Genomic DNA, 72,089 nt, shown 5'->3' with positions numbered 1-72,089 from the left:
TCCCAATTAAGTACTAGGTTTACTTTTACACATCGTTCTAGAACTCTTTCTAGGTTTTCAAGACATTCTTCGAAACTTTGCCCGCATACGGAAAAGTCATCCATAAAGACTTCCATGATGTTTTCGAGAAAATCGGCGAATATTGCCATCATGCACCTTTGGAAAGTTGCAGGAGCATTGCACAAGCCAAACGGCATTCGTCGATAAGCGAAGGTACCAAAAGGACATGTGAACGTTGTCTTTTCTTGGTCATCAGGATGAATTGGTATTTGAAAGAAACCTGAGTAACCGTCCAGATAGCAGAAATGAGAATGCTTGGCTAGTCGTTCTAACATCTGGTCTATGAATGGTAAAGGAAAATGATCTTTTCGGGTTGCTTTGTTTAGCTTTCTATAATCAATGCATATTCTCCATCCCGATTCAATTCGTTTTAGTTATAGTTTCTCCTTTTTCATTTTCGATCACTATTATACCTCCCTTTTTTGGTACTACGTGTACAGGACTAACTCATTTGCTATCGGATGTAGGATATATGATACCTGCCTCTAATAACTTCGTTACTTCCTTCTTTACTACCTCACTCATGATCGGGTTTAGTCTCCTCTGATGTTCCCTAGAAGTCTTACAGTCTTCTTCTAGCATGATGCGGTGCATACAAATAGAAGGACTTATCCCTTTAAGATCGGTGATGTTGTATCCTATGCGGTTGGATATTTTCTTAAGATATGTAGGAGTTTTTCGGTTTCAAGTTTTCCTAGGTCTGCATTGACTATTACTGGTCGTTCAAGTTCTAAGTCTAGGAATTCATATCTCAGATTTTTGGGAAGTGTTTTCAGGTCGAGGGTTGGTTTCTTAAGGCATTGCGTAGAATCTGATGTTATTGCTAAACATTGGTTCAGTCTGTCTTCTACACGATAGTCGGACAAATTGTCATTTTCTAATTCTATTTCTTTTATGCATTCATCGATGATATCCATGAAGTAACATGTGTCTTCTATTGCAGGTGCTTTCAAAAATTTGGAAAGAATAAACTCAATTTTCTCTTCTCCTACTTCGAAAGTGAGTCGTCCTCGTTTTACGTCTATGATAGCACCGGCAGTTGCTAAGAAGGGTCTTCCCAATATAATGGGGGTGACTACATCTTCTCTTATATCCATAATTATAAAATCGGTGGGGATGTAGAATTGACCTATGCGCACGGGAACGTTTTCAAGAATTCCTACGGGATATCTAACGGAACGATCTGCTAATTGCACAGACATTTTAGTTGGTCTTAATTCTCCCATTTCAAGTTTCTTGCATATGGACAAGGGCATAACACTGATACCGGCTCCTAAATCTCATAAAGCTTTATCTATGACAAATTTTCCTATATGACAGGGTATAGAAAAACTACCAGGATCTTTAAGTTTAGGAGGCATATTCTGGATTATTGCGCTACACTCAGCAGTGAGTGTAACGGTTTCGCTATCTTCAAGTTTCCTTTTATTAGATAAAATTTCTTTTAAGAACTTAGCATATGAGGGCATCTGTGTAATAGCTTCTGTAAAAGGAATTGTGACGTTTAATTGTTTCAGTAGGTCAACAATTTTTTTAAATTGACCCGCGTTTTTGGTTTTAATTAGCCTTTAAGAATAAGGGATAGGTGGTTTGTAAGGCGGTGGTGGTACATAAGGTTCTTTTTTTTCTACGGTTTCCTTATTACACTCTTCCTTTTCCTTAGGTTTACCTTCTTCCTCAGTTGACTTTTTAGAGTTTTGGTTCTCAATCCTTGGGTTAGATGGTCCTTCTACCTCTGTACCACTTTGTAATATAATTGCATGAGCGTGGCCTTTCGGATTAGGTTGGGGCTGTCCAGGAAATGTACCAGTTGGGGAAGCAGTAGGCGCTTGTTATTGAGCTACTTGCGAGATTTGTGTTTCCAGCATTTTGTTATGGGTAGCCAGGGCATCTACTTTACTTGCTAGTTGTTTAATCTATTCGCTAGTGTGTACATTCTGGTTTAAGAACTCTTTATTGGTTTGCTGTTGAGAGGCTATGAAGTTCTCCATCATGATTTCCAAATTGGATTTCCTAGGAACGTTATTGTTAGGTGTATATGGGGTCGGCTTTTGATATCCAGGAGGTATAGTTGGAGCTTGACTGGGAGCTTGACCTGGTGCGTATAAATCGTTGTTACTTTTATATGAAAAATTAGGATGGTTCTTCCAGTTTGAGTTATAGGTATGCGAGTAAGGATTTCCTTGAGCATAGTTCACCTGCTCTGTTTGAATTCCTGTTAGGAGTATACAATCTGTAGGGGTGTGACCTTGAATTCCACAGACTTCGCAATTTTGAGTTACGGCAACCACGGTGGCTGGAGGTGATACATTTAAACTTTCAATTTTCTGGGCAAGAGCATCCACTTTTGCATTAACATGATCAAGGTTACTTATCTCGTACATGCCACCTTTCGTTTGAGGTTTTTCCACCATTGTTCGGTCGCTTCCCCACTGATAATGATTTTGGGCCATGCTCTCGATAAGTTGATAAACGTCGGTGTAAGGTTTATCCATAAGCGCACCACCGGCGACGGCGTCTATTGTTAGCCTTGTGTTGTACAAGAGACCATTGTAGAAGGTGTGAATTACTAACCAGTCCTCTAAACCATGGTGTGGGCAAAGTCTCATCATGTCCTTGTATCTTTCCCATGCTTCGAAAAGAGACTCGTTATCTTTTTCCTTAAATCCATTTATCTGGGCTCTCAACATAGCTGTTTTGCTTGGAGGAAAATATCGGGCAAGAAAGACTTTCTTCAACTCATTCCATGTGGTGACTGAGTTGGAAGGAAGAGACTGAAGCCATCTTCTAGCTTTATCTCTTAACGAGAAAGGAAAGAGATGAAGCCGAATTGCCTCTGAAGTGACACCATTAGCTTTAACAGTGTCAGCGTATTGGACAAATACGGATAAATGAAGGTTTGGATCCTCGGTAGGATTTCCAGAAAATTGATTCTGTTGCACTGCCTGCAACAACGAAGGTTTAAGTTCGAAGTTGTTCGCTTCGATTGTGGGTGGGGCAATACTCGAATGCGGCTCATCCTGCGATGGAGCAGCGTAATCTCGAAGAGCACGAGCTGGTTCGGCCATCGCTGGTATCGTCGAAGGAAGGAGATTTTTGAGATCAGGAATTTCGATTGGAGGAAGATTGTTTCTAGCACGATCATCCCGAATTCGTCGTAATAATCGGAGATATCGTTCAACTTCGTTGATTCGTAAGTAGTACGGCTCGCCTTGTGAGCGAGTGTGTGGCATACAAATCAACGAAAAAGGGAAAAAATAAAAATTGCCTTAGTCTCTACAGCGTAACAGAAGAGTTAGGATATCGACTAAATAAAATTCCCCGGCAACGGCGCCAAAAACTTGATCGCGACTTTGTGAGTCTATCGGGGTACTAACTGCAAGTGCACAGTCTAATCGCGTAGTTTTAAAAGATATCGATCCCATAGGGACTTAATGAATCGATCTACCGTTTTTCTAGGGTTACTGCGTAAAGCTAAGGCGGATGATACTTTAATGATTAGGGGGGAAAGTAAAACTAAATTTGGATCTAGATAAAATATCAAATAATATGGATATCAGTATGTAGTTCGTTGTAATTAGGGAATCAAATCTTCGTTGGTATTTTTCTTAATTCTAAAATAAGTCTTTTCAGTAGACACTATTAATTAAAAGTCTTTTCCTCAAACTCTCGCTCTGTTGAATTAGACTATGACTTTATATTGTAATGTACGATCTCACTATTTCGTTAAATCTAAAATCACTTTTGAAAATAATAGAATCTATAGAAACTCCTTTTGAGAAAATACTAACCGTTTAAACACCCTCGTCTTAAACTCTCGCTCTGTTGACTTAGATTATATGATTAAACTTAAATGCTTAACTCTCGTCCTCACATTTAACTTTTAAAAATAATATTTGAAAATGATTAGAATTTAATTAACCTTAAAAATTGCTTTCGCCCTGATTTAAAGTTAATGTTCAATTTACACTGTCCAGTTAAAAACTCAAACCGTCGTTCTATTGATTTTAACTTCTTTATGTCTTTTACTCTCGTACAAAAACCTTGGTATTAACTTTGTAAATTGAGACCAGAAAAAGAGTGACTATATTTTGAAATAAATTTAAACCAACTCAATTTGGATTCCTTTATTCCGCTTACTTTACATACCGATATCTAAATTAATTAGCCAGACATGATAAACATGCATAAACAATAATCGTGCATAAATACGGCCATATCAAACAAACAATATATATAAACAGCGGAACAAAGCATATGTAAATTAAAACAATAAATCAATTAATTAATGAACCTGGAAAAATACTAGAAATCTGGATTTTATCTCCTAGCTTCGATGCTCGAACACTCCACCACAAGCCGGTTGGATTTGTTCTTCATAATTCTCAATCAGATAGGAAAGTAAAAACAAGGAAATAAAATACTATGATCTAACGTAAGGTTAGATCCAGTAAAAATTACACAATAGTTTCTGGTGTAGAAACTATCGTGAGAAAATAAATTGTTTGCTTCGGAAATTAAACTAGAAAGGAAAAGAAAATAAGATGCTTGAAAATTTAGAGTGCTGGAAAATTATAATGCTGGAAAGATATTGCTGGAAAAATTGCACGGAGAAGAGAGAGCTTCAATTGGCTTTTGTGAGGTCTATTTATATTCACCTCCCCAAATAACCGCTTCCTCGAAAGTGTCTTAAGTATGGTTCAAAGCGTCAATGAGTGCAGGAGAAAAATTAGGGGAAAACGTTCACTCTGTTACGCACGTAAAGCCTAAAATATAGGATGAAATGTGTGACGTCCGTCACACTATGTGTTACGGTCGTAACACTAGGTTTTGGGATGTGACGCTCGGCATGTTCTCGTGGCGATCGTGACAGTCATTTCTTTTGTTCCAAACGTGGGCTGGGCTTTGGTGCTTCAGCTTGCTACTTTTCCTAGAAAATTCTCTTTTTGCACCCCTCTTCTTTCTTTTTCACACGTGCTTTAAATAATGATACCTGAAATAAATAATAAGAAAATACCAAGTAATATCGAATAATATAAAGTAAATTGAATCAAATAACGATATAATTTAATTAAATCAAGTCTAAAAATGTGATGTAGTTTCATGTTATCAGACACATTGAGAATGTGAAGAATTTGGATAATGAAATTCTAACCTTGACCTCTAACATCTCTTTGATGGATCATCGTCTCGACGTAGCCAGGGCAACTTATGGTAGGCTCAAAATGTCCTTGCCTTTTTAATCTCTTTGTAACTTTATAACTTTATTTGTACTTTCTTAAGCATTCCCCCAAGGCATTGCCATTGACATTATCTTTTTGGATTGTAAGCATATTTATCCATTTTGGCACTTTCGTGGTTTTGTATGTTATTCCATTACAATTTTTATCTTCTGTAGTGTAGCCCTATATCTCTTTAAATATTTGTTGTTTACGCTTAGGACCCTAAGATCAAAAGTCAATTCTTTGATCTCATATGCGTTGTTCAAAAACATTTGAACAATTTGAAATGGACCCTCCCAATTAGGAGACCACTTACCCAAAATTATGTTCTTTCAATCCATTGGTAGGATAACCTTCCACACCATGTCTCCAACTAAGAATGCTTTAGCTTTAACTTTCTTGTTGTAAGCTTTAACAACTCTTTCCTTTTGTCAGAATATTGTATTTAACGCTTTCAATCTTTCTTCATCCAAATCCACTAACTCGTCTAACATCAAACTCCAATAATCTTCAATGGAATTTCATGTTGCCTTTGAATCCTTGTCGATTGCAAATATATCTCGACAAGGAGGATTGCGTCTGTCGCATCCGCGAAAAAACAACCGGCGGGCTGAAACAAAAAACAACACAGAGCCGCCACTGCGCGTTATTTATCCCAAGATAGGGAAAGGAAACGCTCAGAGAAACCTGGAAAAAGCATGGTCTCGCGACCAAAGAGAAAGGGTAAGGGAGTCGGTTACGCAAGGGGAAGGTATTAGCACCCCTCACGTCCGTCGTACTCGACGGGATCCACGCTCTAAGAAAAGAAAAGGTTGCTAAAACACCACACACACACACGCACCGAAGACAACACAGGTGGGGTTAAGAGGAAGAGAGCTCGATAGGACGTCGCATCCTATGCCTACGTATCTCGTCTGGAACGAGAATCAGAGCTGCCGTAGTTCGGCTCACGCACGCCAAACAAGCAAACACAAACACAGGCAAACATGGAGCCTGAATGCCAATCCTTGGACTTACATCAGCATCCGAACCAAAACACACACAAGAAGGCAAACGTGGAGCCCGACCGCCAATCATTGGACCTACATCGGCATCCGAACCAAACACACGCACACTAGAACCCGAATGCCACTCGATGGACTTACATCAGCTTCCAAGCACACAACAACCAAACAAGTTAATAGGGAGTCGGGAACTCGAGCCTATAACTGTCAAGCACACACACAAAAAAAAAAAGTGCCCAGAGAGACCTCGCACGGTCTCCTGCCTACATACCTCGTCTGGAACGAGGATCAGGGCGATGTAGTTCCCCTGAAAGGGAAAGGAAGAACATGCAAACTAGTAGGGAGTCGGGAACTCGAGCCTACAAGTCATCAAGCAAGCCAGAAGAGACGCTGAGATGTTAGAAGAAACGGCACACACAGACTAACAGGGAGTCGGGAACTCGAGCCTGATAGTTGCCAAACAAAACACACGCAAAAAAGAAAAGGGTGCCCGGAGAGACCTCGCACGGTCTCCTGCCTACGTACCTCATCTGGCATGAGGATCAGGGCGACGTAGTTCCCCTGAAAGGGAAAGAAGTTCTAGCCAGAAACCAAGGGGAGACACACTACCAGGGAGCTGTACTCAAGCCTAGTGTTATCATGCATCATTGCCCTATGTTATGGTTTCTACCTACTTGCACAACTGGAAGCTAATCCTATCCAGGAAAACAAGCATGCAAGCATCAACAGATCAAAACAAGCATTTCAAGCAAGTATTCACAAAGCACACACTATATCCAGTCAAGTGAGGCTCAAACAAGGGTGGACTGCCGAGGCAAGTCATCTGTACATGGGTAGTATTCGCTCTTAACCTTGCCATTGCGGGGCTAAAGTGAAGCAGATGAAAGGTGAGTGAAGATTAGACTTCACAGCTCTTATCCCTGACCAGGGAGAGCTTCAGACAAAGGAGCGTGGGTCCAGAATGGAGGGACCCTTCTACGCTCAAGACTCTGACTCGATTGTGCAACAACACAAGATCTTGGGTTTGTGTCCCAATGCGTCAACACAGTGGTGTGAGCAGAGAGACGACTCAACAGAATATCGGGGGATAGATTGCATATCCCTATGATCCGCCAATTGCCTCATAGAGGTCTTTACCTGCTTGGGCACAAATGTAAACAACCACAAACATCGCCTCTTAAGGAGGACTTCAGACAGTTGTCTGGCCAAGTAACAGGCCAGGTCTTCCAGACTACATGGAGAATAGAAAATCCTACCTCAAATGGTTTAAAAACCAAGCAGCAGCAAGCAAGTTCTTAAAGAACTGTAAGCGACTAAATGTACCTGAAATCAATCAAGTATCATCAGTACTCAGACAAACCAACAATAAACAGCAAAAGTCAATCTATACAGCCAACACAAGTTAATGCACATAAGTGCAAGCTATGAGCTCAAACTCAAACATCAATCCCTACAAAACAAAGTCATGTTAGTGGACAACATCAAACCAAACTCAATTTAATCAACTTGCACTTTTTCCCTTAAGCCTTTTGCATTTCAACCTGAAAATCCAAACCAAATGTGAGAAACTAGACCACTAGGCCAAGCCTAGGGTCCAAAAGGGATAAAAATTCTAAACAGCAAGTGTAATTCAACCAAAATCAAATTCAAACAAATTAAAAGCAAATGCAATTGATCCCATGCTCATACCATTCACCATTATCATTTCATGCACAATTTAACATCAATCATGTAATTTGCAACTCCAAATAACCAAACAGAACTATCTCAATCAAAAGCAAACCAAAACAATTCAATTAATTCCACAAAAATTCACACCTAAACAGGACACATTCAAGGTACAGCATGTCAATTTTCAGCTCAATTGGACAAAAGAAAGTAGGTCAATGAAAATCAAGAAGTCCAGACACAATTATACAAGCCAATTCAAGACATCCAAACAAGCACCATCTTCCATAAATCATAAAACAGTGACAACATTTAAGAAATGAATGGGATCAAAACCATGATGTCCTACAATGTGTCTAGAATGCTCATATCAAATTTCATCTCCATCCAATACCATATGAGAATTTCACAAGCAAAATGCCAACATGTGTCACATAAATTCACAAAATGAGCCAACAGAGAAGAAAATTATCAATCAATTATAAAATGACATCAAAAATTCCAGCAAAAATCACATGTTGTCTTGACATATCAATGATCATTCACACAAAATTTCAGCTCAAATCAACATCCCTAAGCATTTTAAATAAAATCAGAAAGTTGACCTAGCTTGGTGTGACACAAATTGTCACACCTCTAATCAAAAAATCATATCTCCATCACCAAGTATCCAAAAATCACAAACTCTACATGAAAATCACCATTAATGAGTCCAGAACAAGCACAAAAATTTTCATCCATTTCTTTAAAGGTATGAGTATTTCATGATAGATTTGGCAAAACATACAAAATATGACACATGAACAAAATCAATAGGCCAATTAAATTTCTACACGTGCAAAAATTTCACAAAAATCATCATAAAATTCTACACATTCTCATGAGCATGGCACAAAAAATTTCACAAAAATTGGATGAATTTTGAAGCATCTATGAATTTTTAAAGGTTTGTTATCAAAATTAAAATGAAAAGAAAAAGAAATGAAATAAATCAATTAATTTAATGCTGCAATGGCATTTTTGCAATTTTGAAGCAATACGCCAAAACGGCGTCGTATTGATACATGGCCAGGAAATGTTCTGATTGGTTAAAACCGGCGCTAAACAGCTTATTCAAACAGCAAGGCAAAAACACGGATCAAACATCACTATTTCATCGTTCTTCACCAACAATTTTCCAGAAAACGCATAAACATCATGAACAATGAATCTTCACCAAAATCAACATGTTTATAACCATTGGAACCGTATGAACACAAGGATCATGGATATGTAATCTATTTAATCTAATTCTCAACACAGCCACGGGATCGATCCAAAAAAGAAATGCATATCAAACTTCAAATCATGATTACACATTCAATAGTTCACCAAATCAAAAACCAATTACATCATGTTCATCTACGTTGCAAGCTCTACAAAAGCCCTAGCATAGTTTAAGAAATGAAGAGATTCGAAAATTAACCTTGTAGGTGAAGACAGTGATGATTTGCGCGTGTCTTGATGTAATTCTTCAAAACAGATGAAGAAGAAGGTTGAGGAAGATGAAAGCAACTCGTAGCTTGATCCAAGACAGCTCCACGTGTGAGAAATTTCAATTTGCCATTGATGAACCTATGATGAACAGTCCTCGAATCTGAAGCTTCTTCCTTCAATTCACCAAAACAGTTGTAGAGCAAGGTTGATTGAAGATGAATAAAAAAGAATCGCTCAATTTGATCAAGAATTGATGAAGAAATCTTGAAAAAAGCTTGATGAAAATTTGGAGAGTTTGAGAGAATTTGATGAAATTCTGTTATGGATCTTGAGAATTGTGATTGTGGTTAACAAATTCTGTTACAATTAGTGATTTATACCAATGCTAATCCAATCTACTAATCTTAATTAGCAAATTTGAAGTGATTAGCATAATTGCCTTTTATGTGAAAGTCCAAAAATGACCTTTGTGAATTGGCAATGCAACAGTGCATTAACAGCTCACACAACTTCTATTTTGCATTTGGAGTGTGTTGGCTTTTGTCTCATGTTAAATGGCTTTGTATTTCTCATTTTCACTATGTCATGCCAAAAATGCATTTTAAGTGAAGGTTCAAAAATAGCCTAGCCAAATATTGATCCTTGAAAACTCATGACAGTTCAAACCACTTCTATTTGGCATATGTGATGTGTTGCAAAAACTCCCATTCCAAAATTCCAAGTATTTCTCAAGTTGGACCATTTTGCCCTTGGATTTTAATTAGTGCACTTGAAAATTGACCTTTTGCATTGACCATTTTTGATGAATTTTGATTATGCACCATGAAAGTACATGTGAAATGGAGTTTGCTCATAAAAAGATCACTCATTTTGGACACTCCATGTGAAAGTTATGCCCCTTTGATTATAGGTCTTTTTTGAAATTGAATGGATCATAACTTGTCAACCGTACATGGGAATTTCAAGTTCTTGGACTTTTTGGAAAGGTGAGACCAAGATCTACAACTTTCATGTTGAACAAATTTTCATTTGAAGCTTCCTTGGACATGTAATTTTGTGGTCAAAAACTTTCCATTTTTGGAAACTTCCATTACAAGTCACTTTCTATTTTTGGCAATTTTGTTCTGACTTTATTTTCTCCATTCTTGAGCTTTGCAATGTCAAATAACACTTGTTCCAACATGAATGAAGTGTATCCAACTCTCTCCCACCTCCGAATCCATAAGATCAAGCACAGTTGACCACAATTGACTTTTCAACTGATAGATGAATCTGGCAATGCACTGATCAATCTGAGCCCCAATTCTCTGATGAAATGGCTCAAGGGTGAAACCCTAGCCTCCATAAGCTCAATACAATCATGAAATGATCCCCATATCCATCATAGACCCCATCTCCTAGCCATGCCCTGATTGGCCCAATGCAATTGATTAGGGTTGACCAATGGTCAAAACCCTAATCTCAAGGTATCCTGATCAAACACTTGATGATGACAAACCATGATGATGATGAATCATCCTTTCCACCAAGATCAAGACCAATCTCCTTTGAGAATCACAAAACCCTAATTTGGACCTTCACATCCTCATATGATTGATGACCAGTCCAATGAAACCCTAGCTTGCACATAACCTCCTATCTTCTGATCAAGACTTGGGAAACTGGCTTGCACAATGTAACCACATGATATGCAATATGCAATGCCTAATGACCTAAAAAATGATATGCAATATGTTAAGCTAGTCCCAAGAGAGGAGGGCAAATTTTGAGGTGTTACAGCGTCGTGTCCATAGGTCATATGAAAAGGAGTAGTATTTGTCGCCTCTTTAGGAGAGGTTCGACATGCCTACAAAACTTGGTCCAATATCTTGTGCCAATTTTTTGGCTTCTGCCCCCACATGTTTTTAATCAAGCTAATGGTTATTTTATTAGCCGCTTTGACTTTGCCATTTGCTTCAGTATAATAAGGCGTCGATGCTAATAACTTAATCCCTACTTCAGACGTAAACTCCTGCATCTTTCGCCCAGTAAATATAGACCATTGGTCAGTTGTAATGGTCTCAGGGATCCCGAATCTATATATAATATGCTTTAGGATAAAATCTATGATAGCCTCTTGGTCCACATTAACCAAAAGTATCACTTTTATCCACTTAGTAAAATAATAAATTCCTACTAAGATGTACCTCAGAATGGTCAAGGTTTCACGATAGTATGTAACTCGCTTGCTGGAATTTCCTAATGCATGCATGTACTTGAGATTCCTGGCACCCTTTGGCGAATTTGATATAGTCTTTCAGCATCGTAGATCAATAAACTCCTTGCCAAACCAACAACATTTCATCTTATGTCCAGCCTAGTGGACATCACATGCTCTACTATGGACGTTCGACACACCTAAATACGCCTCATTCTCACTTAAGCATTTAGCAAAATTCCTTTTGACACCTTCTTGAACAATTCATCCCCTGTCAAGAAATAGCTTAAAGAACCATACTTAATTTTACGGTCAGTCGACCCCATTGAGTTTTCCAAATAGTCAACTACCCGTTTTCGCCAATTTGTATTAGTCAGATGCTCAATGGTAAAAACTTTAAAGTTTTCAGAGTCTGCAAAACCCAATTTTGTTGTTGATAGGTCTAACGGAGATAACCTCGTCGCTAAGACTCTTCCTCTTACCTAGATCAAGTCTTCCAATTTCCCTTTAGGCACCTTGTAACCTGGAGCAATTTGTGCCAAATCATTGGCCTCTCGATATTCAGCTCGAGGCACATGACTAATATCTACGAAATCTAACTGCTTTAATAATCGATTTATAATGACGAAGTACATTATCAAATTTTGTTTGATACATATGTACTCTTTGGTTATTTGTTTAATAACTAATTCCGAGTCACCTCTAATTTTGATTCTTCTTGCCCCCAAGTCCAACAAGTGACTTCAAGCACGAGGAGGGGGGATTGTGGTATTCAAAATTCGTGATTAATTTTATCCTTTCTTAATTAAGACTGTGTTAGTACTTTTTAGGTGAGTAATCACAACGAAAATAAAATATTAAAAAGTAAGTTGCAAAAAATAAAAGGATAGGGTTAGAAAGATTGCACCAGAGATTTATACAGGTTTGACCAAACATTGGCAACCTTCGGGCCTGACTGCCGAGAAAACACCGTTTTAAACCTGCCGGGGATAACCACCTCGACTCGGCTAAGGGATCCATAGACCTTGGATCTGCTAGGGAGTTGGTCCTCTACTTCTGCTTGGGGACCTCGCTGGGGAAATGAGAAAAGTTGGTACAGAACACCCGTCGACTCGTCGAACCATGGTATCCACCTCCCAATCTCGTATCAGCTTTCCACTTTTGAGAACTCCCAGACTCGTCTGGACCTTTTCTGCTCCATCATGTTGTATTCCCAACCGCTCCGCGCTCGACGGAGAGCGAACTCCTGGGGACTATACAGACTTTTCAATTTTCCGACTTTGAAGAGTCTTCTTGATTAATTCCAAGGGTCATCGGACGTCTCGACGTCTCTCATCGCTTCTCTACTCATTCATTCGTCCCTGATTGATTGGACCCTACGGGGAATTTCTACAAACTTTCCAGTCTTCCGACTTTGAAGAGTCTTCTTGATTAACATCAAGGATCGTCGTACGCCTCAACGTCATCTCGTCATTCCTTCATACATTCGTCCCTGATTGGACTCCATGGAGATTTGTTTTTCAACAGCTTCCACATCACATCCTGCAAGTGAGTGAAAATACCTAACAATTCCTGCAAAACAGATCGTTAGATAAAACCATGCCCCAGGCGTGTCAAGATTTCAACACTTGGGTCACTCAACCTTCCGAATAAGATTTCAAGTTTTCAATCTTATAAGCATGCATTGGAAGGGACCTGTATGTCTTAAAATGCAAGATTCTTTATCAAAAATATCTGGATGTTTTTTGCAATCAAAGCGGTAATGAAAACAAAAACAAAATTATTTGACTGAATATGCATTTTATTGATGGGAAAAGTGTGGCTCAAATGAGCAATACAAAGGAAGCAATTCCTGAAAAGAGGTAATTGCGCACAAAAGGAAAAATCTATCCTAATGGCAATGTGAAACCCGTGATCTCATCGAGTTCCAACTCGGTTACACCCCATATGTCCTCAGACTCTCCGTGCTTTCTGCCTTCTGAACAAGACGATTCTGATTGATCCCTACCGGGTATTATCCATGATGCTTTAACCAAAGCACAAACGATCATGCTAGACGCAGTTGTTCGTTTCAATCCCCATTTTGCCTGGACCGCCCTTTCGGGTTTTCAGTCCACCGGGATACCCATTTTTGCCCAAGTCGCCTTTTCAGGTTTTCGACTTGCCGGGTGTACATTTTTCATTTTATATCCCTAACTTTTGCCCGAACCTTTCTTTCTGTTTTTGGTTCGCCGGGATGCCCATTTTTGCCTGGACTATTTTATTCTTTTCGTCTAGCGGGTCTCTTTACACGAAGTATTTTTTAACTGCGTCCGCATTCACAGGGGATGGAAAATCCTCGCCATCCATGGTCGTTAGCAACAAGGCTCCGCCAGAGAAAACCTTCTTGACCACGAATGGACCTTCATAATTCGGTGTCCATTTGCCCCTTCGATCGTTTTGAGGAGGAAAGATCCTTTTCAGCACCATATCACCCACGTGATATACCCGAGGTCGTACCTTTCTGTCAAAAGCACGCTTCATCCTCTGCCGATATAACTGCCCATGACAGATGGCTGCCAGCCTCTTTTCCTCAATCAGGCTTAACTCTTCATACCGGGTCCTTACCCATTCAGCCTCTTGCAACTTCACGTCCATCAGGACTCTCAAAGAGGGAATCTGGACCTCAACTGGTTGCACGGCTTCCATGCCATACACCAACGAGAAAGGCGTTGCCCCAGTAGGCACACCGAGGTTCGATACCCGGTATACAAGCTTCGTATTCAGCCACGTTGTTGGTGCACTCAAATGTTAGCCGGGCAGCAAAAGGAATGTGGGATCCTTTCGGTGTAACCAAAACAGCACCAACACCGCTTCCATTCACGTTAACGACCCCATCAAACATCAGAATCCATTCGGATTCAGGGTCAGGCCCCTCCTCCGGGATTGGTTCCTCGCAATCTTTCGATTTGAGAAACATGATGTCCTCATCAGGGAACTCAAACTTCATCGGTTGATAATCATCAATAGGTTGCTGGGCGAGGTAATCAGACAATACACTCCCCTTAATCGCCTTTTGAGAGGTATACTGTATATCATATTCAGTCAAAATCATTTGCCACCTCGCAACCCGTCCGATCAATGCTGGCTTCTCGAAAATGTACTTGATTGGATCCATCTTGGAAATCAATAAAGTGGTATGAACCAGCATATACTGCCTTAGTCGGCGAGCAGCCCAGACCAAAGCACAGCAAGTTTTCTCGAGCAGTGAATATCTTGTTTCACAGTCGGTAAACTTTTTGCTAAGGTAGTATATGGCATGCTCTTTTCGACCAGACTCGTCATGCTGCCCCAATACACACCCCATAGACCCCTCGAGGACTGTCAGGTACAAAATTAGCGGCCTTCCCTCCACAGGAGGCATCAGAATCGGAGGCTCCTGCAAATACCCTTTTATCTTTTCAAACGCCACTTGGCAATCATCATTCCACCTGACCGTTTGATCTTTTTTCAACAACTTGAATATTGGTTCACACGTGGCAGTTAGATGAGATATGAACCGCGAAATGTAGTTCAATCTACTTAAGAAACCACGAACCTCCTTCTCCGTTCTTGGTTCAGGCATTTCCTTTATTGCTTTTACTTTAGCAGGATCAACCTCGATTCCTTTCTCACTTACAATGAACCCCAGCAATTTACCGGACCGCACTCCGAACGTGCACTTGTTCGGATTCAACCTCAGTCTGAACTGTCTTAGCCGGTCGAACAACTTGGCCAGATCTACCAAATGCCCCTCTTCTGTTTGGGACTTTGCTATCATGTCATCAACATAACATTCTATTTCATGATGAATCATATCATGAAACGAAGTCACCATGGCCCTCTGATAAGTAGCACCGGCGTTCTTGAGACCAAATGGCATCACCTTGTAACAAAAAGTTCCCCACGGTGTAATGAACGTTGTTTTCTCCATATCATCTGGCGACATTTTGATTTGATTATAGCCAGAAAAGCCATCCATGAAGGAAAACACCGAGAATTGAGCTGTATTATCTACCAACACATCAATGTGAGGTAGTGGAAAATCATCCTTCGGACTAGCTCTGTTCAGATCCCGGTAGTCCACACACATTCTCACCTTCCCATCTTTCTTCGGGACTGGCACAATATTCGCAACCCATGGCGGATAATTAGTGACAGCAAGGAAACCAGCATCCCACTGCTTCTGCACTTCTTCTTTAATTTTCATTGCCATATCAGGTCGAGTTCTGCGCAATTTCTGCTTCACTGGAGGACAATCTGTTCTCAACGGTAGCTTGTGCGCAACGATATCGGTATCCAACCCTGGCATATCTTGATAAGACCAGGCGAAAGTATCCACATACTCCTTCAACAAGGCTACCATTCTGCTCTCGACTTGCCTCTGAAGCGGCCCTAATTTCACTTCCTTCCTGACCTCGGTGGTGCTTGGAATAACAATCTCAATCCGCTCCGCATGCGGCTGAATCACCCTCTCCTCTTGTTTAAACAACCTGGCTAATTCCAGCAGATCACAATCTTCTTCGTCTTCTTCTTCAGCAAGATAGATTGGATTGTCGAAGTCATATGAGGTGTAACCAAATTGTTATCAACGAGATCCGGAGAATTATTTTTCGACTTTGGGACGAGACAAATCAAAAAAGAAAAATGAAAACAAACATTGCCATTTTTATTTGTTTTTAAACTGCAAAAATAAATGAAAAACAGGGAACACCGCTTTTTGACTGAAAAACATCCATTTATTAATGATGCAGAAAATGCAAATTTAAACATGAGGTGGCCCTTACAATGGACCATTACGTGTCGGGCAACACGTATGGCTTTCATGCAAATAAAACTGAAAACAAGAAAGTACTACTCTTCAGGATGAGTAACAGTGCTGATCTTTTTAAGCCTTCCAGTTCTCTGCCACGCACGATTTTATCCATGACTCAAGTTCACAGTCACTGTCAGTCTCTTCCCTCACCGCATAGGCGCGATCTGAATTTCCCGTGATTACTCCCCTCATCACCTGCCCCGGTACCGGCATGGGATCGGCATTAACATTCAACAACAGTGAAAAATGGAGGGCCTTGGACTCCACCAGGTCTTGGACAGTATGCTTAAAAGCTCTACAACCCTCAATGTTATGCCCAGGCGCACCAGAATGGAATTCACACCTGGCATTCTCATTATAGTTAGGTGGCCTCTGATCTGATCTCAATGGAGCTAACATCCTGGGCTGAACCATCCCAAGATCCCTCAACTTTTTAAACAGAGCAGCATACGGCATAGGTGGCTTGTCAAAATGGCGATCAACCCCCTTTCCTTTCACTTGACTCCCAGCTCCATGTGCCTTCTGTGGAGTTGGCTGAGGTTGCTGTCGGACTGACTGATTACCAGCAGGGATGGTTACTGCAGCAGTGTGCTGGTAGTAACGACCCCTACCGCGTCCTCTCTGGGCATACACAGCACTTGATTCACCCTCATCCTTGCGCTGGTCATTACCAAGGGATTTCTTCGGTCCAGACGACGAAGCGTTTCCCTGTATTTCCCCCTTCTTCAGCCAGTCTTCAATCCTCCCCACCTTCTCGGCAATCGCCTTCTGCCCCAAGGCAAACTCTTGCATGACATTAATCAGCTCTCCCATCTTCTCTTTCAGCTCGAGAATGTCGGCGTTGGACGGATTCATCATTCCTGTGTCAATCAAACAGGTTAGAAACTGACACCTGCAAAATAGAAAACAAGTTATTATGCATGAATGCAATGTCCATCCACATGAGGAACACTTTGTCTCTTGATCCTGGCTTCATTGAGACAAATAATAATCCGGCCGCAATATTCTGATATTCAGCATTTAATTCCCTCATACAGATCAGAGATATAGGATTTAGCATGATACCCCAACCACGTGTGTGCTTGTGTGAGTGCATACAGTAAAGCAAATAAAGCTTGAAGATCAATCACTGAATGGAAATAACCATCACATAGCAAAGTGCACAATAAGTGCCATAGTCATACATCACAGCTGATACAAGTCTCCGGAATCGGGAAAGAAATACAAGCAAATGAATTCCGTCAACAAGCTTGACGGTAATCCAACACAAATGACAAAGCTAGCCTGATGAGGGTCCCACAAATGGCCCTATATCATCAACCATCTTCGCGAACTCTGCGGCGAACCTGAGCTCGGTATTCTCCTGCTGTAATCTCCCCACCTCCTTCTGGTGAATCTTCATCTGCCTGAAGTAGTGATCTCTCTCAGCAATGTAATGATCTCTCTCGGCGGTGACCTTCACATTCTCCGCTTCCTTAACCTTCAGTTTGGCCTCCCACTCAGCAATGAGGACTCGGACTCTGTCGTCCCTCTGATCTCTCACGAGGATCTGCCTCCTCTTCTCATCTTCAATAACCTTTGACGCTCTGGATAGCTTCTCCTTAGTGATGTCGTACTCCCTGTTGGATGACGCTAAGGATTGGCTGATCTTCCCATAGTAGGCAGTATCCATCTCGAAACGTTTTGCTTCCAAAGCATGCCGCTTGTCTTGATCTTCCATCTTCATTCTAATCTCCTGATTAGCTGTCTGAAATCGAGCAACAGTCATCTCCAATTCCGTTTTCTCTGCAAGCAACTGATCTCTAGCTCTCTTCATCTCGAGGAATTCTTCCATACTGACAGTAGAACTTGGACCCTCAATCATAGGACACCAAGGATCACCTCCTGGAAATGGTAGATGTGTAATCTCAATCCTCTTCCGCAACCAATCCTCAAATAATGGAAAATACCGATAGTTGACCTTACCATAAGGAACCTTGCCCTTCCTCTGAATATCACGCCACTCATCCAATACCTGCCTCAGCTTGGCCTGATTGCCATCAATTGGGAAGTAAAAGGACTCCTGAATCTCTCGACTGAGAGGAGGACCCTCTACAGCAAACCCCATCTGTCTCTTGAGAAGCACCGGGTTGTAATTGATGCAACCCTGAACTCCCACAAGAGGCACATTAGGTAAACTCCCACAACTGTATATAAAATCCCGTCCTGCCAAACCATTATGAGTCCATGCAATATCATCAGCCCGCAAACCCATCAACCTGAAGGACCACTTGACAGAAGGATCAAGATGAGCAAAAGCACCTCGGGAAGGCAAATACCCCACAAACCACCTGAAGAGCAGCTGAGCACAGCACCTGATCAAACCCCCACGCCGCTTCTCGTTTCTGTTATGAACCGAGTAATAGACATCTCCGATCAGAGTAGGAATAGGGTTCCTCTGTATGAACAATCTGATAGCATTATGGTCCACAAAATTCTTCTGATTAGGAAATAAGATAATCCCATAAATGCTCGCAGCAATCAGAGCGCAAACCGTCTTCCAATTACCCATAGCAGCATGCTCCTTGGCATTAGCCTCCAAGAAACTCAAATGAAATCCAGGTAATTTCCCCTTTTCCTTCAAACCCTCCTTGATCATTTCCGGACTCAAATAAAGAGCACGGGAAATCCCAAGGACATCAGGCTCCACCCTAGTAACATGGAAAGGAATCTGATCACGGATCTGCATACCCAGAATGCTAGCATAGTCCTCCATCAGAGGTCCCAACAAATAGTCCGGAAACACGAAACATCTTAGCCCCGGGTCATAAAATTGGAGAAAAGTATGAATGGCGCTCCTGTCACTATCAGTGAGTCTGAAAACCATCTTCAGGATACTACCGTATGACTCTCTGAACATCCCCACATGGTCGGGAGTAATCAATGCTATCATCTCCTTGAGCACACCAATCTCAGGGTCGAAGAAACTGTAGGCAACATCATGCTTCAAACCGGTCCTCATCTCTGAGCAGAAAGTCTCTCAACCAGGATCTCGATCAAAAATGTCCCTGCATATGGATAAACATGTGTTAGATGCAGGTAAATGCAAGATGTAATGATGCTGATGAATGAATGCAATGCATTGCCATCCTCCAAGTCATCTGATCATTTGCTCTGAACCACAACCCGGATCTCTGAACTGATCACAACCATCTGACGGAAAATGTAACCGCAAATCTGACTCACGGGTTCCGAAATAAACGGAAGACAGATACATCATCATCATCATCTAACCATCTCTGAACAGATACCAACAATCATCTGAATCGGCCCGGGGAATCCTGAAATAAATGGATCCCCACTGATAAATAACACGGACAGCACTTCGGCGTCTCTGAAATAAATGGCCATAAATCCGACTTATAAATACGACTCTGATCAACGGAACCAAAAGTCACCATCTGAGTCACCAACAGAACATCTGAAAGAATCACCCTCCCCTCACAGGTAAATTCTAATCAGGTCACCCTAAGGCGGATAATAGTCTCGACAATCGGGCAGAGATACTCAATGGGTTTGCCCTTTCGGGTGTGCCATTGTAGCTCTCTTAAGATCGTCTAAACCAAAGATCCGGGAAATGATCGGTCACCAGAGTCAACAGCTCAAATGAAGTAACTCAACCAAAGTGGATACTCCACAGAGGAAAGCACTATCAAATGAACCTCGTCCGGCTTGTGGTACATCATGCTGCCAGGCACATATTGACCTAACATGAAGGAGGCAACATGAGACCACACTAATCCTAGGTGTATACTCGGGCCTGGGTTTTAGCCCCACTCAGAACACCCACCCCAAACAAGGAACCACCTGTACAGAGGACAGCAGAATGATAGTATGATGCATGCAAATATTTATGCAGATATATACACTGTTAGAATAATAAATGCAATAAATAAAGCAAAACAAGCAACCTAAACTATCCTAGAACGCTAGGAAGGACTCGCTTAGGGAAGATGGACCAGCACAGGTCAACATCTTGATGTCCCCAGCAGAGTCGCCAGCTGTCGCATCCGCGAAAAAACAACCGGCGGGCTGAAACAAAAAACAACACAGAGCCGCCACTGCGCGTTATTTATCCCAAGATAGGGAAAGGAAACGCTCAGAGAAACCTGGAAAAAGCATGGTCTCGCGACCAAAGAGAAAGGGTAAGGGAGTCGGTTACGCAAGGGGAAGGTATTAGCACCCCTCACGTCCGTCGTACTCGACGGGATCCACGCTCTAAGAAAAGAAAAGGTTGCTAAAACACCACACACACACACGCACCGAAGACAACACAGGTGGGGTTAAGAGGAAGAGAGCTCGATAGGACGTCGCATCCTATGCCTACGTATCTCGTCTGGAACGAGAATCAGAGCTGCCGTAGTTCGGCTCACGCACGCCAAACAAGCAAACACAAACACAGGCAAACATGGAGCCTGAATGCCAATCCTTGGACTTACATCAGCATCCGAACCAAAACACACACAAGAAGGCAAACGTGGAGCCCGACCGCCAATCATTGGACCTACATCGGCATCCGAACCAAACACACGCACACTAGAACCCGAATGCCACTCGATGGACTTACATCAGCTTCCAAGCACACAACAACCAAACAAGTTAATAGGGAGTCGGGAACTCGAGCCTATAACTGTCAAGCACACACACAAAAAGAAAAAAAGTGCCCAGAGAGACCTCGCACGGTCTCCTGCCTACATACCTCGTCTGGAACGAGGATCAGGGCGATGTAGTTCCCCTGAAAGGGAAAGGAAGAACATGCAAACTAGTAGGGAGTCGGGAACTCGAGCCTACAAGTCATCAAGCAAGCCAGAAGAGACGCTGAGATGTTAGAAGAAACGGCACACACAGACTAACAGGGAGTCGGGAACTCGAGCCTGATAGTTGCCAAACAAAACACACGCAAAAAAGAAAAGGGTGCCCGGAGAGACCTCGCACGGTCTCCTGCCTACGTACCTCATCTGGCATGAGGATCAGGGCGACGTAGTTCCCCTGAAAGGGAAAGAAGTTCTAGCCAGAAACCAAGGGGAGACACACTACCAGGGAGCTGTACTCAAGCCTAGTGTTATCATGCATCATTGCCCTATGTTATGGTTTCTACCTACTTGCACAACTGGAAGCTAATCCTATCCAGGAAAACAAGCATGCAAGCATCAACAGATCAAAACAAGCATTTCAAGCAAGTATTCACAAAGCACACACTATATCCAGTCAAGTGAGGCTCAAACAAGGGTGGACTGCCGAGGCAAGTCATCTGTACATGGGTAGTATTCGCTCTTAACCTTGCCATTGCGGGGCTAAGGTGAAGCAGATGAAAGGTGAGTGAAGATTAGACTTCACAGCTCTTATCCCTGACCAGGGAGAGCTTCAGACAAAGGAGCGTGGGTCCAGAATGGAGGGACCCTTCTACGCTCAAGACTCTGACTCGATTGTGCAACAACACAAGATCTTGGGTTTGTGTCCCAATGCGTCAACACAGTGGTGTGAGCAGAGAGACGACTCAACAGAATATCGGGGGATAGATTGCATATCCCTATGATCCGCCAATTGCCTCATAGAGGTCTTTACCTGCTTGGGCACAAATGTAAACAACCACAAACATCGCCTCTTAAGGAGGACTTCAGACAGTTGTCTGGCCAAGTAACAGGCCAGGTCTTCCAGACTACATGGAGAATAGAAAATCCTACCTCAAATGGTTTAAAAACCAAGCAGCAGCAAGCAAGTTCTTAAAGAACTGTAAGCGACTAAATGTACCTGAAATCAATCAAGTATCATCAGTACTCAGACAAACCAACAATAAACAGCAAAAGTCAATCTATACAGCCAACACAAGTTAATGCACATAAGTGCAAGCTATGAGCTCAAACTCAAACATCAATCCCTACAAAACAAAGTCATGTTAGTGGACAACATCAAACCAAACTCAATTTAATCAACTTGCACTTTTTCCCTTAAGCCTTTTGCATTTCAACCTGAAAATCCAAACCAAATGTGAGAAACTAGACCACTAGGCCAAGCCTAGGGTCCAAAAGGGATAAAAATTCTAAACAGCAAGTGTAATTCAACCAAAATCAAATTCAAACAAATTAAAAGCAAATGCAATTGATCCCATGCTCATACCATTCACCATTATCATTTCATGCACAATTTAACATCAATCATGTAATTTGCAACTCCAAATAACCAAACAGAACTATCTCAATCAAAAGCAAACCAAAACAATTCAATTAATTCCACAAAAATTCACACCTAAACAGGACACATTCAAGGTACAGCATGTCAATTTTCAGCTCAATTGGACAAAAGAAAGTAGGTCAATGAAAATCAAGAAGTCCAGACACAATTATACAAGCCAATTCAAGACATCCAAACAAGCACCATCTTCCATAAATCATAAAACAGTGACAACATTTAAGAAATGAATGGGATCAAAACCATGATGTCCTACAATGTGTCTAGAATGCTCATATCAAATTTCATCTCCATCCAATACCATATGAGAATTTCACAAGCAAAATGCCAACATGTGTCACATAAATTCACAAAATGAGCCAACAGAGAAGAAAATTATCAATCAATTATAAAATGACATCAAAAATTCCAGCAAAAATCACATGTTGTCTTGACATATCAATGATCATTCACACAAAATTTCAGCTCAAATCAACATCCCTAAGCATTTTAAATAAAATCAGAAAGTTGACCTAGCTTGGTGTGACACAAATTGTCACACCTCTAATCAAAAAATCATATCTCCATCACCAAGTATCCAAAAATCACAAACTCTACATGAAAATCACCATTAATGAGTCCAGAACAAGCACAAAAATTTTCATCCATTTCTTTAAAGGTATGAGTATTTCATGATAGATTTGGCAAAACATACAAAATATGACACATGAACAAAATCAATAGGCCAATTAAATTTCTACACGTGCAAAAATTTCACAAAAATCATCATAAAATTCTACACATTCTCATGAGCATGGCACAAAAAATTTCACAAAAATTGGATGAATTTTGAAGCATCTATGAATTTTTAAAGGTTTGTTATCAAAATTAAAATGAAAAGAAAAAGAAATGAAATAAATCAATTAATTTAATGCTGCAATGGCATTTTTGCAATTTTGAAGCAATACGCCAAAACGGCGTCGTATTGATACATGGCCAGGAAATGTTCTGATTGGTTAAAACCGGCGCTAAACAGCTTATTCAAACAGCAAGGCAAAAACACGGATCAAACATCACTATTTCATCGTTCTTCACCAACAATTTTCCAGAAAACGCATAAACATCATGAACAATGAATCTTCACCAAAATCAACATGTTTATAACCATTGGAACCGTATGAACACAAGGATCATGGATATGTAATCTATTTAATCTAATTCTCAACACAGCCACGGGATCGATCCAAAAAAGAAATGCATATCAAACTTCAAATCATGATTACACATTCAATAGTTCACCAAATCAAAAACCAATTACATCATGTTCATCTACGTTGCAAGCTCTACAAAAGCCCTAGCATAGTTTAAGAAATGAAGAGATTCGAAAATTAACCTTGTAGGTGAAGACAGTGATGATTTGCGCGTGTCTTGATGTAATTCTTCAAAACAGATGAAGAAGAAGGTTGAGGAAGATGAAAGCAACTCGTAGCTTGATCCAAGACAGCTCCACGTGTGAGAAATTTCAATTTGCCATTGATGAACCTATGATGAACAGTCCTCGAATCTGAAGCTTCTTCCTTCAATTCACCAAAACAGTTGTAGAGCAAGGTTGATTGAAGATGAATAAAAAAGAATCGCTCAATTTGATCAAGAATTGATGAAGAAATCTTGAAAAAAGCTTGATGAAAATTTGGAGAGTTTGAGAGAATTTGATGAAATTCTGTTATGGATCTTGAGAATTGTGATTGTGGTTAACAAATTCTGTTACAATTAGTGATTTATACCAATGCTAATCCAATCTACTAATCTTAATTAGCAAATTTGAAGTGATTAGCATAATTGCCTTTTATGTGAAAGTCCAAAAATGACCTTTGTGAATTGGCAATGCAACAGTGCATTAACAGCTCACACAACTTCTATTTTGCATTTGGAGTGTGTTGGCTTTTGTCTCATGTTAAATGGCTTTGTATTTCTCATTTTCACTATGTCATGCCAAAAATGCATTTTAAGTGAAGGTTCAAAAATAGCCTAGCCAAATATTGATCCTTGAAAACTCATGACAGTTCAAACCACTTCTATTTGGCATATGTGATGTGTTGCAAAAACTCCCATTCCAAAATTCCAAGTATTTCTCAAGTTGGACCATTTTGCCCTTGGATTTTAATTAGTGCACTTGAAAATTGACCTTTTGCATTGACCATTTTTGATGAATTTTGATTATGCACCATGAAAGTACATGTGAAATGGAGTTTGCTCATAAAAAGATCACTCATTTTGGACACTCCATGTGAAAGTTATGCCCCTTTGATTATAGGTCTTTTTTGAAATTGAATGGATCATAACTTGTCAACCGTACATGGGAATTTCAAGTTCTTGGACTTTTTGGAAAGGTGAGACCAAGATCTACAACTTTCATGTTGAACAAATTTTCATTTGAAGCTTCCTTGGACATGTAATTTTGTGGTCAAAAACTTTCCATTTTTGGAAACTTCCATTACAAGTCACTTTCTATTTTTGGCAATTTTTGTTCTGACTTTATTTTCTCCATTCTTGAGCTTTGCAATGTCAAATAACACTTGTTCCAACATGAATGAAGTGTATCCAACTCTCTCCCACCTCCGAATCCATAAGATCAAGCACAGTTGACCACAATTGACTTTTCAACTGATAGATGAATCTGGCAATGCACTGATCAATCTGAGCCCCAATTCTCTGATGAAATGGCTCAAGGGTGAAACCCTAGCCTCCATAAGCTCAATACAATCATGAAATGATCCCCATATCCATCATAGACCCCATCTCCTAGCCATGCCCTGATTGGCCCAATGCAATTGATTAGGGTTGACCAATGGTCAAAACCCTAATCTCAAGGTATCCTGATCAAACACTTGATGATGACAAACCATGATGATGATGAATCATCCTTTCCACCAAGATCAAGACCAATCTCCTTTGAGAATCACAAAACCCTAATTTGGACCTTCACATCCTCATATGATTGATGACCAGTCCAATGAAACCCTAGCTTGCACATAACCTCCTATCTTCTGATCAAGACTTGGGAAACTGGCTTGCACAATGTAACCACATGATATGCAATATGCAATGCCTAATGACCTAAAAAATGATATGCAATATGTTAAGCTAGTCCCAAGAGAGGAGGGCAAATTTTGAGGTGTTACAGCGTCGTGTCCATAGGTCATATGAAAAGGAGTAGTATTTGTCGCCTCTTTAGGAGAGGTTCGACATGCCTACAAAACTTGGTCCAATATCTTGTGCCAATTTTTTGGCTTCTGCCCCCACATGTTTTTAATCAAGCTAATGGTTATTTTATTAGCCGCTTTGACTTTGCCATTTGCTTCAGTATAATAAGGCGTCGATGCTAATAACTTAATCCCTACTTCAGACGTAAACTCCTGCATCTTTCGCCCAGTAAATATAGACCATTGGTCAGTTGTAATGGTCTCAGGGATCCCGAATCTATATATAATATGCTTTAGGATAAAATCTATGATAGCCTCTTGGTCCACATTAACCAAAAGTATCACTTTTATCCACTTAGTAAAATAATAAATTCCTACTAAGATGTACCTCAGAATGGTCAAGGTTTCACGATAGTATGTAACTCGCTTGCTGGAATTTCCTAATGCATGCATGTACTTGAGATTCCTGGCACCCTTTGGCGAATTTGATATAGTCTTTCAGCATCGTAGATCAATAAACTCCTTGCCAAACCAACAACATTTCATCTTATGTCCAGCCTAGTGGACATCACATGCTCTACTATGGACGTTCGACACACCTAAATACGCCTCATTCTCACTTAAGCATTTAGCAAAATTCCTTTTGACACCTTCTTGAACAATTCATCCCCTGTCAAGAAATAGCTTAAAGAACCATACTTAATTTTACGGTCAGTCGACCCCATTGAGTTTTCCAAATAGTCAACTACCCGTTTTCGCCAATTTGTATTAGTCAGATGCTCAATGGTAAAAACTTTAAAGTTTTCAGAGTCTGCAAAACCCAATTTTGTTGTTGATAGGTCTAACGGAGATAACCTCGTCGCTAAGACTCTTCCTCTTACCTAGATCAAGTCTTCCAATTTCCCTTTAGGCACCTTGTAACCTGGAGCAATTTGTGCCAAATCATTGGCCTCTCGATATTCAGCTCGAGGCACATGACTAATATCTACGAAATCTAACTGCTTTAATAATCGATTTATAATGACGAAGTACATTATCAAATTTTGTTTGATACATATGTACTCTTTGGTTATTTGTTTAATAACTAATTCCGAGTCACCTCTAATTTTGATTCTTCTTGCCCCCAAGTCCAACAAGTGACTTCAAGCACGAGGAGGGGGGATTGTGGTATTCAAAATTCGTGATTAATTTTATCCTTTCTTAATTAAGACTGTGTTAGTACTTTTTAGGTGAGTAATCACAACGAAAATAAAATATTAAAAAGTAAGTTGCAAAAAATAAAAGGATAGGGTTAGAAAGATTGCACCAGAGATTTATACAGGTTTGACCAAACATTGGCAACCTTCGGGCCTGACTGCCGAGAAAACACCGTTTTAAACCTGCCGGGGATAACCACCTCGACTCGGCTAAGGGATCCATAGACCTTGGATCTGCTAGGGAGTTGGTCCTCTACTTCTGCTTGGGGACCTCGCTGGGGAAATGAGAAAAGTTGGTACAGAACACCCGTCGACTCGTCGAACCATGGTATCCACCTCCCAATCTCGTATCAGCTTTCCACTTTTGAGAACTCCCAGACTCGTCTGGACCTTTTCTGCTCCATCATGTTGTATTCCCAACCGCTCCGCGCTCGACGGAGAGCGAACTCCTGGGGACTATACAGACTTTTCAATTTTCCGACTTTGAAGAGTCTTCTTGATTAATTCCAAGGGTCATCGGACGTCTCGACGTCTCTCATCGCTTCTCTACTCATTCATTCGTCCCTGATTGATTGGACCCTACGGGGAATTTCTACAAACTTTCCAGTCTTCCGACTTTGAAGAGTCTTCTTGATTAACATCAAGGATCGTCGTACACCTCAACGTCATCTCGTCATTCCTTCATACATTCGTCCCTGATTGGACTCCATGGAGATTTGTTTTTCAACAGCTTCCACATCACATCCTGCAAGTGAGTGAAAATACCTAACAATTCCTGCAAAACAGATCGTTAGATAAAACCATGCCCCAGGCGTGTCAAGATTTCAACACTTGGGTCACTCAACCTTCCGAATAAGATTTCAAGTTTTCAATCTTATAAGCATGCATTGGAAGGGACCTGTATGTCTTAAAATGCAAGATTCTTTATCAAAAATATCTGGATGTTTTTTGCAATCAAAGCGGTAATGAAAACAAAAACAAAATTATTTGACTGAATATGCATTTTATTGATGGGAAAAGTGTGGCTCAAATGAGCAATACAAAGGAAGCAATTCCTGAAAAGAGGTAATTGCGCACAAAAGGAAAAATCTATCCTAATGGCAATGTGAAACCCGTGATCTCATCGAGTTCCAACTCGGTTACACCCCATATGTCCTCAGACTCTCCGTGCTTTCTGCCTTCTGAACAAGACGATTCTGATTGATCCCTACCGGGTATTATCCATGATGCTTTAACCAAAGCACAAACGATCATGCTAGACGCAGTTGTTCGTTTCAATCCCCATTTTGCCTGGACCGCCCTTTCGGGTTTTCAGTCCACCGGGATACCCATTTTTGCCCAAGTCGCCTTTTCAGGTTTTCGACTTGCCGGGTGTACATTTTTCATTTTATATCCCTAACTTTTGCCCGAACCTTTCTTTCTGTTTTTGGTTCGCCGGGATGCCCATTTTTGCCTGGACTATTTTATTCTTTTCGTCTAGCGGGTCTCTTTACACGAAGTATTTTTTAACTGCGTCCGCATTCACAGGGGATGGAAAATCCTCGCCATCCATGGTCGTTAGCAACAAGGCTCCGCCAGAGAAAACCTTCTTGACCACGAATGGACCTTCATAATTCGGTGTCCATTTGCCCCTTCGATCGTTTTGAGGAGGAAAGATCCTTTTCAGCACCATATCACCCACGTGATATACCCGAGGTCGTACCTTTCTGTCAAAAGCACGCTTCATCCTCTGCCGATATAACTGCCCATGACAGATGGCTGCCAGCCTCTTTTCCTCAATCAGGCTTAACTCTTCATACCGGGTCCTTACCCATTCAGCCTCTTGCAACTTCACGTCCATCAGGACTCTCAAAGAGGGAATCTGGACCTCAACTGGTTGCACGGCTTCCATGCCATACACCAACGAGAAAGGCGTTGCCCCAGTAGGCACACCGAGGTTCGATACCCGGTATACAAGCTTCGTATTCAGCCACGTTGTTGGTGCACTCAAATGTTAGCCGGGCAGCAAAAGGAATGTGGGATCCTTTCGGTGTAACCAAAACAGCACCAACACCGCTTCCATTCACGTTAACGGCCCCATCAAACATCAGAATCCATTCGGATTCAGGGTCAGGCCCCTCCTCCGGGATTGGTTCCTCGCAATCTTTCGATTTGAGAAACATGATGTCCTCATCAGGGAACTCAAACTTCATCGGTTGATAATCATCAATAGGTTGCTGGGCGAGGTAATCAGACAATACACTCCCCTTAATCGCCTTCTGAGAGGTATACTGTATATCATATTCAGTCAAAATCATTTGCCACCTCGCAACCCGTCCGATCAATGCTGGCTTCTCGAAAATGTACTTGATTGGATCCATCTTGGAAATCAATAAAGTGGTATGAACCAGCATATACTGCCTTAGTCGGCGAGCAGCCCAGACCAAAGCACAGCAAGTTTTCTCGAGCAGTGAATATCTTGTTTCACAGTCGGTAAACTTTTTGCTAAGGTAGTATATGGCATGCTCTTTTCGACCAGACTCGTCATGCTGCCCCAATACACACCCCATAGACCCCTCGAGGACTGTCAGGTACAAAATTAGCGGCCTTCCCTCCACAGGAGGCATCAGAATCGGAGGCTCCTGCAAATACCCTTTTATCTTTTCAAACGCCACTTGGCAATCATCATTCCACCTGACCGTTTGATCTTTTTTCAACAACTTGAATATTGGTTCACACGTGGCAGTTAGATGAGATATGAACCGCGAAATGTAGTTCAATCTACTTAAGAAACCACGAACCTCCTTCTCCGTTCTTGGTTCAGGCATTTCCTTTATTGCTTTTACTTTAGCAGGATCAACCTCGATTCCTTTCTCACTTACAATGAACCCCAGCAATTTACCGGACCGCACTCCGAACGTGCACTTGTTCGGATTCAACCTCAGTCTGAACTGTCTTAGCCGGTCGAACAACTTGGCCAGATCTACCAAATGCCCCTCTTCTGTTTGGGACTTTGCTATCATGTCATCAACATAACATTCTATTTCATGATGAATCATATCATGAAACAAAGTCACCATGGCCCTCTGATAAGTAGCACCGGCGTTCTTGAGACCAAATGGCATCACCTTGTAACAAAAAGTTCCCCACGGTGTAATGAACGTTGTTTTCTCCATATCATCTGGCGACATTTTGATTTGATTATAGCCAGAAAAGCCATCCATGAAGGAAAACACCGAGAATTGAGCTGTATTATCTACCAACACATCAATGTGAGGTAGTGGAAAATCATCCTTCGGACTAGCTCTGTTCAGATCCCGGTAGTCCACACACATTCTCACCTTCCCATCTTTCTTCGGGACTGGCACAATATTCGCAACCCATGGCGGATAATTAGTGACAGCAAGGAAACCAGCATCCCACTGCTTCTGCACTTCTTCTTTAATTTTCATTGCCATATCAGGTCGAGTTCTGCGCAATTTCTGCTTCACTGGAGGACAATCTGTTCTCAACGGTAGCTTGTGCGCAACGATATCGGTATCCAACCCTGGCATATCTTGATAAGACCAGGCGAAAGTATCCACATACTCCTTCAACAAGGCTACCATTCTGCTCTCGACTTGCCTCTGAAGCGGCCCTAATTTCACTTCCTTCCTGACCTCGGTGGTGCTTGGAATAACAATCTCAATCCGCTCCGCATGCGGCTGAATCACCCTCTCCTCTTGTTTAAACAACCTGGCTAATTCCAGCAGATCACAATCTTCTTCGTCTTCTTCTTCAGCAAGATAGATTGGATTGTCGAAGTCATATGAGGTGTAACCAAATTGTTATCAACGAGATCCGGAGAATTATTTTTCGACTTTGGGACGAGACAAATCAAAAAAGAAAAATGAAAACAAACATTGCCATTTTTATTTGTTTTTAAACTGCAAAAATAAATGAAAAACAGGGAACACCGCTTTTTGACTGAAAAACATCCATTTATTAATGATGCAGAAAATGCAAATTTAAACATGAGGTGGCCCTTACAATGGACCATTACGTGTCGGGCAACACGTATGGCTTTCATGCAAATAAAACTGAAAACAAGAAAGTACTACTCTTCAGGATGAGTAACAGTGCTGATCTTTTTAAGCCTTCCAGTTCTCTGCCACGCACGATTTTATCCATGACTCAAGTTCACAGTCACTGTCAGTCTCTTCCCTCACCGCATAGGCGCGATCTGAATTTCCCGTGATTACTCCCCTCATCACCTGCCCCGGTACCGGCATGGGATCGGCATTAACATTCAACAACAGTGAAAAATGGAGGGCCTTGGACTCCACCAGGTCTTGGACAGTATGCTTAAAAGCTCTACAACCCTCAATGTTATGCCCAGGCGCACCAGAATGGAATTCACACCTGGCATTCTCATTATAGTTAGGTGGCCTCTGATCTGATCTCAATGGAGCTAACATCCTGGGCTGAACCATCCCAAGATCCCTCAACTTTTTAAACAGAGCAGCATACGGCATAGGTGGCTTGTCAAAATGGCGATCAACCCCCTTTCCTTTCACTTGACTCCCAGCTCCATGTGCCTTCTGTGGAGTTGGCTGAGGTTGCTGTCGGACTGACTGATTACCAGCAGGGATGGTTACTGCAGCAGTGTGCTGGTAGTAACGACCCCTACCGCGTCCTCTCTGGGCATACACAACACTTGATTCACCCTCATCCTTGCGCTGGTCATTACCAAGGGATTTCTTCGGTCCAGACGACGAAGCGTTTCCCTGTATTTCCCCCTTCTTCAGCCAGTCTTCAATCCTCCCCACCTTCTCGGCAATCGCCTTCTGCCCCAAGGCAAACTCTTGCATGACATTAATCAGCTCTCCCATCTTCTCTTTCAGCTCGAGAATGTCGGCGTTGGACGGATTCATCATTCCTGTGTCAATCAAACAGGTTAGAAACTGACACCTGCAAAATAGAAAACAAGTTATTATGCATGAATGCAATGTCCATCCACATGAGGAACACTTTGTCTCTTGATCCTGGCTTCATTGAGACAAATAATAATCCGGCCGCAATATTCTGATATTCAGCATTTAATTCCCTCATACAGATCAGAGATATAGGATTTAGCATGATACCCCAACCACGTGTGTGCTTGTGTGAGTGCATACAGTAAAGCAAATAAAGCTTGAAGATCAATCACTGAATGGAAATAACCATCACATAGCAAAGTGCACAATAAGTGCCATAGTCATACATCACAGCTGATACAAGTCTCCGGAATCGGGAAAGAAATACAAGCAAATGAATTCCGTCAACAAGCTTGACGGTAATCCAACACAAATGACAAAGCTAGCCTGATGAGGGTCCCACAGATGGCCCTATATCATCAACCATCTTCGCGAACTCTGCGGCGAACCTGAGCTCGGTATTCTCCTGCTGTAATCTCCCCACCTCCTTCTGGTGAATCTTCATCTGCCTGAAGTAGTGATCTCTCTCAGCAATGTAATGATCTCTCTCGGCGGTGACCTTCACATTCTCCGCTTCCTTAACCTTCAGTTTGGCCTCCCACTCAGCAATGAGGACTCGGACTCTGTCGTCCCTCTGATCTCTCACGAGGATCTGCCTCCTCTTCTCATCTTCAATAACCTTTGACGCTCTGGATAGCTTCTCCTTAGTGATGTCGTACTCCCTGTTGGATGACGCTAAGGATTGGCTGATCTTCCCATAGTAGGCAGTATCCATCTCGAAACGTTTTGCTTCCAAAGCATGCCGCTTGTCTTGATCTTCCATCTTCATTCTAATCTCCTGATTAGCTGTCTGAAATCGAGCAACAGTCATCTCCAATTCCGTTTTCTCTGCAAGCAACTGATCTCTAGCTCTCTTCATCTCGAGGAATTCTTCCATACTGACAGTAGAACTTGGACCCTCAATCATAGGACACCAAGGATCACCTCCTGGAAATGGTAGATGTGTAATCTCAATCCTCTTCCGCAACCAATCCTCAAATAATGGAAAATACCGACAGTTGACCTTACCATAAGGAACCTTGCCCTTCCTCTGAATATCACGCCACTCATCCAATACCTGCCTCAGCTTGGCCTGATTGCCATCAATTGGGAAGTAAAAGGACTCCTGAATCTCTCGACTGAGAGGAGGACCCTCTACAGCAAACCCCATCTGTCTCTTGAGAAGCACCGGGTTGTAATTGATGCAACCCTGAACTCCCACAAGAGGCACATTAGGTAAACTCCCACAACTGTATATAAAATCCCGTCCTGCCAAACCATTATGAGTCCATGCAATATCATCAGCCCGCAAACCCATCAACCTGAAGGACCACTTGACAGAAGGATCAAGATGAGCAAAAGCACCTCGGGAAGGCAAATACCCCACAAACCACCTGAAGAGCAGCTGAGCACAGCACCTGATCAAACCCCCACGCCGCTTCTCGTTTCTGTTATGAACCGAGTAATAGACATCTCCGATCAGAGTAGGAATAGGGTTCCTCTGTATGAACAATCTGATAGCATTATGGTCCACAAAATTCTTCTGATTAGGAAATAAGATAATCCCATAAATGCTCGCAGCAATCAGAGCGCAAACCGTCTTCCAATTACCCATAGCAGCATGCTCCTTGGCATTAGCCTCCAAGAAACTCAAATGAAATCCAGGTAATTTCCCCTTTTCCTTCAAACCCTCCTTGATCATTTCCGGACTCAAATAAAGAGCACGGGAAATCCCAAGGACATCAGGCTCCACCCTAGTAACATGGAAAGGAATCTGATCACGGATCTGCATACCCAGAATGCTAGCATAGTCCTCCATCAGAGGTCCCAACAAATAGTCCGGAAACACGAAACATCTTAGCCCCGGGTCATAAAATTGGAGAAAAGTATGAATGGCGCTCCTGTCACTGTCAGTGAGTCTGAAAACCATCTTCAGGATACTACCGTATGACTCTCTGAACATCCCCACATGGTCGGGAGTAATCAATGCTATCATCTCCTTGAGCACACCAATCTCAGGGTCGAAGAAACTGTAGGCAACATCATGCTTCAAACCGGTCCTCATCTCTGAGCAGAAAGTCTCTCAACCAGGATCTCGATCAAAAATGTCCCTGCATATGGATAAACATGTGTTAGATGCAGGTAAATGCAAGATGTAATGATGCTGATGAATGAATGCAATGCATTGCCATCCTCCAAGTCATCTGATCATTTGCTCTGAACCACAACCCGGATCTCTGAACTGATCACAACCATCTGACGGAAAATGTAACCGCAAATCTGACTCACGGGTTCCGAAATAAACGGAAGACAGATACATCATCATCATCATCTAACCATCTCTGAACAGATACCAACAATCATCTGAATCGGCCCGGGGAATCCTGAAATAAATGGATCCCCACTGATAAATAACACGGACAGCACTTCGGCGTCTCTGAAATAAATGGCCATAAATCCGACTTATAAATACGACTCTGATCAACGGAACCAAAAGTCACCATCTGAGTCACCAACAGAACATCTGAAAGAATCACCCTCCCCTCACAGGTAAATTCTAATCAGGTCACCCTAAGGCGGATAATAGTCTCGACAATCGGGCAGAGATACTCAATGGGTTTGCCCTTTCGGGTGTGCCATTGTAGCTCTCTTAAGATCGTCTAAACCAAAGATCCGGGAAATGATCGGTCACCAGAGTCAACAGCTCAAATGAAGTAACTCAACCAAAGTGGATACTCCACAGAGGAAAGCACTATCAAATGAACCTCGTCCGGCTTGTGGTACATCATGCTGCCAGGCACATATTGACCTAACATGAAGGAGGCAACATGAGACCACACTAATCCTAGGTGTATACTCGGGCCTGGGTTTTAGCCCCACTCAGAACACCCACCCCAAACAAGGAACCACCTGTACAGAGGACAGCAGAATGATAGTATGATGCATGCAAATATTTATGCAGATATATACACTGTTAGAATAATAAATGCAATAAATAAAGCAAAACAAGCAACCTAAACTATCCTAGAACGCTAGGAAGGACTCGCTTAGGGAAGATGGACCAGCACAGGTCAACATCTTGATGTCCCCAGCAGAGTCGCCAGCTGTCGCATCCGCGAAAAAACAATCGGCGGGCTGAAACAAAAAACAACACAGAGCCGCCACTGCGCGTTATTTATCCCAAGATAGGGAAAGGAAACGCTCAGAGAAACCTGGAAAAAGCATGGTCTCGCGACCAAAGAGAAAGGGTAAGGGAGTCGGTTACGCAAGGGGAAGGTATTAGCACCCCTCACGTCCGTCGTACTCGACGGGATCCACGCTCTAAGAAAAGAAAAGGTTGCTAAAACACCACACACACACACGCACCGAAGACAACACAGGTGGGGTTAAGAGGAAGAGAGCTCGATAGGACGTCGCATCCTATGCCTACGTATCTCGTCTGGAACGAGAATCAGAGCTGCCGTAGTTCGGCTCACGCACGCCAAACAAGCAAACACAAACACAGGCAAACATGGAGCCTGAATGCCAATCCTTGGACTTACATCAGCATCCGAACCAAAACACACACAAGAAGGCAAACGTGGAGCCCGACCGCCAATCATTGGACCTACATCGGCATCCGAACCAAACACACGCACACTAGAACCCGAATGCCACTCGATGGACTTACATCAGCTTCCAAGCACACAACAACCAAACAAGTTAATAGGGAGTCGGGAACTCGAGCCTATAACTGTCAAGCACACACACAAAAAGAAAAAAAGTGCCCGGAGAGACCTCGCACGGTCTCCTGCCTACATACCTCGTCTGGAACGAGGATCAGGGCGATGTAGTTCCCCTGAAAGGGAAAGGAAGAACATGCAAACTAGTAGGGAGTCGGGAACTCGAGCCTACAAGTCATCAAGCAAGCCAGAAGAGACGCTGAGATGTTAGAAGAAACGGCACACACAGACTAACAGGGAGTCGGGAACTCGAGCCTGATAGCTGCCGAACAAAACACACGCAAAAAAGAAAAGGGTGCCCGGAGAGACCTCGCACGGTCTCCTGCCTACGTACCTCATCTGGCATGAGGACCAGGGCGACGTAGTTCCCCTGAAAGGGAAAGAAGTTCTAGCCAGAAACCAAGGGGAGACATACTACCAGGGAGCTGTACTCGAGCCTAGTGTTATCATGCATCATTGCCCTATGTTATGGTTTCTACCTACTTGCACAACTGGAAGCTAATCCTATCCAGGAAAACAAGCATGCAAGCATCAACAGATCAAAACAAGCATTTCAAGCAAGTATTCACAAAGCACACACTATATCCAGTCAAGTGAGGCTCAAACAAGGGTGGACTGCCGAGGCAAGTCATCTGTACATGGGTAGTATTCGCTCTTAACCTTGCCATTGCGGGGCTAAGGTGAAGCAGATGAAAGGTGAGTGAAGATTAGACTTCACAGCTCTTATCCTTGACCAGGGAGAGCTTCAGACAAAGGAGCGTGGGTCCAGAATGGAGGGACCCTTCTACGCTCAAGACTCTGACTCGATTGTGCAACAGCACAAGATCTTGGGTTTGTGTCCCAATGCGTCAACACAGTGGTGTGAGCAGAGAGACGACTCAATAGAATAGCGGGGGATAGATTGCATATCCCTATGATCCGCCAATTGCCTCATAGAGGTCTTTACCTGCTTGGGCACAAATGTAAACAACCACAAACATCGCCTCTTAAGGAGGACTTCAGACAGTTGTCTGGCCAAGTAACAGGCCAGGTCTTCCAGACTACATGGAGAATAGAAAATCCTACCTCAAATGGTTTAAAAACCAAGCAGCAGCAAGCAAGTTCTTAAAGAACTGTAAGCGACTAAATGTACCTGAAATCAATCAAGTATCATCAATACTCAGACAAACCAACAATAAACAGCAAAAGTCAATCTATACAGCCAACACAAGTTAATGCACATAAGTGCAAGCTATGAGCTCAAACTCAAACATCAATCCCTATAAAACAAAGTCATGTTAGTGGACAACATCGAACCAAACTCAATTTAATCAACTTGCACTTTTTCCCTTAAGCCTTTTGCATTTCAACCTGAAAATCCAAACCAAATGTGAGAAACTAGACCACTAGGCCAAGCCTAGGGTCCAAAAGGGATAAAAATTCTAAACAGCAAGTGTAATTCAACCAAAATCAAATTCAAACAAATTAAAAGCAAATGCAATTGATCCCATGCTCATACCATTCACCATTATCATTTCATGCACAATTTAACATCAATCATGTAATTTGCAACTCCAAATAACCAAACAGAACTATCTCAATCAAAAGCAAACCAAAACAATTCAATTAATTCCACAAAAATTCACACCTAAACAGGACACATTCAAGGTACAGCATGTCAATTTTCAGCTCAATTGGACAAAAGAAAGTAGGTCAATGAAAATCAAGAAGTCCAGACACAATTATACAAGCCAATTCAAGACATCCAAACAAGCACCATCTTCCATAAATCATAAAACAGTGACAACATTTAAGAAATGAATGGGATCAAAACCATGATGTCCTACAATGTGTCTAGAATGCTCATATCAAATTTCATCTCCATCCAATACCATATGAGAATTTCACAAGCAAAATGCCAACATGTGTCACATAAATTCACAAAATGAGCCAACAGAGAAGAAAATTATCAATCAATTATAAAATGACATCAAAAATTCCAGCAAAAATCACATGTTGTCTTGACATATCAATGATCATTCACACAAAATTTCAGCTCAAATCAACATCCCTAAGCATTTTAAATAAAATCAGAAAGTTGACCTAGCTTGGTGTGACACAAATTGTCACACCTCTAATCAAAAAATCATATCTCCATCACCAAGTATCCAAAAATCACAAACTCTACATGAAAATCACCATTAATGAGTCCAGAACAAGCACAAAAATTTTCATCCATTTCTTTAAAGGTATGAGTATTTCATGATAGATTTGGCAAAACATACAAAATATGACACATGAACAAAATCAATAGGCCAATTAAATTTCTACACGTGCAAAAATTTCACAAAAATCATCATAAAATTCTACACATTCTCATGAGCATGGCACAAAAAATTTCACAAAAATTGGATGAATTTTGAAGCATCTATGAATTTTTAAAGGTTTGTTATCAAAATTAAAATGAAAAGAAAAAGAAATGAAATAAATCAATTAATTTAATGCTGCAATGGCATTTTTGCAATTTTGAAGCAATACGCCAAAACGGCGTCGTATTGATACATGGCCAGGAAATGTTCTGATTGGTTAAAACCGGCGCTAAACAGCTTATTCAAACAGCAAGGCAAAAACACGGATCAAACATCACTATTTCATCGTTCTTCACCAACAATTTTCCAGAAAACGCATAAACATCATGAACAATGAATCTTCACCAAAATCAACATGTTTATAACCATTGGAACCGTATGAACACAAGGATCATGGATATGTAATCTATTTAATCTAATTCTCAACACAGCCACGGGATCGATCCAAAAAAGAAATGCATATCAAACTTCAAATCATGATTACACATTCAATAGTTCACCAAATCAAAAACCAATTACATCATGTTCATCTACGTTGCAAGCTCTACAAAAGCCCTAGCATAGTTTAAGAAATGAAGAGATTCGAAAATTAACCTTGTAGGTGAAGACAGTGATGATTTGCGCGTGTCTTGATGTAATTCTTCAAAACAGATGAAGAAGAAGGTTGAGGAAGATGAAAGCAACTCGTAGCTTGATCCAAGACAGCTCCACGTGTGAGAAATTTCAATTTGCCATTGATGAACCTATGATGAACAGTCCTCGAATCTGAAGCTTCTTCCTTCAATTCACCAAAACAGTTGTAGAGCAAGGTTGATTGAAGATGAATAAAAAAGAATCGCTCAATTTGATCAAGAATTGATGAAGAAATCTTGAAAAAAGCTTGATGAAAATTTGGAGAGTTTGAGAGAATTTGATGAAATTCTGTTATGGATCTTGAGAATTGTGATTGTGGTTAACAAATTCTGTTACAATTAGTGATTTATACCAATGCTAATCCAATCTACTAATCTTAATTAGCAAATTTGAAGTGATTAGCATAATTGCCTTTTATGTGAAAGTCCAAAAATGACCTTTGTGAATTGGCAATGCAACAGTGCATTAACAGCTCACACAACTTCTATTTTGCATTTGGAGTGTGTTGGCTTTTGTCTCATGTTAAATGGCTTTGTATTTCTCATTTTCACTATGTCATGCCAAAAATGCATTTTAAGTGAAGGTTCAAAAATAGCCTAGCCAAATATTGATCCTTGAAAACTCATGACAGTTCAAACCACTTCTATTTGGCATATGTGATGTGTTGCAAAAACTCCCATTCCAAAATTCCAAGTATTTCTCAAGTTGGACCATTTTGCCCTTGGATTTTAATTAGTGCACTTGAAAATTGACCTTTTGCATTGACCATTTTTGATGAATTTTGATTATGCACCATGAAAGTACATGTGAAATGGAGTTTGCTCATAAAAAGATCACTCATTTTGGACACTCCATGTGAAAGTTATGCCCCTTTGATTATAGGTCTTTTTTGAAATTGAATGGATCATAACTTGTCAACCGTACATGGGAATTTCAAGTTCTTGGACTTTTTGGAAAGGTGAGACCAAGATCTACAACTTTCATGTTGAACAAATTTTCATTTGAAGCTTCCTTGGACATGTAATTTTGTGGTCAAAAACTTTCCATTTTTGGAAACTTCCATTACAAGTCACTTTCTATTTTTGGCAATTTTTGTTCTGACTTTATTTTCTCCATTCTTGAGCTTTGCAATGTCAAATAACACTTGTTCCAACATGAATGAAGTGTATCCAACTCTCTCCCACCTCCGAATCCATAAGATCAAGCACAGTTGACCACAATTGACTTTTCAACTGATAGATGAATCTGGCAATGCACTGATCAATCTGAGCCCCAATTCTCTGATGAAATGGCTCAAGGGTGAAACCCTAGCCTCCATAAGCTCAATACAATCATGAAATGATCCCCATATCCATCATAGACCCCATCTCCTAGCCATGCCCTGATTGGCCCAATGCAATTGATTAGGGTTGACCAATGGTCAAAACCCTAATCTCAAGGTATCCTGATCAAACACTTGATGATGACAAACCATGATGATGATGAATCATCCTTTCCACCAAGATCAAGACCAATCTCCTTTGAGAATCACAAAACCCTAATTTGGACCTTCACATCCTCATATGATTGATGACCAGTCCAATGAAACCCTAGCTTGCACATAACCTCCTATCTTCTGATCAAGACTTGGGAAACTGGCTTGCACAATGTAACCACATGATATGCAATATGCAATGCCTAATGACCTAAAAAATGATATGCAATATGTTAAGCTAGTCCCAAGAGAGGAGGGCAAATTTTGAGGTGTTACAGCGTCGTGTCCATAGGTCATATGAAAAGGAGTAGTATTTGTCGCCTCTTTAGGAGAGGTTCGACATGCCTACAAAACTTGGTCCAATATCTTGTGCCAATTTTTTGGCTTCTGCCCCCACATGTTTTTAATCAAGCTAATGGTTATTTTATTAGCCGCTTTGACTTTGCCATTTGCTTCAGTATAATAAGGCGTCGATGCTAATAACTTAATCCCTACTTCAGACGTAAACTCCTGCATCTTTCGCCCAGTAAATATAGACCATTGGTCAGTTGTAATGGTCTCAGGGATCCCGAATCTATATATAATATGCTTTAGGATAAAATCTATGATAGCCTCTTGGTCCACATTAACCAAAAGTATCACTTTTATCCACTTAGTAAAATAATAAATTCCTACTAAGATGTACCTCAGAATGGTCAAGGTTTCACGATAGCATGTAACTCGCTTGCTGGAATTTCCTAATGCATGCATGTACTTGAGATTCCTGGCACCCTTTGGCGAATTTGATATAGTCTTTCAGCATCGTAGATCAATAAACTCCTTGCCAAACCAACAACATTTCATCTTATGTCCAGCCTAGTGGACATCACATGCTCTACTATGGACGTTCGACACACCTAAATACGCCTCATTCTCACTTAAGCATTTAGCAAAATTCCTTTTGACACCTTCTTGAACAATTCATCCCCTGTCAAGAAATAGCTTAAATAACCATACTTAATTTTACGGTCAGTCGACCCCATTGAGTTTTCCAAATAGTCAACTACCCGTTTTCGCCAATTTGTATTAGTCAGATGCTCAATGGTAAAAACTTTAAAGTTTTCAGAGTCTGCAAAACCCAATTTTGTTGTTGATAGGTCTAACGGAGATAACCTCGTCGCTAAGACTCTTCCTCTTACCTAGATCAAGTCTTCCAATTTCCCTTTAGGCACCTTGTAACCTGGAGCAATTTGTGCCAAATCATTGGCCTCTCGATATTCAGCTCGAGGCACATGACTAATATCTACGAAATCTAACTGCTTTAATAATCGATTTATAATGACGAAGTACATTATCAAATTTTGTTTGATACATATGTACTCTTTGGTTATTTGTTTAATAACTAATTCCGAGTCACCTCTAATTTTGATTCTTCTTGCCCCCAAGTCCAACAAGTGACTTCAAGCACGAGGAGGGGGGATTGTGGTATTCAAAATTCGTGATTAATTTTATCCTTTCTTAGTTAAGACCGTGTTAGTACTTTTTAGGTGAGTAATCACAAAGAAAATAAAATATTAAAAAGTAAGTTGCAAAAAATAAAAGGATAGGGTTAGAAAGATTGCACCAGAGATTTATACAGGTTTGACCAAACATTGGCCTAGTCCTGTCCCCAAGAGATCTTCTTGAGAGTTTCATTATAGACTTTGAGCTTTTAAAGGTTATACCCACGAACCTTAATACAATATGATATTTTTATATTTTAATAGGCTTATCCCCAACTAAATGACAAGTTTTAACCCAGGATAAACTATTAAACTGTTTAGACATTTATGGCTCTTAATAACCAAAACAAAGCTTTTTCCGGTAAAACTTAATAAACCAAGAACAAAGATTTTATAACAGATTGATCTCAAGAACCAAACTTAATCTCTTAAAGATATCACACCCTTAAGAATATAAATGACCAACACAACCACTTACAAAAATATCTTCTTCACATGTCGAGCTTCACTTAGTAGCACTAAGACAATTAGAAGTGAATAAAATATTTTTCAAAGAGAGGGAGAGAGATTAAATTCTAAAAAAAATGAAAATGTTGGAAAGTGGCGTGATTTGAAGTCAGGGTGTGCCTCTCTTATATAGTAGTTTACCAAGAAAGAAAATAATTCATGAGTTGCATTGATTATCTAATCGATTGGAAAAAGGGGATTTCTTATCCCACCTTATAGGGTGGAAAAACACCCTATGGAAAATCCAGAATGTCCCTCAGGTTCCGGAGATGTATCTCCCGACGCACCCTTGTCATAAGTCAAAACGTTACAACTGATCTAGAGATACATCTCAAAAATATTTCAAAATACACCCCATGAATCCCACTGAGCCATACCAACATATTTGTAAACACGAATCAGGAGATGCATTTCTGAAATATTTTAAAATGCATCCCATGCATCCCTGTTTGGAAGGTTTATTTTAAAAATTTATTAATCCGAAGATGCATCTCCGTTTAGTATTTACGGAGATCCATCTCCATAAATAGTCAAAATAATATAAGTTAAGTTAGTTTTATGGTTACTCAAATGAAAATGACAATTTATAAATGTTAAGGCCCTTATTTGTGATAAGCATTAAACCATACAACTGATATGCAAAAAAATACATATATAATCCAAAGTCAAAATAAGTCATCATGATATACACAATAAAATTGAAATATACGATGAAGTTGAAATAAGTAAAAATAAAATAAAACTGAACATAAATCCAAACTACAAATACTATCAACTACTATGTATGCCGGACTCGAGCTCCTCGGCCTCCTGTCCCCTCGTGCTCTGAAGTTGTCTCCGGTTCATCAGTGCCTCTCGTGCCTCCATCATAATGGCATCTAGTATCTCCCTCACCTTAGAACCATCAAGAAAGATACCTCTGTCAATACCTTCTTGCACAATCTCCATAGTATGATGACATCTAAGAAACACATCATAAGCATGATATAACATAGTCTGCTCTTTCTCTAGTATCTCTTGATGAGCTGGCCTCAATGGATCTCCTAGAGAATCCTGCACCATATATGTATGTGACACCCTAAAGAACCACCTGATGTACCCGTCTAGATAGCTCCAGTCTCTCTCAACTATGGTACTATGTACCTCCTCTAGTACCATATGAACAATATAATCATCAAACATGGCATCCATATCTCTATAGGTCATAGCGGGAGGAGCAGAGACAATAAGGTTTATAGGAATATTCAGGGTGTAGCCGAACTTCCATATGACATGCTCAAGAATATGAGGAAATGTCAGACGTGAATTGTAAGCTAACCATCTCGAGTATAAGATTATGTCGTCAAACGGTAGCATCTCACGATGATCGACATAGATGTTAAAATGTATATCCTCTACTATAAACAGTCAAGATTCACTCAAAACAACTATGTTGTCATGTTCCCTCTAAGTGGTGAAAATGTAGAAGCACGCAAAATATCCTCAATATAGGTCGGTACACACAACTAGCCAGAGATGCGTGGGAAGTACTGGAGGATCCAAGCCTGAAAAGTGTTAGAACACATAAATCATTAGTAAGGGCGTTGCAAAAATGTAATGAAAATGACACATAAACACTAAGAGACCAATATATATTACCGTAAAAAGTGTGATGTTATCTGTCACTTTCCTCTACTTCCACCTATAGCTCTCGGATAAATTAGAGTACAAGTAGACCAAACAAGCGCCCCCCAGTTGTACTCATGGATCCGCTAAAAGTCCTCAAAGTATCGTAGGTAGAGGACATCCACATAAGTGGCACTCTTGTCCATAAAAATGACAATGCCAACCAAATATAATATGTATGCTCTCATAACACACGATATATGCTTCCCTACCTGTTCCTTATCACCTACAACTTACTTTTCTCTAACTAGCTAATATGTATATACCTTCTCCAAGAATCCAAACATAGCATGAGCCCCTCTGGTTTTTTCAAACTCCCTCAAGGAAGAGTCTGGGTCAACTCCCAGATAGTCTACCATCAACTTAAGTGCCCCATCTTTGCTAATCCTCCCATGATCTAAAAGCTCCCCCCTAATCAGAAGATGCAACAGACACAACACATCATCGAGTATGATAGACATCTCACCAAGTGGTTGATGAAATGATGAGGTCTCAGTATGTCATCTCTCTATAAATTCATTAAGAATCATGTGGTTTATCATAACATAATCAGTCTTGTACAAGTCCTTCATCCCAGATAGCTGTAAAGCAGCCTGAAACCACTCATCAGTAGGATGATACAAGCCATTAATCTTCTGCACATGGTTAATGAGTTTCAGCGGATCACAATCCTGCAGAAATTTTGGTAGTGAGAAGTTGGAGTCTTGACATAGAAACTTTAGAGGTGCCTTCATGAGAAGTGTTGAGTGTCTCTCAAGTTTCTTTGGCAATGGAACATGTGTTGATGAGTCTAAATGTATATTTGTTAACTCCGTTGAATATGGCGTTGAGAGCTCGAGAATTTCCATGTGACTCTTAATTTTATCTTTAGACCAGTCATCTTCTAGCTTTAGGGATTGTGTGCCATCCTATGTAGTAATCATTGAAGGTGTCAATCCTTTGATGAATGCCTTCAAATTTTTGTTGTCCATAAATTTGAGGAATGAAATCATGCAGTAATTCCATAATCATAGCTTGTGCCATCTAAGATAGGTTTTTGGTTTACAAATCCTCCTTCTTTAGCATTGTCCATTTTAAACATAGTGTGTAGATCCCCTGGAGCTCACCCAACTAGAACATCACTACAACAAACAAGACCTTAGACAACGCTTTTTTTAGCCTTAGACAGCGCTTTAAAGCGCTGTCTAAACCTCCGTTGCTAAAGGTTTAGACAGCGCTTTTTTAAATCTTAAAAGCGCTGTCTAAGCCCCCCCTTAGACAGCGCTTTGGCCAAAAGCGCTTTCTAAGACCCTCCTATTTTAATTTTTTTAGGTATACCTTAGACAGCGCTTTTCAAAAAGCGCTGTCTAAGCCCCCCCCCCCCCCCCCCCCTTAGACAGCGCTTTGGCCAAAAGCGCTTTCTAAGACCCTCCTATTTTAATTTTTTTAGGTATACCTTAGACAGCGCTTTTCAAAAAGCGCTGTCTAAGCCCCCCCCCCCCCCCCCCCCCCTTAGACAGCGCTTTTGCCTAAAGCGCTTTCTAATCCCCCCTTAGACAGCGCTTTTTACAACCATTCAATTTCTAAATATATTCGTTACATTTTCATTAAACTAAATTCATTCCACCATTTCCATACATACAAAATCACCACTACAATTACAACATTACGACTTTAGCCCAATTCATACATTCATTTCCCACACTCACATTACAATCCTAATTCAAAACACTTGGAATTCAAGTACAACAATAAAAATCCACTTGAAACTTGTCCTTAGCATACACCAACGCTCCACGACTTTCAAATGTCCAAAACTCCAATCGTAGTCAGATTCTATGAATCCAACCACAACTTGGTGGGAGAGGCGGACGAAGAGTTGCGAGTAGTACTGCGGTTGTGTATATTTCAAGTTGTCTAACAGCTATCTGTGGTAACCCAAACTTGGCCTCTACCATTTCTCCCTGCTCAATAGACCGAAGTGTGCCCTGCAATGCACCATGGGAAAATTTTACAACCGCGTCCCCTCTTAACCTTCGCATCAAGCAGAACATTTTTAGAAAGAAAAAAATTAACAATGATAAAGCTAAATGTATAACCTACCATCACAGATCCGGGTGGCTGGGATTGAATAGCCAGATATGTAGGGCCACCACCCCGGCCAATACTGCCTCCACGGCCATGGAACAGTGTAACTTTAATACCGTAATCATTGCAAGCAGCAACAACATCCTCCTGAGCTTTGTAAAGTTCCCATGCAGCAGTGAAGCGTCCAGCATCTTTACCAGAATCAGAATATCCAACCATAACCTGCATATACAAATTTACAACACTATCAAATGAATTTCACATGATAACTGTAACATAAAATCAAATACACCTCGGATTAAAAAGGTACCTCTTGATGACCGTTGTGATTCTTAATGACGTGTTCGTGGTACCAGTCTATTGATAAAAGTTTCCGGATAACTGAACCAGCTTCTCTTAGGTCCTTCACGGTTTCAAATAGAGGGACAACCCGCAACCTGTTGTAAACACGTCATAAGATTCAAATATTCACAAAACAAACATAATAGACAAGTAATTTTTCATCTAAAGCACCATTTCGATCACACAAATTGAAAGATAAAATTTCATTAATAATTAGATAGAAAAATGAAGGATCTGAGGATTGATTAATGATTTAGCACAAGTTGTAGCCATAAGCAATTAGTCATACACTTGAGGCCATAGAGATCACATAAGCTCCAAGTGAATCACTCCCTAGTTCAGCAGCAATTTGGAATGTATCCAAGACTTCTTTAACATCAGCCGGGACCTAAAAAAATCAAGATACCAATCAGAAATAGCAAGAACTTTGAATAGATCACAGGCCTCGGTAAATTAGAAATATCACAATGGTGGTAATATAACTGGTCAAGACTCGGTACATTGTATAAAAAGTGAAAACTCTTAACTGTCTCACCTCTATACTGACAAGAACTAGTGGCCTCTTCCCTTTCAGCTCTCTGGTTAAGAAATCTAATTTCTTTTCTTCATCCCATTCACTGTAAGTACCCATATCCAAATACGTTGTGATTGCATCAAGCGTGTCAGCATGTCTCCCTGATTCCTGTAATACAGATCGTTTCAGAACATAGTTGATTACTACAGAAATGATAAAAATCAAATACAAATCAGACCTGGCGCAAGTCAAGCTTCATTAGAACCATTCCAAAGGTAGCAACTCTACGAATGAGATCAGCAAGTCGACCATCAGCTAGCACCCCGGATCCGTATGATTGCTGAAGACACGGAAGGTTAAATAGCAATTGTGGAGTGTGGACAAACCATTCAGGAAAAAGAGGGAATGAGAAAGAGTACCAGAGATTCATAGCAGAGAAGCAGAGGTTCCAAAAGCTGGTCAGTAGTTTCATAATAATCCAAAGGATCGTAGTCACATGCAACATCCTCAAGAAGAAGTTCTAACCGTCTACGGCTCCTCTCAAGCTGAACACACAAATTTAATGCATTTATTTGAATGGTGATTTTAAACTCAAATTGCGAGTTGCTATATCAAAACCGAAAATATGTGATTTCAAGTACTCATCACCGGAATCAATCTGAAGCAATACCTTATCCTTTACATTTCCCAAGACAACTCTATAAGGAGCAATTCCAGGAAGTTGAGGAAGTTGTGGCTCTAAAAGCTTCTGAAAACCGGACTTTCCTGTTTGGGATTCTGTCATTTTATTTAAATGCAGCTAATTGACCATGAAGTAAAAATGATAGACCTTCTTTAAAGCATTGCTGACTCGACGCAAATAATGAGGAACAACTTTCCAGAGTGATTGCTCCACTATATTCAAACCTTGGAAGATAAAAAAAAATGTTATTATATGCCAAGTTGTTATTTTTCTTTTCACGTGAACTAGAAAACCTTGATACTCGAGAAAATACAGAAAATCCCATCAGTTGATGACAGCTGAAAACAAGACTAAGCATTACGCACTTGTAGTTTAGAGCAAGTTATTAGATAAAAGATAACTGAAGTATAAGCCCGTGCGTTTAAGGAATGAGTTTTTTCACATAATTTTTCTTTTCATAGAATCTCTAATCTAATACAAATTAAACTTATACCTCGAGTCCCGGGTGGCGAGGAGGATGGCTAACGCAGTCATCTGTGTGGCTGTTTTCCACTTCCCCAAGTTATTAACAGCAACGGCCTATTATACCAAGTTTCATGATATAAGCTCATAACTTTGTGCTAATACCAGCTAGTTAATTCAATTTCAAGTGTACAGAAGATGAAACAGACCTCTAAAAGCTTACTATCCTGGGAAGCAGCCCATTCCCTGACAGCAGACATGGTAATCTATAACATGAATAAAAAATTATAAGGTATCTGATTTGGTCACTAATGCAAAACCAGTAAATCAGGGCAAAGTATGATGTCTCAAAAGCATAATGAAAATACACGAGTATGGCTAATTTACCATATAAATATGGATCTCAGTGAGTCAGAGAATTAAGCTTTTGGGTAATTATATACTAATTATGCATCACCAACATGCCAAAGCAAAATACAATTACAGGTATATACACAAGATGGAAACAAAATGTCACCCCTAATTAAACTATCAGAGATTTCGCTCCCAGAGCACCGTAGATTAAAACAATAGATCATCAAATGCTTGAAAAATCTCCATTCCCACACACACACTGATTATCTAACCCACCTTGGCTTCGGCCCAGTTCACTCAGTAGTATGAAAAATAACATCATTAGTAATTCTTATTCTTTGACTGTTACAGTGAACACCAGTTTAATTGTAAAGGTAAGTTGGTGTAGTAAGAGTTCATTCATTAGTACACATAAACACGTTACAAACAAAACATCAAAGAACAAAATATGAAAAATGGAACAAAATAAAGAAATATAATAATACAAAACAATTAAGATGCATGAATTTAGTGATACATGAAGAAGGACCCTCACACAGTTCCCAGTGATGTAAAGAAGAGCTTATTAGTAAAGCATGCATTAGAAGTCAGATAAGCATTCATTACCTCTCTGCCAATGATGGCAATGGCAGGTATAGGTAGTAACCAGGGTGCTTGTGCAAACAAACCAACATCCAAAGGTCTAGTACATAATAAAACCAATGTGGCAGCAACCATAAGCTGCATTGAGTAGAACACATGCATGTTTAACATTATTAGTTTCAATACAAATTTTCTACTTTTAGATTCATTAACATGTGCCTTTCGGTATGCAATTGCAATTGCATCAAAAGTTAAGAATTGGAAGAAATACCTTATCAGCTACAGGATCTAAGAATGCACCAAATGAAGATTTTAAATTCATCTGCATTGCAAGCAACAAATTTAGTAAAAGAAAAAAGTGATAGAAGAAAAATATAGGGTTAGTTAGTGGTGTTTGAAATGAATTGAATAACCTTGCGAGCAATGTAACCATCAAGCCAATCTGTAACAGAAGCAGCAATGAAGATTGTGGTAGTAGCTACTGTTCCTTGCCAACCATCCAAATAGAAAGCTACACAGAACACAATTATATACAAAAATAGATAAAATTGAAAATGAAAATGTTGCAGTGAGCGGAATAGGGGAAACACTTACTGGCAACAAGAAGCGGCACGGCGGCGACACGGCCAAGAGTGAGAACGGTGGGTAGAGTGAGCAATTTGGAAGATTGTGGTTGTTCTTGTTCTTGTTCTGGTTCTGGCTGTGGTGGAACGGTAGAAACTAGGGCTTTTCCAGAAAGCCCCAAATTGGCGGAGAAAGAGGGGGTTTATTGGAAATTGGGAATTTAGTTGCGGAGGAGGTGTATCTGAAGCGTTTGTGTTGGTGGAAGTTTCTGGAGGTGAAGGAGTTTGAGAATGAGAGGAAGAGGGGTTTGACGGCGGCGGTGGCGGCGGTTGAAAACAAATTGTTTGTTTTAATACAAATACAAAAGAGAGAAAGAGAAAATAAAATGTGGTTTAAACTGAAAGACTTTAAACAGCGCTTTCTCAAAAGCGCTGACTAAGGTCTATATTTAAAAGCGCTTTCTAAAAGCGCTGTCTAAGGGGGGATCTTAGACAGCGCTTTCTAAAAGCGCTGTCTAAGACCCCCCCTTAGACAGCGCTTTCATTATTTTTTTAGAATATTTTCCGTGTTTTATTTTTATCTTAACCTTAGACAGCGCTTTCTTTTAAAAGCGCTGTCTAAGATGCGCTGTTAAAAAACCTTTTTGGCGTAGTGGCATGGTGCATGATCTTATGCCAATTGAAATTATATTCGTCTAATGGAAAGATTTGAGACACAATGGCTGGGATAATGTGCATAACACGATTAATGCAATAACAAGTAAAATGTGAATAAAAGTAAAAGGACACAAAGAATTTTTAACCGAGTTCGGTGCAAAGTCACCTAAGTCTGGAGGGCGTTAACCCAAGAATGAAAGTTGGTCTTAGTTGAACTCATCTAGTTCAAAGCCTTTTTTCTTAGTACTACTAGTGAATTCTTATTTAGGACTCCCCCTGAATATGAGACCCCTCTCACTTTATCTCAAGCACACTCCCAAGTGTTTGGACAATTACAATATTTTATGAATGATTAAACCAATTGCAACAAAAAAAACTTTATTCTTCTATATAGGAATGTGACAAGCAAATAGAAATTAACAACATAAAACTAAAATCAAAACAAAAGACTCAATACAACTAAAAAACTCTTTGCTTGTTTTATAAAGGTCTTAATATTTACATGGAGAGCTCTTCCTTAAATATTAAAATAATAAAACTTGAAGGCCCATTAGGGTTTGTATCATTTCGTGCGGCTGAAGTAAATCCTAAGGCGCAAGAAATTATTCTTCATTAAGTTGATTTGCAATCTTTGATATGATAAATCTTTAACATTCAGATTTGTTCTCTTTAATTCTTGAAAATTTTATCTTTTGGGGAAAATCTTCCATATTCCTCAAAGAGAACAAGCCAATTAAATTAGAATGAACAAGAATGGAAACAAATTTTCAACAGGCGTGAGATTTACTCAGCGTTAACTGGATTCTGAACGAGACAAAATGTATTACACTCTGTGGAATATCCTGCTCCACATGTTGCATCTTGGTTTGATCTCATAGAGACAAAATGTCTCACACAATATCATGACATCATGCTCCACATGTTGGCTATTAAAATGACACCAATCTGGTGTAACAACAATAATATTTGAAAGTGAATAAAGAACACCAAATGTTTAACGTAGAAAACTCCTTAAAACAAGGGAAAACCCAATGGTCATACACATCAAATAAATAATTCTATTATGATTAAATGAATTTATAAGAGAGTATCAAATAGTTCTAACAACCACTGAAAACAACATAGCACAAATGTTTATAATTTGAGAATGACAAGACAAAAAATCCTTAAAAAAACCCAATGTAGTGCTAACATGATATCTCTCAGTTCAAATATTTTTTCAACGATTTGAATAATGAAAGTGTAACAGTATATATCACAAATCATTGTCCAAAATATAGCTTGATCCAATGGTTAGTGAACCCAAAATCACCTTTTTCTTGATCTAGTTTGAGAAAAGCAAGAATGAGTTTTCTCACTAATGGCTTTATTTGTCATTTCTTTTCTCTCTATATTCTGACCATAAAATGACCATCTTACCTTAATATACATGAGACAAAATTGAGATAACATTGAGCCTTTCTTCACATAGGCAGGTGATGGGTCACGAGGAGGAGCATCCACATTGGGTCACGAGTAACCACAAGTGAGAGAGACATAATTTATTCATCAAAAAACCTTAAGGCACTGGATATATATGGGTCCTCTCACTTCTAAAGCGCTCAAACCATATTTTTTTAACCAATGTGGTACTTCTAACTCACACTTGTATCTCAATAGTCTCCCCCTTAAGTGTGAGTCCGTCCATTATGCATCCCTCAAGCGAAAATACTTTCATCCACATACAATTGTATCGCTGTTGATACCCATACCATGTTACAGTCACTTCAACATGACACACCACTATTCCAGGAAAACTTTCGTTACAAGGATATAGTCCTTTACTCGAACCATCGACTTTGATACCACTGATGGGTTACAAGGAGCAACATTCACGTTGGGTCAAGAGTAACCCTGAGTGATAGAGACACCACATATTCACTCAAAACCTTAAGGCATTGTGTATATGGGTCCTTTTAGTTATAAAGTGATCAACCTCCATTTTTCCAAGGAATGTGGAACTACCAAGTCATACTTGTATCTAAACAACAAGGATCCCAATACCAAACATATCTCCACATCACAACTACATGAAGGTAATATATAAACTGACGATATCACAACAAGTTTCAAACTTCCATCTTTGAATCACTTTAGTCATCATATCGGGACCATTATCATCAGTACGAACTTTAACTAACTATAATAACTTAGCATCCAAAACAACATGTATCTAATGATACTTCACATGAATGTGTTTGGACCTACTGTTAATTCTTACCAAGGTGAATAACACTTTGACTATCAAGAAATAACACATTTTTTTATTGAAAAAAATCAAGCTTTTGCAAGAATTTATTCAACCATAACAACACTTTGCATGCCTTAGTAATGACAATGAACTCTTCATCTGTAGTAGATAACTTTACACATTATTGCAACCTAGATTTCCAAGCCATAACTCCCACTTCAAATTTATTTATGTAGCTTGAAGTAGACTTTATGGAATCGATGTCCCCAGCCATATCGGAGTTGATTTCCCTAGCAAAATAGGTTCTCACATCTAAAACAAAATTTCATAAACCATTTCATACATTAAACAATCTATAACAAATGCATAAGGAACATGTTCCATGTCTATTTTCAAATCTTCACTATAAGGAATTTATTCAGAACTAAATTAAAAATGAGTAATAAGAGGAGTTCTTACTAGCTTAGAGTTTTCCACCTAAAATGTATGCAACACTCTTTAAATATAGTGTTCTTGTGACATATACAATTTCCTCTCATTTCTCTCACACTTGATTCTTATACCAAGGATCAGCCACACATGTTTTTGTCACACTTGAGGTATCTAGAATTAGAGGTGTCATCTTCATGATTTGAAACTTAATAGTATGGTCACTTTGGAAGTCTCAGAATAATGTTGTCTTTATAGGTATGTTTATTTAAATGGACAAGGTGGAAAATGGGAGCATTTAAGTTTTTTAAAAAAAGGTTTCTAGATAGATTTACAACTACCTCTTATGCTCCATCTGATTGTCCTGGTAACCCTATTTTAGGTGTAAGTCAATAGCGGTTTCAGAGTCTTCGACAAAATTCTTTGACGAAGTGTTCTTCATGCTTTATAGTGTTTTTCTTCTTCTATTGATAGTGGTTCCTAGAGGCTTCGATCAAACCTTATTTTTTACTTTCTAACTGCTATTATCTTTCATTGCTTTCTTTTTTCTTCTAAGATGGTTTGGTTGGCCTAATACCTATATGTGTTTTTTTCCTATATTTGAGCATCTTTTTTTTTATCGCAATGGCTTGACAAGGAGCTTCTTTTACCCTAGTTTCTCCTCTCTTTGTCTTCTTGGGAATTTGTTGTCTGTTTTAAATATATATATATATATATATATATATATATATATATATATATATATTGGTTATTGTAATCTCTTACGTGCGAGTATACACAATCTAGGTGCAACAAGCGATAAAAAAGAGTATCGTCCCACACAAATTATATTAACTTAAGTTGATTTCTAATTTAAAACTTTTGAATAGTCATGAGCAAAAATTAATAATAAATGAAGTTATCACATGTTTAGGTTTAAGATTGGGGAAGATAAGTCTGAAGCTTTAACAAATAGGAGAACATGTTGAGTTAAGGTGTATTTAATGAGTTTCAACTAAATTGTTTATCTGATGAGTTATGTCGTGACAAATAGGGAAGTATATGACCTAGTGGTCTATTCCTACAACGTCAAATAAATGCTTAAATGATTAAGGAATAAATTCCTAAGTCACACAATAACTCAAGTGCATGTATTTGTTGAATACTGATTTCCCCAATGGTTAAAGCCTTTTACCCCTAAAGCAGAAGTGATCAATTTTATACTTGAACTTAGTAGGAATTCTTTTGGTCGAAATTATTAGGACTCTGATACCATTTCCATTCTAATGACTAGAACCGTCAAAGTACAACCTCCAAGGTTCTAATTCTAGATAGTTTTAAGGTTCTTCGACTATCGTATGATCAATGATAAAGTCGGTGACCACCTTCCCATTCGTTGCCTTTAGAGGCATGTATGTTAGGGAATATTCTGTCAATGCAAGTGCCGGTTTACCAATTCGACTATGTAGGATTGGTTTAGATAACATATGTTTAATAACATCAAAATGGGAAAAAACGTAAATGTCGACAGGCTTTATATAATGCTTCAGTTTCATGCAAGATAAGTATAAGCAAAGGCACAACTTTTCTATAGTGTTATACCTAGTTTTTGCATCGTTTAAGACTCGACTAAGGTAATAAATGGATTTCTCGACTCCTTTATCATCCTCTTGCGCTAACATACTTTCTATCGTCAAGTTCGATATAGATATGTACAATATCATACATCTATTTCTATAAGGGGGTGACAAAAATGGAGGTCGCGCCAGGTACTCCCTGATCCTTCCGAACGTTACCTGATGCTATAGTTGCCACTCAAATTTCTCCTTCTTCAACTGGAGAAACGGTGAGAAAGCTTGAGTTTTTCCACTCAGATTCGAGATAAACCTTCACAAGAAATTTATCTTGCCTAGCAAGGATTACAATTATTTGACATTCAAAGATGGATTCACCTCCATGATGGCCTTGGTCAAGTTTTTGGTTAATCTTGATTCCCTTTTTATGGACCACAAAACCAAGGAAGTCACCTGCCTGCACACAAAAAGCACACTTCAGAGAATTCATATTTAAACCATGCTTCCTCATTCTCTCGAATGACCGTTGAAGGTGATCTAGATGACCCCCTCTTAATGCATACTTTATGACTATGTCATCGATATGCACCTGCATAAATCTTTCTATAAAATCATGAAAGATCGAGTTTATTACCCTCTGGTACGTCACACCAACATTTTTTAAGCCAAAATGCATTACGACTCACTTATAGGTGTCATACCCCAAAATTTCCACCCCCTTTTCATTTCTACCTAACATTTTGGTTTAGGATTCCATCTACATATCCATGACATCATGGTACATTCATCTGCATTGAAAAACTGAAGATCAAAGATTCAAGGGCCTTGATCACACAAATCATGGAAGAGAGATTTAGTCTTCAAACTAAGGTTCATTGTGATGACCATGCTTGTATTGGAACTCTTCATCTTGTAGGTATACATCATAAAGCATAGGAGAAATCCTAATCCATTGGTATCATCTTACAAATATCATCATGGTCATTCAGTCCCTAAAACCCTAATTTCCAGTTGTGTCCTTATCATTTCATTTATGGGTGCATTCAAGTTTCTGGTTCATCTGATTCATCTGGTCATTCATGGAGGTTCATTGGTTTGTTAAACAATTCATCTGAGGTCCACTTGTCCATGATCCTCATGATTTGATCAAGGGGCATTCATTCAAGGTGTTACAGTTTGTAGCTTGGCTAAATATCATATGGTTAGTTTTGCTTGATTTGATTTCAAGTCTAGTAGCATGGCATATTTCATTTGGCTTAAGGACATTGTGTTATCTAGTCAAGTTCATTTCCATTCATCTTATCAATTCATTACAGTCTATCAAGTCCACCGTCATTTCAGTTCATAGTAGTTCATTTCATTTAATTCAAGGTTAATTTGGATACCCAATTCCACTCCTATCATGTTCTTTTCATCACAAGTATTCATGTTCATTGCAAAGATTCCATTTTTTGGCCAATTTTGTTACAGTTAACTTTTGATCAACTGCTGGCTTTTTAGTTAACTGACCCCCCTTTTACCCCCTAAGACTTATTTCTATTTATTTCATCATGTTTCATCATTAAAATGCATGTTCCGATGTTTTTCAATACCTAAGAGGCTAGGTCCATTTCTTGGCCTGTTTCTATGTCGGACCAGAAATGGACCAACAATTGGACCTACGTGAATATTTCCCATTTTTAACCATCATATTTCAACTCTTTTCCACATATTCCATTTAAATCAAATTTCATCCATTTCAAAAATCCATTCAATTTCCAAATACATTTTCATTTCCATTTAAACCAAATTCAACATTTTCATACATAAGCAGATTCTATTCATTCAATATTCCAATTACATAACCATACATTGTTCAAATTCCATACAGTCAACCGTATAACCATTCATTACAATTCAAGCATTCGAATTACATTCCATTTCAATATTACACAAGCATTTCCATATTACACACGCCATTACAACATAGCCAATGCACTGCAATAACAATCCAAAACAACTTTATCAAGCATTCCATGTCTAAATCCTACATTCCAAAACTAAGCCAATTTTAAGCAATCCAGTGTGCTTCATAACCGTGTCCAAGCCAAAGCAACCGGCAAAATAGAAAAACTCAGAATTCACATGCTTTGTCAAACCCTCTTACTATTTCTTATTTTCTCTACTAACCTCTAACCACTTGTAACTACCACAACCGATTTCTTTCCTAACTGTTTCCACCAACTAACTACATTCACCTAAACTAACTTCATTATCCCTTTCACTCCTCACTAACTAATTTGTAATTGTTTTTTCATAAAGAACTAACTTTTATTTGGGGTGTACGTACTTAGATAATTAGGATTGCCATTAGAAATATTTGGATAATATAATTTAATTGATTAATTAGGTTTAATCATATTGATTTGGTTTTGATTTTCTTCAGAATTTGATTCAATTTTAGTTTAATCATGCCATGAGTAGTATAATTTTCCATTAGGTTTGGTTAATTATTTTTTATCTAGTTCATGATTGCATAATATGGTTAGATATTTATTTTATCATGATTTTATCCACTTGGTTAATTTCCATTCAATTTGTCATTGCATTGTGATTATCATGTTAATATGTAGATTAGATTTAAGTGTGATTTAGATTGTTAATTTTTCTTTGGTTAATTCGAGATCATGATTTATAATTCATGTTAGATTGATTTTTGATCATTAGATTTAATACTCATTTTAATTGTCCATTTAATTGATTCATTAGTTTATGATTATCTTGTAAATTGAAAATACCATTTTAATTTGTATGGTGTATTCCTTGTGTATGTCATTTCATTTTCCATGATCATGTGATTAGTCTTTTATTAATTGTCCATATTGATCCATTTTCATTTAAATTGATAAGTGTCATTGAACATGTTTACATTTGATGCATTGTTTTCACTTCCTTTATTCCATACTAACTCCACTTGTTTGTATGTTTACATTACCATTTTGACTTCAAGTTAGGATCCAAGTTACCTCTCTTATATTTGACTTTTGCTTATATGTCACTTGATTGTTTTAGGCATGTTACTTGGATTGTAACTTGTTTGGTTTCCATTCTTATCTTTTGAATTTTTTGGTACCATCCCCCCATTGTGGGTCACATGTCCCCACATCTCATGTGAGTGTAATAGCTTAGGATTTACATTCTTTTATAGATTTCCATGCATGCTAACTAAAAAGATAAAACCATATGATAAAAAGAAATCTTTCAAAATACAAAAAACACACTTGATCCAACATAAAATATTTTCCAAATCGAGCTCACTTCATAGCAACAGGAGTGCTTAATCCAACGTCAAGTATCTCATCCATTCTCACTGTTCCATTCAACACATCTTATTTTATCTCCTATCTCCATTCTTCACACACACTTTTTCACAATAAATTTCAAACACTTGATCCAATGTCAAGTGCCTTTTCAAAATCAATTTCTTAATAAAGTGGAATGCAAAAATAGGGTGTACGTACTTGTACACAACATTCAAGTACTTGGGTTATCGGTCGTACCTAGCTTGTGGCTCGATGCTTGACTTCCTTCTCAAAATATATAACAATAAAACAAGTTTAATCTGGTGCTCTGACAGAGAAAAAGAGTGGTTATGATGCCATTGTCCTCTCAACTCGTGAGTATTCTGATTGTTGGTCGTACTTAGCCAAGGGTTAGATACTTGTCTCCCTCTAAGTACCAACGATTAAACTTGCCAAATCATTTAAAAAATTAAAACTTCTTTTGGATGGAAAAGAGTGGTTAGGATGCAACTGTCCTCTCAACTCCCAAGTATTCAGATTATTGGTCGTTATTAGCCAAGGTTTAGATGCTTGTCTCCGTACTAAACCTGTGTATTGGGCTTTTCACTCAAGCAGCAGAATCTGACCCACAAGAGCACCATATATATATATATATATATATATATATATATATATATATATATATATATATATATATGTGTGTGTGTGTGTGTGTGTGTGTGTGTGTGTGTGTGTCGTGCTCCTGTGGGTCAGATTTTGTTGCTTGAGTGAAAATCCCAATACACAGGTTTAGAGAGTACACCTAAGATATGGGGAGCTTCGTATTGACTCATCGGACATCATTGTCTTAGGGGGAATATACAAAGATCCCACTTAGAGTAGATTCTTTTTGGAGTTTCGTTGGCATATATGTCATTTTGCACTGACAGCCATTCTTCCATAAAGGGTTTGTGAATCTGAGGACCTTTAGAAAACCCATGGATTTTGAAGTCGAGGGTGAACTCACTTAGAATAGATCATCCTGAGGGTATTATTGACTCACAAGTTATCTTGTGGCGACAACAATATTTTCGCCTCATGATCCATGATTCTAAGCATCTTCATAAGTCTTAGTACTCACCTTGGGAGGGGATAAGGTTATTTCTTGCAGGAAAATAAACCTTTAACCTACCATGAACTTCATGATCAGATTGTCGAAGATGCTGCAAGCCTTTGGATCTATGATGTTGCTTGTTATTTCATCACATCATAAAACTAATTCAGCATACACATTCCTTTGGGAACAAAAAACCTTTTTGCATGCATTCATGCATCATTGCATTTCATCAAACCTAATTAAGAGACTCACTGTTGTTTGGCCTTTTTCCAAAACCTTTTATTTCCAAGATGACTTCCCCGTATCCATACAACACGTGCGGTAATTAGAAACTACTCATAGATCAGTTGGAGTAGAATCAAGTTGTTATGGGGGAGGATATGACCACTGCAAATGGAAGCCATGATAGATATGAAGAGGTATCAGTGGTAAGAGTATGAAAAAGATCCTTGGGGCTGCCATATCACTTTCCGCAAGCAGTAAACTCCATTTTATGGATGGAAATAAGGTTGATTATGTTGATGATCATTTTGTCATTCAATCATTTGCATTTGTAATTTTCTTGTTTGTCATTTGTAACATTCACTTGTAAAAACTCGTTTGTTTTTTTAATAATAATGACATTGAAATGAATATGTATGTTTTGAATAAATCCATTCGTGTCCACTCATATTTTACTCATCGATGTCAAACTTTTGTTTAAGCAAAATCAAAAGGAGAATGAAGAAATTGAAAAAAAACACGAAATCACTACACATATGCTTTTGAATAAAACCTTATTGATGACATAAGGCATTGTTTCAAATCCCCAAACACCGGAGGTATAAGAAAGATGATTCCTAGTCAACCCTTTAAGCCAAGGAGTAGGAGTTTCTTTCTGTACATTAAAACCCTCAATCTTAACCCGGGGCAGGGTAGTCGTCAGTTAGTTTTACCAGGCGCTCAAACTTCAAAAAAGGAGTTTCCTATCAGAGGATCAATCATGCCTTATCCCTCACAAGAGGTCAGAAACCAAAAATCTGTAACGATTGTCCCTCACCAGCAGAGGAACGAGGCAGTCAGAACCCCTTCAAATCAAACAAGTAAATGTCACGCAATTTGTTCCAAGCAAAGAAAAAGGAACGAGAAATCAAAAGAAAAATAAAGAGAGTCTACTAAGTTGAAAACTCGAAAATGAGTGACTTAGGAAAAAAATAAGGCATCCCTATGGATTGCAAATCTGAATCAATCCAGCAAAAAATTAGGGAAATAAAAAAAACAGAGAAGCAAGAGACAAATCAAAAAGAAAAATCTTCAGCAAGAACAAATTCATGTGACTACAAACCAAACAAAAAATGGGTGACTGCCACTCCAAAAACCTTGTTGGTTTATCACTTCCACCTCGCTTGTATCGAACTAGTTGAACATAAGACTTGAGAACATTAAGGAGAATGGGTGAGTTAAAATAGATTTTGAGCCATAAATCCTTTCTTTCTGAAACCGTGAACAAGGCCACGTTACAACCCTTAAAAGACCTAATTGAAGCAGGGTTTGTTTTGAAAGCGTACTACAGTCAATAAGATATTGTTAAAATGGACTACTTAATGTTTTGCTTATCATTTATGTTGGTATCGATATGACATTCTCATCAGTGATTCATTCACTATATGTCATGACTCCAGTGAACGAACTTGGAATCAAAACTAGCATAAACATAACATTGGCATTATCATTTCCAAAATGAACATATTTTACTTGTAAGTAAGCATTTGACGTCAAGAAAGTTTCTGTAATGAACTTGAATTGAGGAACTTGATGATATTATCAAAGAACATAATGCCAGAGGACTCTGTTGAGCAGGGGAAAGTCACTTTAGTTTATCCCATCAAGGGGCAGAATATATGAAGACTCTGATGACCAGAAAGATAAGTCGCTTCATGATTTAGACAATCTATGGAAATTACGTCGAGAAATCTCTACAAGATTCAGTCTATCTGAGGTAATCACGTCAAGAAATCTCTACAAGATTCAATCTATCTGAGGTAATCACGTCGATATTCGACAAATCTCTCCAAGACCAGTTAGTCAGGGGAATTCCCTCAAAGATCAACCATCCATAGGCAAAATTACTTCAAGGATTATACTAGGGCAGGCCACCCCAAGAGCACAAGAAGTAAATCTCTCAAAAATGCTTAATCAGAGGTGTACATTTCCAAGACATTGGGGCAGGTGAGGTCGAGATCATTCTATCACAGAATTGCTTCATAACTCGTGACTTGAAGCAATCCATGCAGATACCCAATAGATTGGGGCATGACTGACTAGGGAAGGAAGATCCCCTATATACTTCTGAGGTTGTTCAGAGCAAGATCCATCGTACACAAGAAACTTCTAAGTTCAAGATGAATGTCAGGGAGTCATGCTAAGCACATCTCGTAACCTTTTAACAGAGAACCCTGATCTTGATTGATAAACCCAATGGTTATTGGTACCCTAAGTTCTCAACCTTCCAAATACATCCAGCCATGTATAATTATACATAACCAAAATCTTGACCATGCATCAGCATCTTGCATGAGCAATCATTCATTCCATATCATTGCATCATGAAACATGTAGCATATTCTATCAAGATGGAAACATTATGCCATACAAAATCAAAGATGCATAACTGCATGAAAGTCTCTCTCGAAAGCATAAAAGAATCCTTTTTTGAGACATTCTTCCTCTCCAACTGAGAATATTATCATGAAACTCTTGGGTGGTATTCCCGGAAGGTTTCCCGAAATATCTCTACTTCATTTGACTTTTGCAAGTACCTTTTGGCCTTTCATCATTCACTCACCTTTTGTGAGTCCCTTTGGATTCTTGCCAATATCCTTGCCTTTTGTGAGTTTATTTTGTTGCCTTATGCATGAAATCATGTCTCATGGCTTACCTTTTGTATGTCCCCTCGTTGTCTTTTGCACGAGAAGTGTACCCCTGTTAGAACTTTGCATCAAGTTTCATTTTGAAACGCTTGATGTAGGTTTGGTGAGTCTCGGGGTTTGGGTAGCCATTGTTTCGAGAACTTCGTCCCTGTCGTTGTATCGGTGGGACGATATGAGGTTTTCGTGCCTATTGTAAAGCCCCCGTCTGATAGAGCGTATCAAAGCCCAGATCTTGTCTGGAAAATTCTCTCAAAGCCTAGGTTTCACCTGGCGAAATATCTTTAGAACTTTTACGAGTATTTGTGACCTTTCGTCAAGTGCTTGCCTTTTGTGAGTCTCCCCTTTATTTTGCTGATTGCAAAACCCTCATTGACTTTTGCATGGAGAAGATTTCATTTAGACAAATTACCTTTTGTGAGTTTATTCCATTGACTTATGCACAAAATCACGTCTCATGGCTTACCTTTTATAAGTCCACTTGTGGCCTTTTGCGCGAGAAGGGTTGTCTATGTCAAGACTTTGCCTTTTGATTTGTTTCAAAATACCTAATGTAGGTTTGGTGAGTCCCAGGAAGGGTAGCCATATTTCGAAAACTTCATCCCCTTTGTTGTGCATGTGGGACACCCTGAGGTTTTCGTTCCTACAACAAAGTGCCCAGTTGACATAGCATGCCAAAGCCCAGATCCTGTTTGGAAAACTCTTTTAAAGTCCAGTTCTAGTATGGAAAACCTTTTTCAAAGTCCAGTTCCATTGGCAAAATTCCTTTAAAGTCCAATTCCTATTTGGAAAACCTTCTTTAAAGTCCAGTTCGTGTCTGGAAAGCCTTTCAAATATCCATTTTTGTTGTCATCCCTTTCTAAAGACCAACTTGTTTGGCATCCCTCAAATTCAAGAAACTTAAGTTAGGCACTCGTTAGTGTATATCACTTTGTTTCAATACTCGTCTGTATTGATATCCATTTACTTGTTAGTGTCTATCACTTTTTTCAATACTCATATGTATTGATATCCCTTCGCTCGTCAGTGTCTATCACTTTTTTTCAATATCGTTTGTATTGATATCCCTTCGCTCGTCAGTGTCTATCTCTTTTTTCAATACTCGTATGTATTGATATCCCTTCGCTTGTCAGTGTCCATCACTTTTTTCAATACTCGTCTATATTGATATTCCTTTTCTCCAACACTTGTATGTGTTCATCCTTTTTTCAATACTCGTATGTATTGATAACTCGCTTGAGTTTATTTTTTTTGATACTCGTATGTATTGATCACCAACCTCAGAGTTAATATTTGTTTTCTTTACCCCAACTCCAGAGTTGATGTAAACCTTTCTTATTTACAGCCTCAGAGTTGTCGCCACTTTCTTATTTCCAGCCTCAGAGTTGTTGCCATCTTTCTCGTTTCCAGCCTCAGAGTTGTTTCCCTTTTCTTATTTCCAACCTTAGAGTTGTTCTCCCTTTCTTATTTCCAACCTTAAAGTTGTTATCCCTCTCTTATTTCCAGCCTCAAAGTTATTGTCCCCTCTTATTTCCAACCTCAGAGTTGTTGCCCCTTCCTTACTTCCAGCCTCAAAGTTGTTGTCTTTTTTCTTATTTATGTCCTCAGAGTTGTTGTATGTTTCTCATTCCCAGCCTAAGAGTTGATGTCGTCTACTTTTATCCTCAACCTCACAGTTGATGTCTATCGTCCTTATGTCTAACCTCAGAGTTAATATCTCTTACCTCCAACCTCAGGGTTGATGTCTATCTGTCTTACTCCCAACCTTAGAGTTGACGCTGATCATTTGTTTCTCCAACCTCATAGTTGATGTCTACCTTTTATATATATAACCTTAAAGTTGGTGTCTATCTTCTTTATGTCTAACCTTATAATTGATTTTTCTCATCTCCAGCCTCAAAGTTGATATCTATCTTCAGCGTTCCCAACCTCAAAGTTGACGTTTATCATGTTATTCCCAACCTCAGAGTTGATGCCTACTTTTCATCCCAACCTCATAGTTGATGTCCACTTTTCCGATCTTAGCCTCAGAGTTGATAATCAGTTTATTTCCAGCCTCAGAGTTGTTGTCTATACGATGCCCAACCTCAGAGTTGTTGTATACCTTTGCTACCTCTAACCTTAGGTTGATATCATTTTGCATCCCAACCTTATAGTTGATGCATATATTTTAATACCAGCCTCAGAGTTGATAATCTATTTTATTTTCAACCTCAGAGTTAATGCCTATTTTTTTCCAACCTCAGAGTTGATTCTTATCTCTTTTACCTTCAACCTCAGAGTTGATGTTTATCTTCTTTGCCACAGCTTTAGAGTTATTGTCTATATTTTCTTGCATGAATCTCAGGGTTGACGCCTATTTTGCATCCCAACCTCAGAGTTGATGTCTATCTTTTTAATATCATCCTTAGAGTTTATAATCCATTTTATTTCCAGCCTCAAAGTTATTGCCTATCTAACGTCCAACCTTAGAGTTGTTGTTTATCTCTTTTCTATCTCCAGCCTCAGAGTTGTCGTCTATCCCTTTTGCTATTTCCATCTAAAGCTAGCGGAAATATACCTGAACGTATCGCACGCTCGAACATACAACAGAGTTGCCATCGAACTTTATTTATCCCCAAAGGGAAGGGAAAACATCGATAAAACCCGGGGGAAAGAGATATGCTAGGTAAGGAAGTCAGTTATGCAAGGGGAAGGTATTAGCATCCCAAACATCCATGGTACTCCATGGGAACCGTTTTGATTATTCTGGATCGAATAGGTGTTAACTAGAGATTACTCGCAAAGAATGGGAAAAAAGAAAGAAATAGATAAAGTGCTCGGTGAGGATCGGGGCCCTCATGCCTACGTATCCTCATAGTGCATTAAGGAATTCAGAGCTCCGTAGTTCAGAGAACTAAAGGCGGGAGATGAAAAGAAGTGTGATCAACGGTATGGTCTGAACCAAAGGATAATATGATTTAAACTCCAACAAGGGGTGAAAATGTGAACCCAAGAGTAAAACTGGTATGAACCAACACGTGAGGGTCTACAACATCGTGTTGGAATAACCGAAAAGAAAGGGTTGCCTAAATGCGGCTGCAAAGTAAGTAAGGAGATGTTTGTCTAAGCTACAAGGTCTGACAAGACGAACAAAGCGGCTCTTGGTTCACAAAAAGGGTACAAGATGGAGCACAAAGGGATATTGTATTTGCTCAAAGAATAGGTATATCACATGGAGTGAGTGAAGGTAAAGTATGAAGGTATCATGGAAATGAATGGAGTGAAGTGACCGAAGTCACATAATAGAATATCTGATGATAAGTGACTGAAGAAGTATTGTTTGAAATCGAAAGTCAAAGTATCTTGGAATCCATATGAGAAATAGAATTTATACCATAGAGAGAAATAACGTTAACCAATACGTGGACTAGCAGACCGCCACTGTAGTGTTTTAGCGAAAAAATAAGGAATTAAGTGTTCAACTGCATAGCGCGAACAACTCTTGGTGCAAAAGCGGACTATTCATTAGGTGTCCTAAAAGGGTATATATGAAATTCCAAAGAAAGTGTATCTCGATATCAAAGGAATAATGTGTCACTAGGGTGAACGGTTGTATGATCGAAGGTAGGTAATGAATTATGAAATATATGAATGGTGCCTTAAGGCGAAGGAGAAATAATTAGAAGTATGCTCGCCAAGGATTCGCATCCTCGTGCCTACGTATTCTCATTCTGTAATGAGAAAATCGGAGCAATCGTAGTTCGGAACTACGAAAAGAGAGAAAGGGATATATACAGTGAGGAAGATTATGACTTGCACCAACAGAATGGTATAGAGGGAGCTCACGAAGCTAACTGGCTTCGAACTCAAGAGCAAAACTGGTATGAACCAACACGTGAGGGCTTACAACATCGTATTGGAATAACCGAAAAAGAATGAATTAAGTGTTCGACTGCATAGCGCGAACAACTCTTGGTTCACAAGGCGGACTGTTCATTAAGCGTCCTAAAAGGATATGAATGAGACCCACAAGAAAGTATTATTGGGTGCAAGGGAGAATGTATCACTTGCTGGGGAACAAACAATTTGAGATCAAAGAGAAAGAGTATCTTGAATCCATGAAGGAATAAACTCCGAACCGAAGAGTAAAGGTAAACCAACAAGTGAGGGGCCTAAGGCATGGTATCACTGTAGTGGAATAACCGAAAAAGGAATGAAGTGTTTGTTACATAGTACAAACAACTCTTGATTCACAAGACAGACTATTCATTAGGCGTCCTAAAAGGATGTGAATGGAATCCAAGGAACAATGATATTTGATCTCAAAAGGATGGTATTGATTGATGAATGAAGAATGATTAATTAATAAATAGGGTAGCTCGCGAAGAAACTGGGTTCTCCTGCCTACGTATCCTCATTGTACAAATGAGGAAATCAGAGCTTTCGTAGTTCAGCCCACTAAGGCTGAAAGGAAATTGATTGGAGTCAAGAGAAATGGATGATTGAGATTCAAATGATTAGAACGGAATGATTGAGAATTGAGTAGAGTGAAGAATGGATAGACTTGATAGTTACTGGATGATGAGAATCACCCTAACTTTCAAGTGGAGGGAGAAGAGTCTTTGTAGTTGTTTCTTGCATTGGAAGATGAAGACCTTATCAATCGTTAGATTCGAATTGCACTAAAGTCTATGAATGGAGGTGAATACGATGAGCGTTGGGTCATACGTCCCATACCCAAAGATACTCAGAATGGGGGTAGGAATACTCTAGTCCCACTCCTTCTCCATTACTTAAGGCTTGTATCGTACAACTTGATTCATGATTGATAATTTGTTGATGTAGTCCTTGCTTTTGTTGTTTTTGCTTTTGTAGATAGACTTGTCAATTGTATGATTAGAATTGTGCTAAAGTCTATGAATAGAGGTGAATACGATGAGCGCTGGGTCATACGTCCCATACCCAAAGATACTCAGAATGGGGGTAGGAATACTCCAGTCCCACTCCTTCTCTATTGCTTAAGGATTGTGTCACACTCTTCTAACTTTGAATTAACAAGTGTTGAAGGCGCCACCTTTGATGTGTATGAATAATCCGCTGCTTGGTATAACTGAGGCTGCCTTGATTGAAGATCTTGTCTTGAGGCCTTGAGCTCCACAGCATGAAAGAAAAGTTCTACTAAGTGACCAAGGTGGTCACTCAATTAGACTGTGGGATTATACATGTTCAAAGGATTTAATTAATCAAAATTGCTTTTGATCAATTTAATCGGGGGTTTGGATTCAATTTTATGGGGAACTAAGTCTGGATCTAATTGAAGTTAGTAATTGTTAGAAACTAACCTAAGGGATCATGCATCAGAAGTTGGTTGAATATTCTAAGTTAGATTAGAAATCCTAAGGGAGCATGTCAAAATATTGATTAAAATCAAAATTAAAATTCTATGTTAAGTCCTACAATTGATTGAATTCTAATCCTAAGAGGAACATGCTATTTCAACACAAAATACAAAAATATGGCCCATAAGGGCAAAATGGTCATTACCAAAATGTGTCAAATTATAACCATGGTTTAAAATTTAGAACTAGCCTAATGTTGAGAAAATGAGGGAATCCTAAATTTAATCAACCCTAAATGTCTCTAATTAAAACCTCATTCTAAGTCCTAATTCTAATAAAAGGTCCTAATTAAATCCTAACAATTCTAAAAATATGAATTAATCCTAATTATTCTAAAAAAAAATGGGAATTAATTTCTAATTGTTCTAATAGGAATTAATCCTAATTATTCTGTTAAGGAATTAATTCCAATTATTCTAACAATTAATTTCCTAATTATTCTAATTTTCTAACTATTCTAATTAATCAAAGCAAAAACAAGAAAATAATGGTGCAAACAATAATTCTGATGAGCCACAATCTGAGCCCAGAGTATTTTTTTGTGTGCAAAGGCCACACTCCAAAAAAGGGGTAAATGGGATAAAACACATGGGCCATGTCTGGGCCCAATGGTTCCTTTAATCAAATCCAGGGGGTGCAGGCAACAAGCGTATGGTACAACTAAGCAAAATATGTTAATGGGCCCAGAGAAGCCCAAACTCAACATTCACAACCACGAGGGGTGCATTCAGTATCTCACCAGGTGTGGATAGCGCTTGGCTATGGGCTTGACTCACTTTGAGCCCAATAGATTTCTCACTAATCCTGGGGGGTATACTCAGTGGACTAGGGTGTGAATAGCAAATTACCATAGGCCACGTCAACTTTGAGCTCAAACTCAACTCAAATGAAAAGCGTGAATCTCCCTCGTTCTCTCTTTTATTCAACATACCGGCGGCCATCGCCGGCGCCGGTACCAGCTCCTCCCTCACCAACACCATTAAATCAAAACCTAACAATCTACAGTTACACTCATGGTAATGGAGTCATACGATAGTCTAAGAATCCATGGAATTACCCTCAGTAACAGTTGAACCCTAGCCTAATCAACATTCAATTAAACACTCCTCACTGCAAATTAACACCTAATGCCATGGGGTTTTTTATCCTTCACCTAAATGCTAGGTAACAGAGTGCTCAGAACAAGAAAGCGATAACAAACGGTAAACGACATACCGGAGAAGATGATCGGAGATGTTTGCCGGTGAGTTTCCTACTTTCAATTCTTCCTTCTTCTTCCTTTCTTTGTCTCCTTCTTCTTCTAAAGCTCGAAAACAGAGTGCAATGGCTTAGCTCTAGGTGAATTGAAGCTTCAATGGCCTTTCTTCTGAGAGAGAATGAGAGCTTTGGTTAGGGTGAGAGAGTTTGCAGAGAAATGGCTCTGAATTCGCAGGGTTTAAAAACTGTCCAAAAATGAGAATGATGAAGTGTTTATATAGGATTTAGGCTTGGGATGATTTCTGGATTGGGATTAGGATTGGAGTTAGTTAATTTGGTTTGGAGTTAGTTAATTTGGTTTGGAGTTAGTTGAATTGGACTCACTGAGTTAACAGATAACTCAGTTGGTTATTGGATCAAAACTCAGTTAGTTATCTCAATTTAAATTGGTTAATGAACTGTTAATGATTTGAACTTGTTTACTGGTTATCAAAGGTTGGTTTAAGTGGAATTGCTATTAAAATGAAGGATGGCCTGCTGAGCAGGTTTTGATGATTAGTGTAATGGGATCAAGTCAAGCTGTTTTAGTGAAATGGTGAAGTAGAGTGTTAATGGTTGTAGCAGATAATCCTAATCAAATGAAATCACTGCATCCTCTTGAACTGGTTATGTTACTTCAATGCATTGCAATCTTTTCTTGTACACTCTTACTTTTGAATAATTCTCATGACTCCATTAATCACCCATACCTTTTCACTGCAGGTTTAATATCCACTGGATCCAATGGCTTGTGAGATGCTGGATTAGGGAATTCCATGGCTATCCCTTGTGCTCATTGGATTGGTAGGTTACTTTGCTTACATGCCCTGTTATGTTGCTCCTTTGTTCATGTCTTGCTGATGCAACTTTTGGCTAATGCTTCTTGCAGTGTGAATCAAGGTTTTCATAGGCATAAATCTTCCTTGCCCTCACCAATTTTCCTCCTGTTCCAACTCAAGGTTTGGCCATGGTAAGGTATGATGCCATCTTGGACATTACTTGGCTCTAAAGTATGCACTGTTATGACCCTTCTCAATGCAACATGAGAGTGGTTCATCGTGGATCTTGTGGGAAATGTTGGCTGCAGGATACAAGGTCAACCCCTCCTGCTCTCAATTCCCAACAAACCTACTGTGTTCACAGCTCAAGGCAATGGTGTTGAGTCTTATTTATAACAGTTGGCAAATCCTCATCACGTTATGAACCAGTGGCTAATGCTCCTGCAGGTATGGTTGATATCCTAACTCTCCATCTCACTGTTGCATTTTTGTGTTTCCTTTTGACTTGCTCCAGCTGACAGGAACTCCAACATGACTACTAACTTGGCTTGATGATGAGCAGTAGCACTGCAGGAAGGATGCTTGCAAGAATCAACTGGTTTTTGGTGGTATTGTACTCATTGTTCAACTGGATTATGGTAGCAAGGAACTCATGCACAATCTTTTATTCCTCTGCATTTCTTGCTTGTGATGTCAAGTAGCAGCTGGTGTTAGGTTGGTTGGTCTCATTGGTTGTCAGCTATTGCTAATGACTTTTGAGTTGCATTGACCAAGGTATCTCTGTAGGTTATGCATCATGCAGGACTTATAATTGGCTTCATTGCAGGATGAACTGGTTTTTTGAAGCTTCCTTGTAGGATTATGTAGGTCTGTTACTTGCTATGCCTGATGTTGTGGTGTTGGTTTTGGTTTGCACAGTTAATTCATGCCATGTCTTGGACTGTTTTATGGATGCACAAAGATGGTCTTTTCACAACAGGTTTTGGTTTTGGTGCAGGGTTGGTTTTTGGTGTAGGATTGGTTTTTGCTGAAAGCTGCAGGTACCAATGGTGTCTAACCCAATTGCAAACACACTTGACCACTTCTCTCACATGTTGGTTTGATAGAGCTGAGTCCCAAGATTGTAGTTGGTTTCCTAACTGCAGGATGCAAGACCATGATGAATTGCTGCAGGTAATGTCATGTTTGGTTGGTTCCCTTACTAGTAGGGTTTGCTGTCGTCCTAAGTGTGATGGTTATGCTGCAACTAATGATGCACAACCAGGTCCATCTGTGACCTGACATATTTCACATGCTGTAGGTAATGTCCGGGTTAGGCTGGAATACTCAAGGGCCTGGATGTGATTCTGCAGTGCCTCAGATGGTAAGATCAGCTTTGTAAGTTGTTCTTTTTGGTTATGTTACACAGCCAGTGGACAGATACACATTGCCATATTTCATGACAGAGCCATACCTGCTATAGGACTATGATGGCAGGATGTTTACCAAGAGAAGTTCAAGGCCAAATCCAATTGAAATGCAATGTGAAGCTATGGTTGGAAATGCAACAAAGCCCAATAGCATAGTACCTGATTATGTGATAGTGATACCTGTTTATGGTTAATATAGGACCCTGTTTAGCAATGTGAAGCTATGGTTGGAAATGCAACAAAGCCCAAATGGCAAGGTGCACATGAAGTTTGTAAAATGAAGTGAATTGCTTGGAAATGAAGATACAAAACAACATACCCCAAGCATGACTTTTGGATGATGGATCAATGAAGGAAGACTAGGTTAGGCCTTAGGTGGTAAAAAAAGTGAGTTGACTTTGGTCAAAGTTGACCAAAAAAGTCAATTGTTGACCAAAGTCAACAATTGGTCAAAAATAGCAATCTTTGTATTTTCTTTATGATTTCTTTGTAAATGGATGTTCTATGGACAATTATGGGTGGAATTAGGGTTTAATGGACTATGGTTGACTTTGGTCAAAGTTGACCAAAAAGTCAACGGTTGACCAAAGTCAACAGTTGGTCAAAAATGCCAAACTTTGTATTTTCTTGTATGGAATCACATGTAATGGTTTAAAATGGATGGAATGGATTAAAATGATTTTGAAAACTAATTGACATTGGTTTCACAATTGGCTTGAATGTTGACTTTTGCAAAGATAATAACTTGACTGATAGTGTATATGAACAAAACCAAGGAATGGGACCACAAGACTAGGGTTGTCCACAAAACAATGGTATGACCAACAAATGGCTTAAAACAAATATGTTTCCACCACCAAATAAATGGCATCACAGACTTTGAATTAAGGCCAAGACTCCCAGCTAGGTCAAGCAACTTGACAATGAACACATAATCAAACCACCAAATTCACTTGATTGTCATCACTTGATTAGGACTTTGGAGGCCAAGATGAGGCCTAGGGAAACTCCAAAGAATCCTACCTTGATAAATTAGGGTTTTGGATCTCCCTGTTTTCCTAGTCACCACTTTGTTGAAATCAAGCAATTACCAGCATCATTAGGGTTTCACATCCCACATGCTATTGATTATGGTTAACCATGCCTTTGGATCTTGATACCTGTGTAACCCCTGGCTTGTTGAGCCCAAGCTTCTTTTGAAGTCATGAGGAATGATGCATGTGGATGAGTTATGGATGTATGCAAGTCATCTCTTGACCAAATGACTAGGTACATAAATGAGAAAAGGGTGGGCAAATTTAGGGGTACTACACCATCCACAGAGTTTTCGTTTATCTTTTTTCTATCTACAACCTCAGAGTTGTCATTTATCCTTTTCCTATCTTCAACCTCATAGTTGATGTATATCTTATTGTCCCCAACCTCAGGGTTGATGTCTACTTCTTACCCCGACTTCAGAGTTATTGTTTGTCAATATCAATCTTAGACTCAGAGTTGATGTCAATATTTCTTAGCTCCAACCTCAGAGTTGATGTCTATCTTTTTTATCCCCAACCTCAGAGTTGATGTCCTAACTATCATGTTATGTATGACCTCAGAGTTGATGTCGATAACTTATGCTCCAGCCTTAGAATTGATGTCTACCTTTTATATCCCTTAGCCTCAAAGTTGATGATTCTCTCTCTTTAATCCCCAA

General features: G+C 39.4%; 1 non-coding gene and 2 pseudogenes across 1 annotated transcript; 1 reads left to right on the top strand and 2 right to left on the bottom strand.

Annotated features, from left to right (window-relative positions):
* The first annotated feature begins 2,643 nt into the window (after positions 1–2,643).
* On the top strand, positions 2,644–2,750 carry LOC127089171 (small nucleolar RNA R71). The gene has a single exon (XR_007790942.1). It is a non-coding gene; the product is annotated as a small nucleolar RNA R71 (small nucleolar RNA).
* A 41,620-nt stretch (positions 2,751–44,370) lies between these two features.
* Positions 44,371–47,577, bottom strand: LOC127079210 (phosphoenolpyruvate carboxylase 4-like; annotated as a pseudogene).
* Positions 47,578–47,931: 354 nt separating this feature from the next.
* LOC127079209 (CDP-diacylglycerol--glycerol-3-phosphate 3-phosphatidyltransferase 1, chloroplastic-like) lies at positions 47,932–49,767 on the bottom strand (annotated as a pseudogene).
* Positions 49,768–72,089: the final 22,322 nt, after the last annotated feature.

This window comes from Lathyrus oleraceus, chromosome 5 (genome assembly GCF_024323335.1).
Source record: "Lathyrus oleraceus cultivar Zhongwan6 chromosome 5, CAAS_Psat_ZW6_1.0, whole genome shotgun sequence".
NCBI lineage: Eukaryota > Viridiplantae > Streptophyta > Magnoliopsida > Fabales > Fabaceae > Lathyrus > Lathyrus oleraceus.
The sequence above is the reverse complement of the archived record's forward strand: the minus strand, read 5'-3'. Positions and strand labels throughout refer to the sequence as shown.